General features: G+C 38.0%; 11 protein-coding genes across 17 annotated transcripts in view; 4 read left to right on the plus strand and 7 right to left on the minus strand.

The window, feature by feature from the left end:
• Positions 1 to 6,711: 6,711 nt before the first annotated feature.
• On the minus strand, positions 6,712 to 8,884 carry LOC103439920 (protein yippee-like At4g27745). 4 transcript variants are annotated; one of them, XM_070825029.1, is made up of 5 exons: positions 8,722 to 8,781; positions 8,549 to 8,614; positions 8,212 to 8,241; positions 7,956 to 8,082; positions 6,712 to 7,070 (listed from the first exon to the last, which is right to left on the minus strand). In XM_070825029.1, exons 4-5 carry the CDS (start codon positions 8,046 to 8,048, stop codon positions 6,843 to 6,845), a joined length of 321 nt encoding a protein of 106 aa, XP_070681130.1. In that variant the 5' UTR covers positions 8,049 to 8,082; positions 8,212 to 8,241; positions 8,549 to 8,614; positions 8,722 to 8,781; the 3' UTR covers positions 6,712 to 6,842. The 4 variants fall into 4 exon arrangements, with proteins under 4 accessions (XP_070681130.1, XP_008376786.1, XP_008376785.1 ...); XM_008378564.4 differs by lacking the exon at positions 8,549 to 8,614 and having other exon boundaries at positions 8,722 to 8,884; XM_008378563.4 differs by lacking the exon at positions 8,722 to 8,781 and having other exon boundaries at positions 8,549 to 8,673.
• A 504-nt stretch (positions 8,885 to 9,388) lies between these two features.
• Positions 9,389 to 10,419, minus strand: LOC103439919 (protein yippee-like At4g27740). The gene is made up of 3 exons (XM_008378562.4): positions 10,248 to 10,419; positions 10,018 to 10,114; positions 9,389 to 9,801 (listed from the first exon to the last, which is right to left on the minus strand). Exons 2-3 carry the CDS (start codon positions 10,108 to 10,110, stop codon positions 9,574 to 9,576), a joined length of 321 nt encoding a protein of 106 aa, XP_008376784.1. The 5' UTR covers positions 10,111 to 10,114; positions 10,248 to 10,419; the 3' UTR covers positions 9,389 to 9,573.
• Positions 10,420 to 12,491: 2,072 nt separating this feature from the next.
• LOC103439918 (RNA-binding protein 2-like) lies at positions 12,492 to 16,636 on the plus strand. Its single transcript, XM_017333283.3, has 7 exons — positions 12,492 to 12,902; positions 14,006 to 14,127; positions 14,214 to 14,451; positions 14,549 to 14,610; positions 14,686 to 14,767; positions 15,990 to 16,110; positions 16,222 to 16,636. Exons 1-6 carry the CDS (start codon positions 12,809 to 12,811, stop codon positions 16,091 to 16,093), a joined length of 702 nt encoding a protein of 233 aa, XP_017188772.2. The 5' UTR covers positions 12,492 to 12,808; the 3' UTR covers positions 16,094 to 16,110; positions 16,222 to 16,636.
• A 2,921-nt stretch (positions 16,637 to 19,557) lies between these two features.
• LOC103439917 (oligopeptide transporter 6) lies at positions 19,558 to 23,427 on the plus strand. The gene is made up of 6 exons (XM_008378560.4): positions 19,558 to 20,841; positions 21,140 to 21,237; positions 21,332 to 21,901; positions 22,011 to 22,257; positions 22,383 to 22,565; positions 22,649 to 23,427. Exons 1-6 carry the CDS (start codon positions 20,356 to 20,358, stop codon positions 23,261 to 23,263), a joined length of 2,199 nt encoding a protein of 732 aa, XP_008376782.3. The 5' UTR covers positions 19,558 to 20,355; the 3' UTR covers positions 23,264 to 23,427.
• Positions 23,428 to 23,504: 77 nt separating this feature from the next.
• On the minus strand, positions 23,505 to 27,994 carry LOC103439916 (U-box domain-containing protein 43-like). 4 transcript variants are annotated; one of them, XM_070825531.1, is made up of 6 exons: positions 27,818 to 27,971; positions 27,601 to 27,730; positions 25,706 to 27,023; positions 25,284 to 25,587; positions 24,713 to 25,203; positions 23,505 to 24,620 (listed from the first exon to the last, which is right to left on the minus strand). In XM_070825531.1, exons 3-6 carry the CDS (start codon positions 26,918 to 26,920, stop codon positions 23,625 to 23,627), a joined length of 3,006 nt encoding a protein of 1,001 aa, XP_070681632.1. In that variant the 5' UTR covers positions 26,921 to 27,023; positions 27,601 to 27,730; positions 27,818 to 27,971; the 3' UTR covers positions 23,505 to 23,624. The 4 variants fall into 4 exon arrangements, with proteins under 4 accessions (XP_070681632.1, XP_008376780.1, XP_008376779.1 ...); XM_008378558.4 differs by having other exon boundaries at positions 27,601 to 27,994; XM_008378557.4 differs by having other exon boundaries at positions 25,706 to 27,029; positions 27,601 to 27,971.
• An 841-nt stretch (positions 27,995 to 28,835) lies between these two features.
• On the plus strand, positions 28,836 to 38,739 carry LOC103439915 (MAG2-interacting protein 2). Its single transcript, XM_008378556.4, has 12 exons — positions 28,836 to 29,085; positions 29,205 to 29,253; positions 29,380 to 29,553; positions 30,265 to 30,466; positions 30,617 to 30,810; positions 31,320 to 32,307; positions 32,385 to 33,343; positions 33,443 to 33,531; positions 33,618 to 33,977; positions 34,112 to 35,351; positions 35,536 to 35,801; positions 35,896 to 38,739. Exons 1-12 carry the CDS (start codon positions 29,002 to 29,004, stop codon positions 38,464 to 38,466), a joined length of 7,176 nt encoding a protein of 2,391 aa, XP_008376778.2. The 5' UTR covers positions 28,836 to 29,001; the 3' UTR covers positions 38,467 to 38,739.
• An 8,694-nt stretch (positions 38,740 to 47,433) lies between these two features.
• Positions 47,434 to 51,175, minus strand: LOC103439914 (uncharacterized). The gene is made up of 8 exons (XM_008378555.4): positions 50,771 to 51,175; positions 50,180 to 50,324; positions 49,933 to 50,101; positions 49,156 to 49,426; positions 48,710 to 48,975; positions 48,413 to 48,628; positions 48,134 to 48,236; positions 47,434 to 47,882 (listed from the first exon to the last, which is right to left on the minus strand). The coding sequence occupies exons 1-8, from the start codon at positions 50,919 to 50,921 to the stop codon at positions 47,821 to 47,823; spliced, it is 1,383 nt and encodes a 460-aa protein (XP_008376777.1). The 5' UTR covers positions 50,922 to 51,175; the 3' UTR covers positions 47,434 to 47,820.
• Positions 51,176 to 53,306: 2,131 nt separating this feature from the next.
• LOC103439912 (rhodanese-like domain-containing protein 14, chloroplastic) lies at positions 53,307 to 55,119 on the plus strand. Its single transcript, XM_008378553.4, has 6 exons — positions 53,307 to 53,857; positions 53,996 to 54,042; positions 54,208 to 54,300; positions 54,422 to 54,560; positions 54,635 to 54,737; positions 54,813 to 55,119. The coding sequence occupies exons 1-6, from the start codon at positions 53,647 to 53,649 to the stop codon at positions 54,931 to 54,933; spliced, it is 714 nt and encodes a 237-aa protein (XP_008376775.1). The 5' UTR covers positions 53,307 to 53,646; the 3' UTR covers positions 54,934 to 55,119.
• Positions 55,116 to 59,249, minus strand: LOC103439913 (vacuolar protein sorting-associated protein 26A). Its single transcript, XM_008378554.4, has 12 exons — positions 59,043 to 59,249; positions 58,449 to 58,498; positions 58,265 to 58,339; positions 57,964 to 58,038; positions 57,751 to 57,823; positions 57,471 to 57,515; positions 57,116 to 57,227; positions 56,881 to 56,947; positions 56,497 to 56,541; positions 56,286 to 56,341; positions 55,869 to 56,044; positions 55,116 to 55,640 (listed from the first exon to the last, which is right to left on the minus strand). The coding sequence occupies exons 2-12, from the start codon at positions 58,449 to 58,451 to the stop codon at positions 55,462 to 55,464; spliced, it is 906 nt and encodes a 301-aa protein (XP_008376776.2). The 5' UTR covers positions 58,452 to 58,498; positions 59,043 to 59,249; the 3' UTR covers positions 55,116 to 55,461.
• A 1,409-nt stretch (positions 59,250 to 60,658) lies between these two features.
• On the minus strand, positions 60,659 to 62,869 carry LOC103439911 (AAA-ATPase At2g46620-like). Its single transcript, XM_008378552.4, has one exon. The coding sequence runs from the start codon at positions 62,227 to 62,229 to the stop codon at positions 60,757 to 60,759; it is 1,473 nt and encodes a 490-aa protein (XP_008376774.1). The 5' UTR covers positions 62,230 to 62,869; the 3' UTR covers positions 60,659 to 60,756.
• Positions 62,870 to 65,640: 2,771 nt separating this feature from the next.
• The window catches only part of LOC103439910 (uncharacterized), a 3,223-nt gene continuing 1,304 nt past the window's right edge, over positions 65,641 to 67,559 (minus strand). The window contains exons 3-5 of the mRNA XM_008378550.4: positions 66,806 to 66,964; positions 66,413 to 66,708; positions 65,641 to 66,304 (exon numbers count right to left, since the gene is read on the minus strand). Of these exons, the coding sequence (XP_008376772.1) occupies positions 66,080 to 66,304; positions 66,413 to 66,708; positions 66,806 to 66,964 (680 nt within the window). The 3' untranslated portion in view covers positions 65,641 to 66,079. The remainder of the gene's footprint in view (positions 66,305 to 66,412; positions 66,709 to 66,805; positions 66,965 to 67,559) is intronic.

Genomic DNA, 67,559 nt, shown 5'->3' on the forward strand with positions numbered 1-67,559 from the left:
TGGGACACTAATACTATGTTGATTATCGTATAACGTCTTGCTTGTGGTTTAGTGGATTCAACTTAAGTTTAATGAATTTTGCTATATTTGAGTGAGAAATCAATAAAAGTATTTATAAGTCAGAAATAGGACATGTTGAAAAGGCAAGAAACTCACATGAAAAGGAAAACCATTCATGTCACTAACCTGGGCTTGATAAACATCCTATTTTTTTTAGAGACTTTCGTAACTCCAAACCTTATGTAATTGTTTTCTTGTAGTTCAAAATAGATTGTATATACTGCAATTTTTCACGTTTTTGGGACATCGAATAAATTTATAGCAAAGTGCTAAAGGTGATACCACGCTGCTGGAATTCTGTAGACTTCAGCAGCAAAGTCTGTTTGTGATATTATTTTGATGTACTTCTACAACTCCTAAATTCATAAAATTTTATTATGATATATATTAAGATGTTTATTTTAAATCTGGAAATTTTCACTAGCAGTGGTCTGAAAATGATTTATTGGTGAAGTTTTAATCTCAGGAATGTACTGCAGAATTTATGCATCTTCTGCAGTACATTCCATTTCGATTTTATTTTTAGCCCACTTTTAGAATCGAAAAAATTATGGAATTTTGGGTGACAGTAAATTTATATGTCTACTTCATTTCTGGAAATTTTCATACACATGGAGAAAATTTGAATTTTTTGGTGAATTATTTAGTCTCCGGTATGTACTGCAGAGTTTTTGCCGTTTCTGCAGCACATCCTATTTCGTATTTTCTTTTAGTACACTTGTAAAGTGTCAAAAATTACGAAATATTGGGAATTAACAGATTTGTATGTTTAATTATTGTCTGAAAATTTTCATGCATATCGGATGAACAATGAATATTTGGTGAATTTTAATCTTAGGTATGTACTGCAGATTTTCTGTAGTTTCTGCAGCACCTCTCTTTTCGAATTCATTTTTGGCTCGCTTATAAAATTTTAAAAAATCATGAAATTTTTCAAAACAGCAGTCATATATGTCTAGTTCATACCTAAAAATTTTCATGACAATCTAAAGAGAATTGAGTTTTTAGTGAATTTGCAAACTAAAGTGGTATTGCTGAATTTTTTGTACTTCAAAAACTAGTTATGTTATGCAATATTGTTTTCACTAATTTGTGCATATCCAATAGTACCAATTGTTTGACATGTTTATTTGCTCTAATATGTCCTGGTTTTCAATGCAAAATCTCAATTCTAATGACTTTTATTAGTCAACACTGATTAAATTTTGGTTGAAAAGTGTATTGGTTTATTTTGCTCAAACCAATGTTTTGTTTGGTCATCAATTTTGATTATAATGATTAATGTCTTTTGAGACAAAAATTGGAAAGTGGCATCAATTTACTAATTGATCATTTTGGTCCCTATCGAATAGCTGAATAACCATGTTTCCTTTTTCGAGAACTCTATTGTTCAATAACGACATACTTTTTTGTCTAATTTAATCTTTTGAGAATCATTGAATATCCAACAAAACAGTTATTTAATACTGTTCTAAAGGATTATTTTGACAAATCAGAATTCTAATTTATATGGTGAATACTTTTGTCCCAAAGGGAATTTCAGGAAATCATTTACCAACTATAAATTATTATAGCAACATAAAATGTATTTTGTGTATTTTATGTTTTGGCTAGCTATGCAGGTATTTTCTTTGCATGATTAGTTTATGCCCAAATGTGTAACAATCATGCAATTTGCGTTTGGTTTGATCCTCCACAACTTGACTACTTCCATGATGAATCTTGTAGAATCAAGAATGAGTAGGTAAATTTACCAATCTTTTGTCTTAATTTTCTCTGAGTTCTAAATTGGATTAAAATTATTGTTGAAAAATTGATGTTATTGAGATATCTAAGTGTTTATTTTAATCAATTTGTTTTAGAATTAAAACATAAATTTTGAGTTTGGATTCTCTTATTAGGTTTCATTTTAATTTATCACCTAATTTTTAACACATATGTGAGTCTTCTCTGTTACACTAAAATAAAATAAAATTTGTAGTAATTGCATAAGTTTTTATGGAACTTTTAATTTGAGCCTATTAAAAAAAATATATATATATATATATATATATATGTATGTATTTGATCTTTATTGATTCAACTAGCCTATATTTTGTTATATGAAAACCACTTTCTCTAGTGTTTAATCTTGCAATTTTGAGTGTTTGCCCAAGTGGGAGAAATAATGTATTATGGGCTTCACACTCATCAACTTTGCATGTTTTTAATGGTCATAGTTTTGGTAGATAAAATGTACATTATCAGACTTGTTTATATTTTATATATGCAACTAATCTTGCAAGAAATTCAAGAAGGGTTAATGAGTATATTCTGCTCAAAAGTGTTTTGCTTATTAATTCTTGTTTGTTGTTCAAGAAATTGGACTTGTGATTTATTTGTTATCAAGAAATAATTAATCTGCTCAAAAGTGTTTTCTTATTCAGTACAACTATAAATCAATGTATAGTGAAACATGGAATTGACAAGATTGTATATACTTCATCTGCTCAAAAGTGTTGAAGCTATATAAGTTTACCCTTGTATTTTATGTTTTAGCTATGCAAACCTAATATAATTAGTTTATGTCCGAAGATGATTCTGGAATTATATGTTTTTGATGCGATAAGAAAACATTTAGTTAAAATTTTCTATTTCTGTCCAATGTTAGATGAACAAAATTGATCAAATAATTTTGTATAGTTTTTCAGTCACAAGAGTCTCTTCCCTACAGATATCTAGAATAAAGATGTTCAGCTCACAAATTTTATGTTCTATATTCCATGTTAATGTTTTGCTAGTGGGAGTACTTGAAAGGTATCTGTTTCATTTTGTAGGCATTTATAAAGTTTTTTTACTCTCTTAATCAGTGGGAGTAATAATTGTTTATCTCTGCTAATCAGTGGGAATAAGAGATTACCTTTTGTATTAAAAACTTGAAGTGTTAGTGGTTGATACTTTAAGAGTAAATTTTGTTTAAATTTTGTTCATAAGTTTTAATAAGAGGTCCTGATTTTGTAAACAATATGTCGTATTTTACTTGTTCTCTTATCATATTCTAAATTAACAGAAAAGTTGGATTTTGTTACCAACGATGTTGAGTTCTTTTGTGAACTACTTGTGTACTGAAATATATTTTTCATATTTTCAGTTCGACTGTTGTGAGCTAATGTTTTGACTATTAGCTCTTGACATCATGACTTTGTTAGCAACACAGTGCTTTAAGTTGAATGTGTATGTGATCTTGGAGTGCAAGGAACATACCAAGTTGTTCTTTGTTTTCTTTGGTTTTGCATTCTATTCAAAGTGACAGGTTGCTAGGAAAGGTTATTGCATACTTATGAAGACTCAGTGATCACCATGATTTCTTATTTTGTTAGGATGAATCATTGACATTCAAGTGGGAGAATGTAAGATCATGAATGACAATGAATGTTGTATTGTATCATTTTGTTGTAAGCCACTTGTCTACCAAGTTGTTAGCAACCAAAGTGATCCGATAGTCCTAACATAATAAGGAATATGGAGTCTTATCCCTTGCAATTAACCTAAAGGAAATCTGATAGATTTTATTACGAAGATGTAGAATCATGGTGGGACTTAAACACTAGAGAGATAGGGTCAATCTTCACAGCCAATGATAGGTCAGGTGTGTTAAAAACCCTAACGATATAAATATCACAGTTAAGTCCCTGCTTCCATACGATTGTACTCTCAATCACGCCAAACCCTATTCATGGTAGAGAGACATTTTGAAGTACTGGAAGTAGAAGACAAACTGTGAGCTCAAGCCACCATGTCTCCAATCGGTGCAGGTTAGTATCATTCAACAAGAACATAATCTTTAGACACAGATGAAGCATTATGACCTCGAAAAAATGACGCAAATGACGCCTGGTGCAAAAGATGAGAAGCAACCGGACTCATCCTTTCTCCGTGAGACGGTGAGAGCATCTGCTTCACTTCTCCGGAGGATATGACTGAATCCGTGCGTTTTGTGGTCAAATCTGGACATAGCTCTCTCCACACACAATAAAGCAGCATCTAGAACTGATTAGTAATTATATTACAAGAAAATAGCATGCTTGAGAAATGACATCGTATTTTTACACATAAATAAATTCGATGATCGATGATTTCCATCTACACCGTTTACACAAAGCATACGGCAAGAATCAAACCGCAAGAAACAATGATAGATTGTCAAGGAATGCCAAGTTTCTGTACAAACACGAACACAACATATGTAGGAACTGCATATTGGTACACTTAAACACAGAAATCAGAACAAATGGCAGGACCCTTTGCTACCAATCTTCCTTCACAATTTTTTACTTCTCAAGTACGAGCTTCCCTTCTTTATACTTATGCGATGCCTCATAAACTCGTTCGTACTTCCAGCCCAACACCTCATGGCAATCACCACAGTGGATATCAGCAACGTTATGCAGACCAGTTAACATGTATCTGTCTTTTTTGCCCCATCAACAACATTCCTTGCGTGGGAGAACATAAATGCTTGGCCATATTTTCCCTATAAACAAATTGTTGGAAAACAACGTTGGACCAAAAATAATATGCCCACATCCTGTAATAACACCCGAATATGAAATGAAACAAAGCATTCAGATTTTTTAAGCAGATGCAATACATTCATCTTACAAGATCTGGCACAAAGAGCAAAGAAAGTGTCCTATTCACGTAAAGATGGAAAGCTATCTTCTTATGTTCATTCGGTTCATTTATTGATTACAGCCAAGAACCCTCATGATGAGCGATAAAGAAATACAAAGAACAAAAAGCATAAGAACCTACAGAGACAGTTGACACACCAATTTCAATTATTCTATGAACTGTACCCTCTTTGTGCAAGGGATAGTGATTTTCACACTCGTTTTCTCCTCCTACACTCTTCTCCCGAATCCTATTATTGATTCTCCCTTACTTATTGAATCCAAGAGCTAGAGGAAAATAAAAGAGGAGGGCGTGCAGAGGGAGAAGAGGGACTGCGGTAATGTGCAGCGTGAAGTTGTAATGTGCAGCATGTTCATAGAGTGCGTAATTTTGTAGCATGTTAATAGAGAGCGTAATTTTGCAGTTGATAAGTTAACCAAATTGGGTTTAAATAGTGAGATGGAGTTTTAAGAGCCTGCGGAGCCTCCTCCCTGTGTAGTTCAAACTTTTCGGATGACTGCTCTGAAGTTACTGTAGCTAGATTAGTTATTTCTTAATGTTTCTTTTTCTTCTTCCACGTTACCAAAAAAAATTAACAAACCCAGCTTAAAAAATTGATTAAATAAGTGATTAGGAAGGGGGAGTTGGAGTCTTTGAAGTGAAATTCATAGGATAAATAAAATAAGATAAAAACCCATTAATTAATTGGGTATTAATATGGGAAGGGATAAGGATCTGACCTGTTTAACCAGTCACTAAATGTGATTAAAAAATGGTGAGAGAGTCGGGAAATTGCTTTGTTCTTTACTTGTAGAATTGACTCAATTGATTACTAGCTGTTAAGCACTACAAGCAAAGTCGGGAAATTGAAAGAGAAACTGCATTAAATTCACAAGGAAAAGAAACGCACCAACCTTTTAACGGAGGATGACTGAGAGACTTGAGGGCTGAGGTTCATGGTTGCGTGCAAGCTCTACGAGAGAGAGGGAAGGAGAGAGAGAAAAAAAGAATTTTGAGAACTTCTGGAAAACTTTTGGTACTGTTTACTTTAACAAAAAATCACATTTTTACATTAAAAAGTTAATTCTGATACTATTCACTTTATCCTCTATTTTGTTATTATTATTAAAATTCAAAGTTTTCAAGCTTTTTTCATTAGTTTTCTTAATAATTTTCTGCAATAATTCAAGTAAGATGGACTTGGTTGAGTCACAAAGAGCAGAGTTATGGGCGCTCTGATAGAGAGGCTTAACATGTGAAAGTTTACCCACGTTGTAGGAATTTGCGTTTTCAAGCATTCAATAACATGTAGCGTACTCTCCTCGTATTTCAGACACAATGAAAAATTTCTTCCAGTACTTTGCTAGTGTAAACAAAGTAGCCCCTAGTTTACTCCCAAGTGTCAAGCGCTATACCAATAACATATAGTGTATTGTCCCATGTTTCAGACACAGTGAAAAATTTGTTCAGTGCTTGGCTAGTGTAAACAAAGTAGCCCCTAGTTTATTCCAAGTGTCAAGTGCCATACCAAGGGAGCCCCTAGTTTATTCCAAGCGTCAACTGCTATATTAGGGGAGGGAGGACTAATATAAAACATAGACGTAGTAGGATGTCTCAAATTACAAAAATTATAGTTATTTGTTTTTGATCGAGGACTTAATGGAAAAAACAATGGAGGAGTTTTTGATATTCAGAACAATATAATCTTGACATTCATGTTTATGTAATTTTATTTCTGTGTCAATAATTTCAAGCAGTGTTTTAACTAGTCAACAGTATTAACAAGGTACATTTTGCTGGAAATGTTTAAAATATATGGAGAACATGTCATCATTGGTACATTTGATGGTAACAACGCATTATTAACGACAAATTGATATAAAGAACGATTGTTGTTTCATAGTCGGACTAATTTAAAGATGTTTCTTTGACCATTATATCTACAGATGAAGTCCCGGGAAGCAAAACACCGATAAGGAAAGTATGAAAGCAAAGAACTTTACCGCAAGAAACAATGATAGATTGTCAAGGAATGCCGAGTTTCTGTACAAAGAAGAACACTGCATATATAGGAACCTGCATATTGGTACACTTAACACAGAAATCGGAACAAATGGCAGGAACCTTTGCTACCAATCTTCCTTCACAATTTTGGACTTCTCAAATATGAACTTCCCTTCTTTGTACTTTTGCAATGCCTCATAAGCTCGTACGTACTTCCAACCCAACACCTCACGGCAATCACCACAGTGGATATCAGCAACAGTATGCAGACCGGTTAAGAGACGTCTGTCTTCTTTTGCCCCAACAACAACATTCATTGCGTGGGAGAACAGAAATGCTCGGCCATGTTTTCCCTATAAACAAATTGTTGGAAAACAACGTTTATCACACCCGAATATGAAATGAAACAAAGCATTCAGATTTTTTAAGCAGATGCAATACATTCATCTTACAAGATCTGGCACAAAGAGCAAACCAAGTGTCCTATTCATGTAAATATGGAAAGTTATCTTCTTATGCTCATTCGGTTCATATATTGATTGCAGCCAAGAACCCTCATGATTCACGATAAAGAAATACGAAGAACAAAAAGCACAAGAACCTACAGAGGCAGTTGACATACCAATCTCAATTATTCTATGAAATGTACCCTCTTTGTGCAAAGGTTAGTGATTTTCACACTCGTTTTCTCCTCCTACACTCTTCTCCCGGATCCTATTATTGATTCTCCCTTACTTATTCAATCCAACAGGTAGAAGAAAAAAAAAAGAAAAAAAAAGAGGAGGGTGTGCAGACAGAGAAGAGGGACTGCGGTAATGTGCAGCATGAAGTGAAACATGAAGTTGTAATGTACATCATGTTAATATAGAGCATAATTTTGCAGCTGACGAGTTAGCCAAATTGGGTTTAAATAGTGAGATGGAGTTTCAAGAGCCTTTCCTTGTTTAGTTCAAACTTTTTCGGATGACTACTCTGGAGTTGCTACAGCTAGATTAGTTGTTTGTGTTTCTTTTTCTTCTTCCATGTTACCCAAAAAAAAAAAAAAAAGGAAAAAGTAAGAGTGATTACGGAATCACATGAAACCCTACGCAAATCAGTTTAAAGTTCGACAACAGTCAATGATCAGTTGGGATTGGGAAGAACTAGTAAAAACTCCAAAGAAGCAAAAATTCAAACCTCATTTTCTCAAAGAATAAAAAACAAAGAAAATTAAACAATTAGAATTGTGGAAACCTCACCTGAAAGGCCTTGGAAATTATATCATCATGAAGTGAGACATGATTTCTGCAATTACAACAGCTGTACAATCTAGGCCCTACCAAATCCGCCATTAACAAACAAATTCACAGCTCTAAACACCTCTCACTGCTCGGCAACCAGAAAAAAAAAAAAAGCAAAAGAGAGAAAATTTACACACAGGAGAGTAAAATTCTGTAAAAATTAAAATATGAAAATGAAAATGTGGATTAAGAGAAAGATTATAAATTTAATTACCTGCAACAAGATCAAAATTGACCTAGAAACCTGCAATCAAAGATACGATTACCAACCGAGTTAGCGTGCAAGATTCCAAAGGTAAAATATATAATTTTAAAAATTTGAAAAATTGAATTTTGAAAGAGACAGGATTTGCATTTAAGGGTAAGCTACAAGAACACTGAGAGGATAAAGATTAACAACCCCAGATTAAAAATTGATAAATTAGGTGATTAGGAAGGGGAAAGTTGGAGTCTTTGAAGTGAAATTCATGGGATATAATAAAATAAGAAAAAAAACCCATTAATTAATTGGGTATTAATATGGGAAAAGTCCGAAGGGATAAGGATCTGACCTGTTTAACCAGTCGCTAATTGTGATTAAAAATGATGAGATAGTTGGGAAATTGCTTTGTTCTTTACTGGTAGAATTTAATCAATTGATTACTAGCTGTTAAGCACTACAAGCAAAGTCGGGAAATTGAAAGAGAAATTGCATTAAATTCAAAAGAAAAAGAAAAGCAGTAACCTTTTAAGAGAGAGAGAGAGAGAGAGATAGAATCTTCTGCAAAATCTCCGTTTCAACATCTAACGTACTGTTCTGTATTTCAAACATAAAAATCTTTATCAGCGCTAGTGTAAACAAAGTAGCCACCTAGTTTATTCCCAACTGTAAACTGCTCTACCAGTGGAGCCCCTAGTTTATTCCAAGTGTCAACTGCTATACCGGGGGAGGGAGGACTAATATAAAACATAGTCGTCAAGATAACAATGTCTCAAATTACAAAAAATTTATGGTGCTTCAAAATTTTTACCGTTAAATTATAGTTATTTACTTTTGATCAAGGACTTATGGACAAAAAAATGAAGGAGTGTTTTTATGTTCAGAACAGTATTATCTTGACATTCTCATTTATGTAAATTTTATTTGCGTGTCCATAATTTCAACGGTGTTTTAACTAGTCAACAACATTAACAAGGTACATTTTGCTGGAAATGTTGAAACTATATGGATAACATGTCATTGGTACATTTCGATGGTCACAACACATTATTAACGACAAATTGATATACAGATTGTTTCATGGTCGGACTAATTTAAAGATGTTTCTTTGACCATTATATCGAGAGATGAAGTCCTGGGAAGCAAAACACCAGCAAGGAAAGTATGAAAGCAAAGAACTTCACCAATGGGGTTCATCAACCTTCAAGTCCATATATTACTAACATTAGTTTCTGCTGAACATATGCAGAGAATCAACAAGAAGAAGCACAAATTATCCCCAAACGATCGTAAACCTTCGAAAATCGAATTATTTTAGCGGAAGTTATAGAGTAAAAGGATCACGACACCGACTCTTGTCATGCGTCATGGGGGGATTTATTGGTACTGCTTAGAAATCTTTGCTCTCTCGATTATAAATTTCCCTTGCTTGTACATCTGAGTCTGCTCATAAGCTCGAATGTACTTCCAACCTAAGACCTGGCCGCAGTTGCTGCAATAGATGTCAGCAACTGAGAAAACACCAGTTATGAGCTTCCTGTCCTCCTTTTGTCCCACAATGACGTTCATTGCATGAGAGAACATGTATGCCGGCCCTGATTTTGCCTAAACAACGAAATCCGAACGATAAATTGTAAGTTCTTCCAGGTCATAGAAGTGTTTTATGCAGAAGCACTTCCAACTGCTTTTTCAAGAAGCACTAGAATTTTTAATAAATATTTTCATGTATTTCTATTAAAATCACTTCTAGCAAATAGTTCTCAACCTAAATTGGAGTGAAAATAATAGACTAAAATACATTAACCATGTTTCAGTTTTCACCAGAAATTTCTTGGAGATGAGGTCGTCACGAAGAGCAAGAGGATTATGGCAACTTCTGCAGCTGAAGAAGGGACCGCCGCCGGATTCCGCCATTAAACTGAAAGATTTCGACACCACGTTAAAAACAATCAGACCCGATTCAAAACACAGCCTATATATATATATATATATATATATATATACACACACGGAGGATAAAAGTGGAAGAAAAAGAATTGAAATCTTCATACGTGGAGGAGTATGAAGAGATTATGCTCCCAAAAATTGAAGAAGCATAAGGAGTGGGGGGGGGCAGATTTGTAGAGTTTGGAGAGTTGACCGGAAATAGTGTTTCAGCTGGAAAAAATGGATGAGGGTGATGAAAAGGATAAGGCTGGTTGATGAAAAGTACACAAAATAATAATATAATTTTGTGGAATAATGGAAATCAAATCATCTATATCGAGATCGAAAATAATACTCGACGACAAGTTGGTAAGAATTGTTAGAAGTGGTTGAAGTCATCTTTTCTTTGGTCAAAGGCACTCAACCAGTTTTTGGAATTCTAAGCGTTTGTTAGGAAGTGTTATTAAGATAACTGAAAACGTTTTTTTGCAAATAGTTATAATCTCAACCAACGTAATGCAAAATTTGATACTTGTTCATAATCTCAACCGGTGTTTAAACTAGTCAACAATATTAATAAGTTATGTTTAATTTTGCTAGAAGTATTGAAAATATACAGATGACACGTTTTTAAGTTTTGATTGGAACAACGATATCGATAGGTGAAACAAAACATCAATAAGAAAAGTAGAAAAGCAAAGAACTTTACCAATGAGTTTTGAGTTTTGTCAACACGTAAAGTGTTGTATCAATTGACTAAAAGTTTGATGCCATTGATAATTGTGTATCAATGTACTATTAACTTCAAAATGTATCAATATTTTGTTGATAGCGTATCGGTATTCTGTCAATACAATTGATAGTGTATTGGGGGTTTGCTTTTCTTCTCTCCCACTAAGAGATTTTCTCATTGTGTGTGTGAGTTTGCCCCTTCTTTTTTTTTTCCAGATTTCAGTTTTGCTACCTACCCTAGCTCCGGCTGGGGTAGGTGGTAGCCTTTTCCTTCATTTTGTTCTCCCCTTCCTTTCCTTCTCCTCTGTTCTACCTACATATTCACACTCGTCTTCCATCATCAATCTATGTTTTCTTCCGATTCTTCCTTTATGACTTCACTCCATCCTTCATCAATTTCTTCCCAAATTTGGTTTGCAATAACTTTTGACCACATTTTGTTATGGTTCATCGGGAAGGTGTGTAGAGTTTTCGGTGTTTGCATCGGCTCGAGTGTTCGCACCACCTTCTTTCCTAGGTCTGCCTTTGGTGGCAGTGTTGCTTGTGGGAATCCCACTAGGTTCTTTGATTTCTTCTCTTCGTGGCTGCAATCGGAAAAGGACTAGTTGCTGGATGATGAAGTCTTATTTCCTACCTTTTTTGAGGCATTGTTTGGTTTGAATTCTGGCGTTCGTCAGGGTAGATGGGTCAAGCTGATCAAGAGGAGATGCAGCGGCGTTAGTAGAAGAAGGACTAGGGTTTCTTTCGGTTTGTGTGTGTATTTGGGCCTAATCACTTGGTTGGGCGTTTGTTGTTTGGTTTGGAAAGTCCCATTTTGCTTTGGGTACATGTATTAGACCTTTGTTGTAAATTTGTTCAGTTAGTAATAAAAGTTTGGAAACTTTAACGAAAAATCACATTTTTACACTAAAAAGTCAATCATGATAATATTCAATTTACCCTTTATTTTGTCCTTATTGTTAAAACTCAAAGTTTTCAAATTATTTTTATTAGTTTTCCTTAAAAGTTTCACCATGTTCTGCCATGTGTTTTACCCAACAAAAAAAAATATATATATATATAGAAGTCCATCTTATTTTTCAATACAATGTGTGCAATCTACACATTACTGCCCACACGTTTACAAATTGATGGCTCTACCATTTTGAGCCATATCCCTTTCACTCTAATTAATTTAAAGAGGAAGTACTAGTTCATTAACTTTAATTTTATTGGAGTAATGATCTTTTAATTAAAAATTTGTGATCATTGGTCTCTTAACTCGTCAAAACGTGTAGTTATGGTCATTTTCGTTAACTCTGTCAAAACTTCCGTCAAAATAAGTTACTTGCATGATACGTGAGACTGAATAAAGGGATAAATAAGTAAAACGAAATTATTTCATGGTGGAACGCGTGGCTTTGCATCAAAATGCAGCTTTGTGCGTCTGATGGTATATTTCCAGTCTGTTTAATAGCCTCCGGCCCTCTTTGTTGCATTTGATCCCATTCCCTCGTGAAATAATATTTTGTTTTCTTTATTTGCCTCCACATTCAACTTTCACGTGTCATACACGTGATTTATTTTGACGTAACGGTACGTTTTAATGAGTTACAAAATTAATAATTATAAATATTTAATTAAGAGACTATTACTCCGATCAAATTAAAACCGACGAACTATTACTAAGATTTCCTCTGAATTTAAGTGACAAAGAATGCAATTTGACAATACAATTGGTTGTAACAATTTTTAGGAATTAAAAAAAAACCAAAAAGACAAGTAAAGGGAAATCGAGGAGTAGAAGTAACTCCAAGAGGTTTGCCCGCTCTGTGCTCTCCTCTCCTACTCTTCCTGTCTCTCATCCTCTACTGGAAAAACCAGAATCTTTCAACTTCCTTTCTCTCCACTCTCCATATCTCTCGCTGTGGAGCCCACAAACCAAGCAGGTAGTGACGGTCGGCAAGCCTCAAACATGGCGGACGCGTACTGGAGGTACAGCGACGGTCGACAACCGCCGCCCTCGGCGATGAATTCAGTCGTTGGAAAGCGTCCTCGCTCCGATTACGGTATGTTAAATTCCTCAAATTTCCCCTTTTTTGGGTTTCCTCTCTCCTTTTTGCGTGCGTTTGGGGTTTATTAAATTAGGGTTCTTGGGGATTTTAGTCTCTTCGTGGTTGCCCTGAGAGCAGAATTGTGAACAAAAAATGGAGATTTCAGCTGACATTTAAGTAGTCGAACTAGGTTTTCAATGGGGAATTGAAATTTGGGATCTTTTGATCTATGTTGTATGTGGTTTAATCACTATTTGATGTTTATGTGGATAAGCTTATTAAGCCATCAATTTCGGCTTTCAGATGGGGCTTCCATGGTTATTTTTGAGATATAATTGCTTAGATTACATGATAAATTTGCATTCTTGTTAGTTTTCTGTGCTCTATTTATTTTATCTACACACATTTTAGTGTAAACATTGTTCAAAGCATGCATATGGGAGCTAAAATGAGTATTCCTAATCTCATTATGCACATTCGTGAACATGTTTCGGTCTGTTGTACTGCATCCATGAGGAGGGTAGTCTATATATTTTGGACACCCATTTGTTGGTAATATGACCAGTGTCATATTTGTGCAAGCTGCGTGCTGGCGGGTCCCGGCTCCCAGATCATCTTCGTTATTAGTTTATTTTAAGTGTCAAAATCCCTGGAGGCTGTTAATAATTTTTCATCTTTAATAAATGCCCGGTTTGATTCAAGGATCAGCCTCTTATCTCGAGTTCTGTAAGCCTTAATCGGTGTACAGATTGTATTATACATGAGTTTTTAATTGAAGTTATTTGAAGATATGCTACTATGTAGATCACTACAGTTACTATATAAACTACTAAGCTGCTAGCATTAAATGTGAAAGGAAAATTCAAGTCGTTGTGTTAGCATATGCAATATATTGAGACGTTTGGGTACCTCATGGGCATGTAACAACTTAATTACCTGATTATGACTGATGCAGTAGTTGGTGATTATAGCAATTTGATTTTGTTAGGTCATCAGCAGTTTAACTTAATATTCTCTTGTTTATAGCTTTATGCCACCTACTGCGTTTATAATTATATGCCTTCAAATATTGTTTATTTTCTCTTTTGGTATCCTGAAGTACATCCTTCATCTTTTAGATACCCAGGGTGGTCAAGACCTCCCTAACTATTATCCCCATGAAGATGATAGAGGTTCTATGCGAGGAATTAGAGATACCGACTCCATAAATGCGTCGTATGATCGCTACCTGCGCAATGCGGTACTTACTTTTCTTTTTCTAGAACTGTCACATTTTTCATCATACGTTTGAAGTTTCGGGGGCTAATGTTACAAGTTATGCTTCAGCAAATGTCATCATATAGTGGGGGACAATCTGCTAGAAACATGAGTGGAGGACCACCTGGTCGTGCTGTTGAGGATCCACGCATGATGGGAATTGGGGGTGTTGACCCTGGGGCACCTGCAAAAGATAGGGTCTTAGGAATGGGAAGTGGACGGCCTGATGCTCCCCTTCCTCCTGGTGCTACCAGTACGCTATTTGTGGAGGGATTGCCTCCCAACTGTACAAGACGTGAAGTAGCTCGTATCCTTAAAATTTTCTAGGGGTCGCAGTTTTATAACCCTTTGTGTCATTACTTGCACTTTACCTTTCTCGAGTTTACCTTCACTTAGTTTTGAAGATATCTTTCGCCCTTTCGTTGGCTACAAGGAAGTGAGACTTGTGAGCAAGGAATCCAGACATGTAAGTTTTTCTTTCCCAAGGGATAAGATTGAATGGTTATTGACTGTTGGATTCTCAAATAATTTATCTGTGCAGCCTGGAGGAGATCCACTGGTACTTTGTTTTGTTGATTTTGTGAGTCCGGCCCATGCAGCAACTGCTATGGATGCATTGCAAGGTAAGTTTACATTTTTGTTAAATTTGTTGAAATCATAGCACCATAGTTTCTTTGACATTTCTTATGCCATTGTTGGAGAAGTTACATAAAAAAATTTCTTCACTTCGTAAGAAGATGGACTGCAAAATGATTCATGAAAAAGGAAAGAAAAAAAAAAAGATTTGCATCAATAGTTTGGATTGTTGTTTCGTTTCCTTTCCAAAAAAAATAAAAAAAGTTTGGATTGTTGTTTGGCAGTTTTGTGTAATTAACAAAATGTAATTAACAAAAAGAAAATAAAGGAAAGGCCACTACGTTATCAAATTTTACAATGCAGATAAGATTGTGTTGCTTCAATTCATATGGAAATTTTGTACACAGTATTTGTGAATTTAAACCCCTTTTAACTTCCAAAGCTACCTGACATTTTCAACCACTTAAAAGATTGTCAAACCCCTAGTTTTGTGGCATTTATTTTCCGTTTAAAGTGAGATAACTTACTATTCAAGGCATGTGACTTCGTTTTTTAAGTAGGTGATTCATGGGGCCACTTTCTATTGGCTTTATGAGGTGAACATAGATTACCGCTGCCCATAGGTCTTGGTTTCACCCCTTACTTTAAACTAGAAGTTGATTGGTCAGCAAAGTCATCCAGTACCAGTATACCATAAACCAAACTTTGCAAAATTGTTCCAAACAATGGAAGGGATTGCCTTCATGGTTCATTTTTTATCCTCCAAGATTCTGCGAATGCCTTGAAACTCGTTGGTTTCCTTGGGACTTGATTTTTCCCTTAATTAGTCAAGTAGGACAGCGAGACTGGTGAGAGAAGCCATATAATTTCAGTTTGGCCGCACTTGTAATTCAGTCTAAGAATGCTGCTTGGGACAATGCTGCTCTCGGGATAGTTGTCTCATGTTTTAGCCTACACTTCGTCTTTTGTTCCTGGAAGATGAAATCTCATTATGAGGAGGTTTATCTAGTGAAACTGTATACTTTATGTCAAGAGAGGAAGTGCGTGAACTTCATTTTTGGAATGAGGGAGACCTGTTTTACCCTCTGTCAATCTAGGACATGTGTGGCGAACTCAGGTTTGCTACTTAGGTGTGTTGAAAAATGATAGGTATTAAATATTTAAGATAACGGTTTAACGTCTTTATATCATCTATCTGCTGATACCCTCATTCGGCGTTGAAAACGTACCCAGTTGTTACAGCGTAAATGGTCGAGCTCGATTTTGCAGGTTATAAATTCGATGAGCATGACCGTGACTCAGTCAATTTAAGGTTGCAATTCGCTCGCTATCCTGGTGCGAGGTCAGGTGGTGGGCACCGAGGGAAGCGTTGAATTATGCGGTTTTTCAGGTGATTAACACAGTTTTCGATCCGTACAACCGTTTATATTCATGGCCATTAGGTGCCGAGTTGAAACTAAAAAAAAATCACGCTAAACCGTCAAACGACTCTTCTCTGTAGGACTTGCTTGATTTGGGAGGTTGTGATAGTGAGGGGCGATACAACAAACTTGCAGTTTCGAGAATTAAAGGCGCATAGTTTTAGACTGCTTTTCTGTGTGTAGACAACAGCAGACTTTATTTCCTTTATTTTGATTCGAACTGTTCGGTCTGGTTACCAGTACGATTACATACAGACTATTTCGCCATATGCGATTGCTAGAAAATGTAAACTTATTTGAAGTTAAACATGTTGAAGTCTCCTTGCATTTGCATATGCATATGCTCTGTGATTAGGGTCTAGATTTGATATTATTCCTCGATGAAGTGTGGTAACTGTTGTAGGTTTCATTTTACTGTACTGAAAGTAACTGGCTTTCGTCGTAACTGTTGTAGGTCTCATTTTGTATTGAGAATAACTGGCCTTTTCTGTGTCATTGCTCATTTTCTCTCAAAGATGTCGTGAATTTTGTTCGTCGTAGATACTAGTATGTGAACTCTATGTAGCATTCTTGCGTTTGATTTTCGAGTCTTCTGACTGGGTTTGGGTTGAGTTGTAGATGCATCGAATCCTAACATGATTCGATTGTGATCCACTAGAGTCTACCGTAGAATCGAAGAATTAACATGGTTTCGGAAGATCTGTCTTAAGGGATGTCTTTGGATTTCACTGACTGTTGGGGAAACTGGCAGCTACTGTGTTCTGCACTTGTACTGAATTAGGAGCATGTTAGGGCTTGATTCTTTTACTAACTTCATACTCTCTTTTCACGGCGCGACGTACTAATCTAACGGAGATGTTCTACGGCAGGGGGGGGTCGAAGTTGGGTGCATGTCGGTAGCACGCATTCATTTTTAGACTAGTCGCACTATGCAGTTGGAAATTAATGGTTTCATGTGCTCTGAGAGGTCACATTTTCCTGCATTTGGTCATTCACGTAACCCATAAATGTCATTGCCCTGCCCCCGCAAAGGCCCTACCTTCTCGTCAGCTATGAATGTCGAAGACAAAGAAAAGAGCGACAACGGGGAACTTTTTCCACGGGTCGTTCAGCAAGCTTAACAGAACATTGAGAGGGACGGTTGCGGTGATGGTGATCTTTTTCCGCTGGAAGAGAAATGCGGCGACTGTTCAAGGGGGACCGTCGTGGTAATGGTGTCTTCATCAAGCTTGTCGGACATCGATACCTTGATATTTTTCCCCACACCAACGTTACAAGTGATGGATTTTGTCCCGGAATCTGTGGGGTTCGCACACCTACGATAGTCCCCGGTCACTCAATTTAAGTTGTTGGATCGGATTTAACGGTTAAACTTGTTAAGACAAACGTCTGTAGGTACTCAAGAAAAATTGCGTACATTAGTTGGGTCGCTGGCTTCTAGAAGTGGAACTGTGGAAGTGGCTCTTCGGTCAAACTTAATAGCCGGAAAGCGCCTTTTGAAGTTTGAATCAGTGGATGGTGGGGTGTAGTCTCACTGTCGAGCTCAAACTTCTTTGTTTGTTTCCAACTTTGGTTTTCCAAGGAACCAATAATTGTTAATTGAAATGGATGCAAGATGGTGACTTTTGAAGTTACGCAAGGCATTTGGATTGTCTCCTCTTCCATTTCTATACTCTTTCCAACTCCTCCTATTTGTTTGTGTGATTACGGTTAAGTCGCGTTAACATTTTATATTGATTTTTTTATAAAAATAATAAAATAAAAAGTAATAAGAATATAAAATGTTAACGTAGCTTAACCGTGTTCACACAAAACAAGAGGGGATGGGAAGAGTATGGAAATGGGAGGGCAGACAATCCACCTCAAAACACACTTACAAAATATTACTCGTTTGTTTGAACGTGTTTTAGTACAATAAATCGAAAATTCTTTGAATTTTAAAAGCGCTTTGTGATTTTTTTAGGAAGCATTAAAAATGTTTTTTAGGATTCATTTGCTTTTCTACCAAGGTTGGTCTCATAAATACATTTACGAAAAATGTTTTCAATCATTTAAATAAATAATAAAAAAATTCAAACGAGCTTTACGTGATTATGAAAAGGGAAAATTACTGTGTGGTTAATTTAAAAAATAAAATAAAAGTTTTATCTTCCAAGGCTTATATAGGGTTGATAAATTTTTTGGGGTGTGCTATCCACACATCTTATTTTACTTCTCACACATCCTTGATAATTTCTGTTCGTTAATCTTCTTCAATTCATCCGATCCGACGGTCGAAAATTAAAAACATGTGTGAGAAGTAAAATGGGATGTGTGGATATCACACCTCAATTTTTTTATCAATTGGTAACAAACATTTAAAAACATTGAACGAAGGACTAAAAAACAAACGCATAATCGCTTGTGATGATTTATGATTAGATTATTACTTCTTTTTTTATTAACGTCTTTATATTTTTATTCGTGACCTCTTGTTGTTTACGATTTAAAAAAAAAAACTAATGAAAAAAGCTTGAAAACTTTGAGTTTTAATGATAAGTACAAAATAAAGGGTAAAGTGAATAGTACCATGATTGACTTTTAGTGTAAAAATGTGGTTTTTCGTTAAAGTGAACAGTACCAGGTGTTTTTCGTTAAAGTTCCTTTTAAAAAATTGGTCTTGGATCTTGATTTCCAATATCCTACGAAAAGATGTGTGGGGTTGGTTAACTACTTGGCTTATTAGTTGACTTTGCTTTGCGCAGAAAGGTATGCCGTTTTATTGACCACGCCAGTTGTAGATAATCCAAATGGACAAATATAAAATTAAGAACCCATCAATTAATCTCATTCTATTAAAATTGAACTAAATTTAAATTAAAAAATAATAATCTACAGAAAACTATTGCTTGGGAGATCAAATGTAATTTAATCAAATTGCAATGTTTGTTTGTAGTTCAGTTGGTTGAAAATATTTTTCCTTACTGTTCGAAGCCGAAATTTGAATTGCCCATCTTCGTATAAGAAAAAACAGGAAGTGAATTAAAATAAATATCCTTGTCTCCATCTTACTATGTACTTGTACTTAGAGCCAACAGGATACCAAAGATCTGTAAATCGTGTCCGTTCATCGTACATTGTACATCGTGCGATCAGTTTTTGTCAAGTAGTGTTTGTGTTTAATTTTAAATAAAAATATTTAAAATAATTTATGACTGTACGATGTACGATGAACGGACAAGATTGACGGATTCCCGGGATCCTTACAAAGAGGATCCGGGTTCTACTTAGAACTAATGGGAGATTCGGTGCAAAATCGAGGGACAACAATATTCTAGAATTTATAAAACTGATCTTACTTAAGAAGTTAAAAGTTTGGTTGCTGTTGTCCCTATCTGTTACTATTAATACTGCTACTAAATCATTAAAATGTGTCTATACTTCTCAATCTCTTCTTTATCTTTTGCATTTAGAATTATTCAGAAAGTGATTTCTATTCCCAATTAAATTATCAAGCCATACCGAAAGTGATGTGATGGAAACCCATAAAATTAAATTTTCTGAAAACAAATATTTATTTTCTTTCTTGTATTTCTTGTACAGGATGTGATATTGTGTGAGCCAAATTTGTTAAAATAAACAGTTTTCTAAAAATCCTTTTAGTTTGGCGGACTTAGGACTCTCAGTCTCACATGCATCTCGAATCTCTCTCTCTCTTAAACTCCTATGCCTAGGAGAATTCCTCTTGTACCGTTGTATCTTATTCACCAGAATCTTTTTTTTATCGCTACATTTTGACCATTTGATTTTTTTATAAAAGATCTGACGGTCATAATGCACCGTGTATACAATATTCCGGGACTGCTGGAAGATCCCGGGGTATACAGAAAGGGTGCAACATACATTGTTGTAATTGAATATGAATACTTGAAAGACGTAGGATCTCCTCCGTTAGGATTCTAAGCATCCAAACCAACCCTAGCTACTCTCGTAGTCCTACTCCGCACTCTCTCTTCTTATATTATATATATATACACACACAGATATACACATACATAATATTCAATACTCCATATTCAACCTAGCCCTCTCTTTCTCTCTGCGTTGTGTGATTTTACACTCACTTCACGGAGCCGACTGTGCAACTATCTATATCTATAGATACACACATATATTGAATATATATTTCACACATTTGCTTGTTTTTCCACTAGGAACGGCAGCAAGCTGTGTTCATGGCTGAGATAGACGCTGCAAAAGTTGATGCCTCTGCGGCGGAGGAGGAGGAAGTTAACGACTGCTCCATCAAGCAGGTTGACTTGACGGTGCCGAAAACCGACGACCCCACCATTCCCGTGCTCACATTCAGAATGTGGGTTCTTGGTTTGTCTTCATGCATCTTGCTCTCCTTTGTCAACCAGTTCTTCTGGTACAGGAAAAACCCTTTGTCCATCAGTTCGATTTGTGCCCAGATTGCTGTCGTGCCCATTGGGCATCTCATGGCAAGGACGCTGCCTACGTCCCCTTTTTTCAAGGGGACGTGGTTCGAGTTCACCATGAATCCGGGGCCTTTTAATATCAAGGAACATGTTTTGATCACCATATTTGCAAACTCGGGCGCTGGAAGCGTTTACGCTACTCATATCTTGTCTGCTGTGAAGCTCTTGTATAAGAGGAAGCTCACTTTTATTCCTGCCCTGCTTGTTATGTTCACCACTCAGGTTTTCTTTTTTTCTCCTTCTTCTTTGGGTTTCGATTGCTTTTGTGTTTTCTTCTTCTTTGTGTTAATGGAATTGCATTTGGTTTTATAGCGGATTATGACTATTTCGTAGCAATATTTGCATATGCTTTTCGTTTCTCTGACAAATATGTTTATAATGTTCAGTATTGTTTTATCAAAATCTATCAAATCTGCTGAATTTTTGTAACAATAATAACACAATGAACTGTTTGTTTCATACCGAAATTACTAATCTGGTGTCTGACCCTGTAGTTTCTGTTGATCTTGTTTGAATTTAGGTGTTAGGGTTTGGCTGGGCTGGAATTTTCCGAAGAATTCTGGTTGATCCGGAGCAAATGTGGTGGCCTTCTAATCTGGTTCAGGTTTCACTCTTCAGGTAAACATATCTTTGGTTCAGTAATAATCACTCAGTCATTGATTTCGTATCCTGTTTAGCAAGTACTCATAGTAGTAAGTCTTTACTGCTGCAGAGCTCTGCATGAGAAGGACAAAAGGGCGAAAGGTGGAATGACTCGTTCCCAATTCTTCCTCATAGTGATGATCTGCAGTTTCTGTTACTATGTCTTTCCTGGCTATCTGATTTACATCATAACATCTTTCTCTTGGGTATGTTGGCTTGCTCCTAAGTCTATTCTTGTCCAACAACTGGGTTCTGGCTTGTCTGGCCTCGGTATTGGTTCTTTTGCGATTGACTGGGCGGCTATTTCATCATATCTTGGTACTCCGCTAGCTAGCCCATGGTTTGCCACTGCCAATATTGCCATTGGGTTTTTTCTTGTCATGTATGTGATGACACCCATCACGTACTTTTTTGATGTCTACAATGCCAAGAAGTTCCCAATATATTCTAGTGACCTTTTCACGTCTAATGGTACCACGTATGATGTTCTGAGCATCATTGATTCCAAGTTTGAACTTGACCGTCCTACGTATGCAAAGTCCGGACCTGTAAATTTGAGCACCTTCTTCGCTATGACTTATGGTCTCGGGTTTGCCACGCTTCCTGCTACGCTTGTGCATGTTCTGCTCTTTAATGCAAGGTAATTTACGTTTGAATCGTTGAACGTTTTCACAAAATGTAAGCATAAGTTAAACTAGAGATCTGCTGTTTGTGAATTGAAGCTGAATTTCATCATACCTTCATTGCAGGGACATTGGAAATGCATTTCGACGACAAAAGAAGTTGGATATCCATGCAAGGCTTATGAAAAAGTACAAATCAGTGCCAACATGGTGGTTTCTCGGCATCCTTGTGGTAAACATTGCTCTTATCCTCTTTGCTTGCCAGTATTACAACGAGTCTCTTCAACTGCCTTGGTGGGGTGTTCTGCTTGCTTGTGCCATTGCCATCTTGTACACAGTTCCAATTGGTATCATCACAGCCACAACAAACCAGGTAACGAAATTAGAACTTTTGTTTATAAGCTAATGCTGTTTGCTGCAAGTTTACAACCGCTTGTTCAAGTTCATGCTAGATAAAGGTTTCTGAAACATTTTTCCGTTCTTTTTTCGTGGTAACAGCAACCGGGTTTGAATATTATCACGGAATATGTGATCGGGTACTTGTACCCGGAGCACCCTGTAGCGAATATGTGCTTCAAAGTGTATGGCTACATCAGTATGGCTCAAGCTTTAACTTTCCTGGCTGATTTTAAGCTTGGTCACTACATGAAGATTCCACCAAGATCAATGTTCATAGCACAGGTCAGTTTCGTTTTTTCGGATTTATCAATTTGCATTACATTTTTGGTTTGAAATCTTCAGAAGCTAACCTCGTGGAATTACAGGTGGTAGGAACGATTGTAGCAGTGATTGTATACCTGGTAACAGCATGGTGGCTGATGGGTGACATTCCAAACCTTTGTGATACCTCCAAGCTGCCAAAGGATAGTCAGTGGACTTGTCCAATGGACCGCGTGTTCTTTGATGCATCAGTTATCTGGGGGCTTGTTGGCCCTCGAAGAATCTTTGGAAACCTCGGTGCATACATGAACGTCAATTGGTTCTTCTTTGGTGGGGCCATTGCCCCTGTGCTTGTCAAGCTTGCACACATGGCTTTCCCCCAACATAATTGGATTCGTCTCATCAACATGCCGGTCTTGCTGGGTGCCACATCCATGATGCCCCCGGCTAGTGCTGTAAACTTTACAAGTTGGATCATTGTTGCATTTCTTTTCGGGTATGTTGTCTACAGGTACAGGCCAGACGTGTGGTCGCGCTATAACTACGTCCTTTCTGGTGGTCTTGATGCCGGAACTGCCTTTGTTACCATATTGATGTTCATTACGCTGCAGAACCGGGGCATTGAACTTAAATGGTGGGGGAACAACGGCGAGGGCTGCCCGTTGGCTACTTGCCCTACTGCTAAAGGGATTGTAGTTGATGGCTGCCCAGTTCACTGACATTAAACTTCATATTTTCAGAAGTAGCATCTTTATGGCTTTTGATGACCTGTAAATATTTTATCAGGGATTCGTTTCTAGTTTTTTCGTTTTATTTCGATATGATATCAATGTTGAAGAACATTTCCATTCTGATTTCAATAGTTCAGATAACTATTTCTCTAGCGTTTGCAGATGATCTTTGTTTTGATTCCTTTTTTATTTCTAACATAAGAATTGAAAACCGAAAACTAAAAACGAATAGTTATCAAATGAGTCATAGATTTTGAGAAAAAATACACGAACAGACTTCCATATCCAATCTAAAAAATCAGAATCCGACGTTCTGCAGAATTCAATAAATATATGATATACAAATCAATCAAAAATAAGAAGATTGTTTGCCAAGCACACCCAATTGAGCAAGAACCTTGGCAGCCAGAGATTTCATATCACTATTTTTCATCTGAGTGATATCCACTAATGCCATATGTGCTGAAGTTCCATACTTTAGATTCAACTCATTCACCCGAAAGATCATTTCCAAAGCCTTGAGAGACTTTCCTTGCAAACTGGGCACTTGTGAACTCAGCAATTTTATAATCGGAGCGATGGCTTTCACTTCATCGAGCACTTTGCTTCCATGCTCTATTCCTTGGTCATCAAGCAATGTCAAAAGTGCATCGAGAGAAGCTTCACAAGCTCCGAAATCTTCCTCACCAAGCAATTTCACAAGGGGTTCCACAGCATTGGCCTTTACTATGCAGAATGAAGATTCCACCGTACAGATGCCTTGGTGTGCAGGGCAGCCAAGTTCCAGTGCAGAGAAGCAGCGCAGGAAAACCGCGCGCTTCTTGATCGGCTTGCTCAAGCTTTTGGAGCTTTCTGATAGCTGTTTAAGTGAAATGGCGGCATATTGTTTTGTCAAAGAAGTTCCAGAAGTTAGTAGCTGCACCAGCACTGGTATAATACCAGCTTCAGCTATTTTTTTCTGCCATTCCTGATTTGTCGAAACTGTGAAATGACAAAGAGCTCCAACAGCACTCTCTGTTGCCCGCCTTCTATACAAGGCATCTCTGTTCCCATCAGTTAGACAATTGCAGATGATTTCAACTGCCTCAGCATCTACAAGCCACTGCGCCATCTGAGCGTCCTTTGGAAGATTAGCAATGATCCCCATTGCAGCAGCTATCTCCTCCACATCATTAGAACTTTTTATAATCCTTAGCAAGGTCTCGACGCACCTTTGACTTACATGCTCCAAGAATGTGCTGCCCTCGCCGTCTTCTGTCAAGGAAAGGAACAGATTCAAGGCATTTGCCCTCACGGTAGGGCTATCAGCTTCGCATAATTGAACCAATACTTGGACAGCAGAGAGCTGTGAATCACATGAAACATCATAGTGGCCATTAGCATGTACAGAATCACATGCCGAAAGAACAAAAAATGCGCGAGAAGTAATTGTGTTACCTGTCTCAACTTTAGTCTGATGTCAAAACCAGAAGAAGATTGGCACATTGCATGGAAGGTTTTGAGAATGTTTATTTGTATGTCAGGTCCGGTTAAAGATATTAGCGAAAAGAGCTTGAAGATTTCTTCTTCAGAGCCTAACAACGATACCTGCTCCTGTGCAGCTTCTTGTGTGGCGGTTGATGTGGCAAGGTGCATAATTGTCTCAGCTACCTGCTCGCGCAAGGTTGGCGATAATAAACTGTGAGAATACAAAAGTTCAAATAGCGGTCCAGCTGCACCTTCTCTAACCATCTGCAGGCCATTTTGTGGTAAGTTGGAGAGGTGAAGAAGAGCCTTGACGCCAACTTTCCTCTTTTCAGTATCACCTTGCGAAAGCAGTTCAAGAAGCTGTCCTAGTACCCCGTCTTTTACAATGGACAGTTTGTTGTGGTCTGTCAGTTCAATTTCCGACAAAGTTCTAGCCATAAGCATTTTAACATCTTCCACTCCTGCATCAAATTTAAGTTGTCACATTACACAATTTTGTAACATTTTCCGAACTATTGGAAGACCCCACTCTTAAGCATACCTGAAGAAAGAAGCTTCAACAAAGGTTTAAAATAGTTTGCTTTCGCCATCTGTATAATGTTCTGATCAACGAAAGACAGATTTTCTAGAAGCTCGTTTACATCTCGGATGACTTGACTATCTTCACTGCTTAACATTGTCACTAGGAGAAGTATGCAGCCCTGAACATTTCCCATTAAATCGCGTGCAGCCCTAGTTGCAGATAGTACCAGTAACAACTGCAATGCTAACTTGCTTTCTTCATTTCTACGTGCAAGCGAGCGGACAATAGATTCAAGTGCATTATCCACTTTTATGATTCTCCCCTGTTAAAAACATAATGAACTGGATCATATATACGAAATTCGGGAATGCCAATTATTGCCTCTACCAAAAAACTATTACCTATGTATCATCAAATACAACATGACAATTAGAAGGTACCTTATTTTCTTCACCATCTTTTGCAAGGATCAATACGATGGCAAGAGCACGCTTTCTTATTTCTCGACTTTTCGAACCAAGAAGTCTAATGAGGACAGGAATGTAGCCCTCAATTGTCACCCATTCACGGTGCAACTCCCTTTCCATGTAAAAGTTCTGCAGGTTATCTAAGGATTGAAGCACTTCTTGCTCCTGCTCTTCATTTAACTGGAGTTTCGGTTTAATAGAGACGATTGCAAAGATGGTATTCCTTTCCTTCCATTCTTCAATTGATCGTTTTAGTGCTTTGTTGGGCTGTAGAACTGAAGTGTCCACGGGAATACTGGTCACAGGACAGTTAGTGTTACCTTCTGCAAACCACTTCTCTATCTCGCTTCTCTCAAACGTGTGACGAGAGGAGGTTTCCACGGGATCCTCCATGATATCATGACTCAATGGACATTGAAATTTCTGAAGAGGTTCCAATGGTTGCTTACCTAAAGAATTTCTCTTTTCAAAATACTCCTTCTCTTTGTCACCAGCAGATGAAGTAGCATTAGCCTTCTCAAGCAAAGCAATGATCTGTTCCATTGGCAAATCTTCTTCCAGGTCTTTTCTATTCGTATCATCCAATTCACGTTTGAACTCCTCGAGTTCATTTTCCAATGCAGACTGATCATCGGAGATCCCAAGAGCCTCAGCAATTCGAACAAGCAAGTTCTTTGCGCGGGACGGATCAGCATTCTGTTCTTGTATTCCTAGCTCAAGTTTGTCCACAATCTCTTCCTCAGCCACAGCCGCTCGATACTCAACATCCAGCATATTCTTGCACAGCTTGCTAATCTGACTACTTATACCAGATGAAACATCCAACGACGCCAATGGGATTAGACCAAGCGCTCTACCAATCTCTTTTGTGCTTCTCTCTAGGGCCTTAACAATATTCCGGCAATTGATTAAGAGATACACCTTGTTTCTTTTGCTGCAATCTAGAGCTAGCTGCTTCGCGACTTCACCCTCTCGATTCAGAATCTTCAAAGCATTAGCCAAGCTTTCGGAACACTCAATATTCTGCTTTGACAACTCTTTCAGAATAGAAGAGGTCGGCTCCAAGTACATTGACAATACTTTGAAACTTTCTTTCTGAACGAGGACTTCCTTTCCTACATGTACGGTCTCAAAGAGTAATTCAGACACCTGAACGAATGAGGCACTGATAACACTATCATTCGCCATTTCTTTGTGCTCGAAAAATCTATGGATATAGACCCTCAGCTCCGTCCGAACCAAATTTCAACCACGAAAGATAAGAAGCGGCCCTTTGCTGGAAAATGCAAGCCTGCAGCTAAAAAACAGCATCGAGAAAATATCGGTTCTCTTCCCAACCGCAAATTACACAGAGTTGACCGAAAGGAGCACCAATGCAAAGCGAGTACAATTTTGGAATTCAAGGAGCAAGGCTAAAAGCTAAAAACTAAAAACGAAAGCTAAAAGCTAAAATAACCCTACCAAGGAAAACGAAAGCTAGAAGCTAAAAACTAAAAACCAAGAGAAGCGAAAGCTAAAAGCTAAAAACTAAAAACGTAATGGTAATCGACAGAAACAGATTCTCGTATTTTTGTTTCATCAATTTATCCTCCTAAGTTGTTTCATGGAAAACATCTTACCAACTCCAACTAATCACATAATCACATTCAAGTTCAACAAACAAGTGAAATAAATATATAATGAATTTAAACTAAGTTAATTTGATCATGCATGCTATATATTATGCTCTAATAATTATTTAAGGGAAAAATCCTACCCTTTATGCAGAATTCCATTTCTTTTCTGTTCCCCTCACTTTCTCAGCAACCAAACAGAAATATATAACGGTTCTTAATCAAAGAGAGAGAGATAGAGAGAGAGTAGTTGACCTGACATTAGAAGCCAACAAATATCTTCACCAAGCATGCAAGTTTCCGCGAAAACCCAAAAACCACAATGCTTTCGAACTAGAGCATCTTCTGTTCAGAAGCACGCTCTTTCACTTTCATGGAGTCTTTTCTGTTTCCCTGACTTTCTCAGCAACCAAACAGAAATATATAACAATACGGGTTCTCAATCAGAGAGAGAGAGAGAGAGAGATTTGACCTGACATTAGAAGTCAACGAATATCTTCACCAAGCATGCAAGTTCCAGCGAAAACCCAAAAACCACAAAGCTTTGAAACTAGAGCTTCTTCTGTTCAGAAGCACTCTCGTTCACTTTCATGGAGTCTTTCTCCGAGTCCAGAAAACGAAAGAATAACTTGTTTAATCCGGTAGAATTATTTAATTATTAATTTTTTGTGTTTTTTCCAAGCAGCCTACGTCGAGCGGGACATGCTAACTGACGACCGAGTCAACGCTGTTCGCTGACCATATGCTCTGCGGGCCCATGCTGCGAGAGAGCCATGCAGATTTTGCCACGTCATCGTAACTTAACCTTCCTGCCTACGTTGCGGATTTGGGTCTCGCTGTTGTAAACAAACGGGGTAGGCTTGTAGTCCATTGGATTGCGCGTCTACACTATACTATCTTATTTTGCCGGCTGGCATTTAAACGCCTAAGAGTTAGATCCAAGTTGTGGCCAGCCATGTAACGCTTAAGCAGAGTAACGATGAACGGAGATTTTTAGAACAGTGATGGATGTGAAGGTATGAGTGTATCTTGTGTCTGTCTTAGATAAAATAGTGTCGTGACATGAAAACCTACTAAAAAATCTCTCACAAAAATCTAAGAATAGGTCAATCAGCAATACTATAACAATTTAGTGACATTTTTATTTTATTTGTGAGTTCGATATCTGAAAATGTCTGAGTTCAATGCTAAATTTATGAACAGCTCATAGTACGACTTATAAATGCCCACCCTAATATCGTTTTCTCAATAAAGAAAAAAAAAAGGATCGATCCGATGGGTTCAAAACGGATCGCAGTAACGGCTCGATAAGTCTTGTACCCATCCAGGATGCCCAACCGGTCCAAAAATCCAAGCCCCATGCTATTGGGCTAGTTTAAAGTCTTCGCAGTAAGCCCAATTATATTTGGGCCGCCTTTTATTTTAGCCCAGACCCGACAGATTTGAGTCCGTAGCAGTTTCACAATCCCCCCCCCCCCCAAAAAAAAAGAGAAAAAAAATGGTGGTGCGTTTGTCTACTATTTCTCTCTCTCTCTCTCTCTCTCTCTCTCTCTCTCTCTCCTCTGTAAAAAGTGGAATTTGAGATGCGGGTGTGGTTTTTGAGGTCTAGGGTTTGAGATCTCGGAGGGCGGAAAAGCGACACTGAATCATTAGGCCATGGAAGAAGCAACTCCCACGGTGTTTTACGAGACACGGCGTCACATTACGAGGCCCTACACTCCCAATTACCCTCCTCAACAGGTTCTTAATTCTCTTTTAATTTTCTTCAATTTCAAGTTAATCGACTCCTTGTTTGCTTAATCACTCAATTAATCAAGTTCTTGATTTGTTTCCGTTTCCGATTGATTCACGGAGTTTAGGGAAATAATGGTAGCAGAGGGAGCTTTCGATCATTGCTTTCCCTTCCAGGTTCACTCTTTTTTTCTCAATATTTAATTTTTATTTGTTTTTTGGATGAATTATGGTGTTTGAAAGGTTGATCATGTTGCGGGAACGCGAATTGATTGAATTTGTGTTTCCTCTTGATCCATGAAGGTGTGAACCAGCTCAGAGAGAAATGGAGCGAATACAAGCAGCCAAGAAAGTTGAGAAAACTGGCATCTTTGTTTATTTCTCCGAGAGGCGAGCGCGTGGCTGTGGCTTCTGGAAATCAGATAACTATTTTACAGAAGGAGGACGAATACTCGAAGCCTTGCGGCACTTTTACATGTAATATAAGTTGTATTTTGCTGATTTTGTTGACCTTACATTTTCGGAATCACCAGCTTATCAGTATTAGGCGGGCATTGAATTTTTAATATGATATGCTGTTTTTTGTTTTCAAAGAATATGTTTGCATATTAAATTTGATTCCCTGCAAAGTTGAGGACTTTACTCATAAACTTGATTCCCTGCATTATATTTGGTTGCTATGCCCTTTTTCCAATGTACCCTGTAATGGTCAGCTGATATATTTGAAATACTAATACCCAGTTAGTAGTGGTATATAATAATGGTTTTGCTTTACGGAACACTTATATGTAAGTTCATTGTGAATTGGCCATGTCAGTCACAGTGTAATTTCATTGTAGACCATGGGGCCTCTAACCATAGTAGTCCACTGTATACAGTGATTCCGAATTAGGGCCAAAGACAATTAATTAGGAAACAGGTATTTTCAGAAAATTATGACAAGAGTTTGTAGAGTCACCCATCTTAATAAGGGCCAATGAGATTTGAAGTTGGTATAATTTTGTGGATCACATAATATGTGGATTCCTATTGGTTCTTCATTGTGACGTATTGAGATATGTATGCTTTAGAAATTTGGGTTTTCCCTTTTTATTTTTTCTTCATTAGATCCAAATTTGTATGTTACACTAGTACTGTTTTTTCGTTAAGATAGTTTCTAATGATTCTAATCTGTGCTCTATCCATCAGGTGGAAGCCTTACTTCATTTACAATAGGAACTTGGTCTGAAAGTCATGATGTTCTTGGTGTTGTTGACGACAATGATACACTGTATTTTATCAAAGCAAATGGTGACGAGATAACAAGGATTGCAAGGAGGAATTTGAAAGTATCTTTACCAGTAATTAGCCTGATTGTACAGGACAATTCTGATGTACAGAAATCTTGTCTGTGAGTACTTTTTTTTTCTGCCCGTAGCCCGTGCAAAAATTACTCATACAAGAACATGTCTTGATTTTCTGGTTTGAGGTTCAATTTTTTTGTTTTTTTTTTTTGGAAAAGTTTGATGTTCACTTGTTGAAGTTAATGAAATGTTTTCAGGTGTAGCTTTATTGTGGTTACCTCTGATAGTTCCCTTCAGCATATTGAGATTAGTCAGGATCCTAGTTCCTCAATATATTCTGCCCGCACCTCACATAATGGGTTAACTGCAAAGGGGCAGCTCTCTTGCAATGTTATCTGTGTTGACTACCACCCTGAGCTTTCTTTGCTTGCTGGTGTCATACTAAACTCAGGTTGCAACTCTGTCATGATTCCTACTTCTACTTTCCATTTAGCATATACATGGTTATACATGAAGTATTCATTTATGCAGGCCCTTATGTGGTTAATATCATTTCTTGCATATGTAGATGGGAAGTTTTAGATTAGAATCTTAAACAAATCTACTGCATTAGTTTTTGCATGAATCTGGATGATCGGGTAACTTTTGTTGATGGCCTTATTGTTAATGGTAACTCTTTTGTTTTTTGAAGAACGGAAGAACACTTCAGATGTTGTTGTTGGTTGAATATTTGCATATCATGCTGCTTTCTTTTGCTATGACTTTCAGAGTTGGTTGCTAGCCACTGTGTTCATTGGCTATAAAGAACTTTTTTTGTTGCTTTGGGACTTCGATCTAAGTTTATTTCATATGCAAAAAAGATATCGACATTATGTTATCAATTAGTTTATATAAAACAATTGAAAATAATGTAATATATGAGCTAGATTACTTATTAATTAAATAATTATGTTCTTCCAGGATCTTGTTATCTTTCTCTTTGGCGTAGAAGTAGGATGATTGATCTGGAGCAGCTTGTTACCATTCAATTTGAGGGTTTTTATTCGAAACCAAAAGGAAGTCAGCTAGTATATCCAAAGGTGCTAATCTCTCCACAAGCCAAATTTGTTGCTACTTTAGATGTCACTGGATGCTTGCACATATTTAAGCTGGATAAAGAATCCTTTTCACTTTCCAATTTTACATGCAGAGAGAGATGCAAGTCACAAGTGACTGATAATTTGTCAAGTGGAGAGGGGGAATATTTAATTGACATTGTGGATTTTACTTGGTGGTCTGACCACATCCTTACTTTTGCAAAAAGGTGTGGCGTTGTTACCATGCTTGACATCCTTAGTGGCTTGAAAGTTCAGGAAAATGAAACTGTATATTCTAAGCCGGTTATAGACAGAATAAATCTGTTTCAAGGAAACCTGTTTCTTTTGGAGACGGTGTCATCCGAAGAGAGATCTGACTCTAAGGAACGTAATGATTCACATGGTATGGAGCATATTGTAGTGGACAGCCTTGACCATATTGACATTTCTTCGTTGAACTGGAGCCTTGTATCATTTTCTGAAAGATCTATCATGGAGATGTATAATATTTTGATTAGAAATGAAAAGTATCAAGCTGCCTTGGAATTTGCTGATTGTCATGGGTTGGATAAAGATGAAGTTGTAAAGTCACAGTGGTTGCAGTCAAGCCAAGGACCAAAGGAAATAAGTACCTATTTATCAAAAATTAAGGACAAAACTTTTGTACTCTTCGAATGTGTTGGCAAAGTTGGACCTACAGAAGATGCTGTGAGGGCCTTACTTGCATATGGGCTGAACCTAACTAACCAGTATGGGTTTTCTGAATCAGAAAAGGATGAATGTAGCCAAATTTGGGATTTTCGTATGGCTAGACTTCAGTTATTACAATTCAGAGACCGGTTGGAGACCTTTCTTGGGATAAACATGGGCAGGTATCATAATCTTCCAAAGCTATATTTTCATGTAAGCAAAATATTAACCTACAGTTGAATGACATAGTTTTACGCAGGTTTTCAGTGCAGGAATATAGCAAATTTCGAGCTATGCCTATAAGTGAAGCTGCTGTTACGCTTGCTGAAAGTGGGAAGATTGGGGCCTTAAATCTCCTGTTCAAGCTTCATCCTTATTCACTGGCTTCTTGCGTTTTAGAGATTTTAGCTGCTATCCCTGAAACAGTTCCTGTACAAACATATGGGCAGCTTCTTCCTGGGAGGTCTCCTCCTACAAATGTAGCTGTGAGGGAAGAAGATTGGGTTGAATGTGAGAAAATGATAAGTTTTATTAACAGATCACCCAAGGACCATGAGATTGGTATCCAAATCCAGACCGAACCTCTACTGAAGCAGTGCCTAGGATCAGTTTGGCCATCAACTAATGAACTTTCAATGTGGTACAAGAAGAGAGCTAGAGATATTGATAGTTGTAGTGGACAGCTAGATAATTGCATTTGCTTGCTTGATTTTGCTAATCGCAAAGGTGTATATGAGTTGCAGAGGTTCCATGAGGATGTCTCATACTTGCACCAACTTATTTATTCTGATGACAGTAGTCCGGAAATAAATTCCAGCTTGAGTCTTGTCACGTGGGAACAGTTCTCTGACTATGAGAAGTTCAGATTGATGCTTAAAGGAGTTAAAGAAGAAAATATGATTGCGAGACTACATAATATGGCAATTCCATTTATGCAAGATAGGTCACAGGATCAGGTGGCAGATAACCATCAGACAACAGAGCATAACAAGGCTGAATCATTTCTGGTTAGATGGCTGAAGGAAACTGCTTCCGAGAATAAATTGGATATCTGCTTGCAGGTAATAGAGGAAGGGTGCAGTGATTTTCAGAGTAACAGCCTATTCAAGGATGAGGTTGAAGTCATAGACTGCGCTCTGCAGTGCATTTATTTGTGCACATCTACTGATAGGTGGAGTACAATGGCAGCCATATTATCAAAGCTTCCACAAATGCAAGGTGTTTGCTTCTTTAGAATTATGGTTTGTGTGATAATCAATCAGATATGATTTTGTTTTTGCTTAAGAATGTTTACCTTTTATCTTTCCGACTGAACAGGTAGTGAAATATATGTTGATGGACTTGACAGAAGATTGAAATTGGCAGAAGGCCACATTGAAGTAGGGAGGCTCCTGGCATTTTATCAGGTCTGTATTCTTTCTTGAAAGGGAGTGTTTTTCTTGGTATTAGGGTATTGATGTTTTGCATTTAATCAATTTTCATGTGTTTTCAGGTGCCAAAGCCCTTGAACTTTTTTCTAGAGTCTCATGAAGATGGAAAAGGTGTAAAGCAAATTCTTCGTCTTATCCTTTCAAAATTTATACGTCGACAGCCTGGTCGATCAGATACTGATTGGGCAAGCATGTGGCGTGATATGCAATGCATTAGGGAAAAGGCATTTCCTTTTCTGGATCTGGAGTATATGTTGATGGAATTTTGCCGAGGACTGCTGAAAGCAGGGAAGTTTTCTCTTGCTAGGAATTATCTAAAGGGTACAAGTTCAGTTGCTTTAGCAACAGAGAAGGCTGAAAATCTTGTCATACAAGCAGCAAGGGAGTATTTCTTCTCAGCTTCAAGTCTTTCTTGTCCTGAAGTAAGTATAAAGATGCTAACGTTTGCTGTTGATTTATGATATTCAAGCCCGAAATGATACATTTTAAACATTTTGATGTGGTAGCACATCAATACTTACTATTGTATTAATTAACTGTGTACAACTTTTTTCAGATCTGGAAGGCTAAGGAATGCCTCAATTTATTTCCAAGCAGTAGAAATGTCAGAGTAGAATCTGATATTATCGATGCACTTACAGTTAGACTTCCCAGTCTTGGAGTGACTCTCTTACCCATGCAATTCAGGCAAATAAAAGATCCAATGGAGATAATCAAAATGGCAATCACATGCCAAAGCGGTGCATATTTACATGTTGATGAACTCATTGAGATTGCTAAACTTCTTGGATTGAGCTCTTCAGACCACATATCTTCTGTTCAGGAAGCTATTGCCAGAGAAGCTGCGGTTGCTGGTGATCTCCAATTGGCCCTGGACCTATGTCTTGTTTTGGCTAAGAAGGGGCATGGTCACATTTGGGACTTATGTGCTGCAATAGCAAGGGGTCCTGCGCTTGAAAACATGGATATGAATTCTCGAAAGCAACTACTGGGTTTTGCTTTGAGCAATTGTGATGAGGAATCTGTGAGCGAGTTGCTCCATGCATGGAAGGACCTTGATTTGCAAGGTCAATGTGAGACATTAATGATGTTGTCAGGGACAAAATGTCCAGATTTCTCAATTCAAGGTTCCTCGGTTATTACAGGTCCAGTCCATGGTATTCAAGATATAATCAACCTAAAAGGTTGCTTAGAAATGGTTGAGGGAGCTAGTTGTGATGATCAAGAAGTTCATCTTGGTAACATAAAAAGTGTACTTTCTACTGTTGCTAAAAACTTGCCTGTTGAGAATGGAACCAATTGGGAATCTGTTTTGAGAGAAAATGGAAAAATTTTGACTTTTGCTGCTCTGCAACTTCCATGGCTGCTTGAACTAAGTAGGAATAGAGAACACAGTAAGAAGTCAATTGGTAACTTGATTCCTGGAAAACAATATGTCAACGTAGGAACACAGGCTCTAGTGACAATTCTGTCCTGGTTGGCGAGAAATGGTTTTGCTCCTACAGACAATGTTGTTGCGTCTCTGGCAAAATCAATTATTGAGCCACCTGTTACTGAAGAGGAAGACATAGTGGGTTGCTCCTTTCTGTTGAATCTGTGGGATGCTGTTAATGGGGTTGAAGTGATAGAAGAGCAGCTTAGAACAAGGAAGGATTACCAAGAAATTTCTAGCATCATGAATGTGGGGATGACATATAGCTTGTTGTATAGTTCAGCACTTGAGTGTGAAGATCCTAAACAAAGGAGGGAGCTGCTACTAAGGAAATTTAAAGAAAAACACACTCCACCTACTACTGGTAATCTGCTATACTTATTTACAATTTGCTACGCAATCATCTTGAAGCTCCATCAGTCACCAAAAGAAGGCCTAAATACATTTTTTTTTATCATGTCTTTCACCTTTTTGGTCAACATTTTTCCAATAATGAGGGGTTCATGGTTCATGGTTCATGGTTTCTTATGTTGTTTTATTGCTTTCAGAGGAAATTGACAAATTTGATAAGGTACAGTCAACCTTTTGGAGAGAATGGAAATTGAAATTAGAAGACCAAAAGCGTGTCGCAGATCGATGTAGAGTATTAGAGAAAATAATCCCTGGCGTTGACACAGCACGCTTTTTGTCTCGGGACTTCAATTATATTGAGAGTGTTGTTCTTCCCTTGATTGATTCTGTCAAGTTAGAGAAGAAGCACATTTTGAAGGACGTTTTAACATTAGCTGATGAATATGGCTTGAACCGTGCACAGGTAGGCAGCTTTATAGGCATACATCTTTGAATACATTAACATAGAGACAACTGTTTTTCCCATTGAGTGATAGCGATCTATTTTTTCCTTGCAGGTCTTTGTACGTTATCTGAGTTCTGTCCTTGTTTCTGAGGTTTGGACCAATGATGATATTACTTCTGAAATTTCAGAATTTAAAGGAGAAATAATTGGCTATGCTGTTGAAACCATCAAAGCTGTGTCATCTATTGTATACCCTGCAATTGATGGATGCCACAAGGTGCGGCTTGCTTACATCTTTAGTCTGCTTTCTGACTGCTACTTGCAACTGGAAGAAACCAGAAAAGAATTACCAATTATACACCCTGATCAAGTGCATTTATCTGGTTTTGGATTATCTCGTTTTTACAAGTTAATGGAACAAGAGTGCAGAAAACTCTCCTTTGTTGCGAACCTTAACTTCAAAAATATTGCTGGTTTAGGTGGTTTAAACTTTAAGTGCTTAAGCCATGAAGTGTACATGCACGTATATGATAATAGCTTGGAAGCCTTGGCAAAGATGGTAGAGACACTTGCCAGTATATATTCCGACCCATTGTCGGAGGGTCTGATAACATGGCAGGATGTCTACAAACATTATATTTTGAGTTTGTTGGCAACTTTGGAAACCAAAGCTGGAACTGATACGGTCACCAAAAGCACTGAAAACCTTCAAATCTTAGTATGTCAACTTGAGCAGAGCTATGAATATTGCAGAAAGTATATTAGACTCTTGGCACGTCTAGATTCTCTGAACATTATGAAGCGGTATTTCACAATAATCATACCTCTTTTGGGTTCTTCTGGGACTCTACCAGACAACTCAGCATGGCAAGAATGTCTAATAATTCTCTTGAACTTTTGGATAAGATTGATTGAGGAGATGAAGGAAATTGCATCCCATGAGGACATTGGAGAAAATCTCAGGCTCAATCTAGATTGCTTAGCATGTTGTCTAAAGGTTTTCATGAGGTTGGTAATAGAAGACACTGTCTCCCCAAGTCAAGGCTGGGCTACAATTGTCAGCTTTGTCAATCATGGTTTAATTGGTGACTCTGCTTCTGAACCTTATATGTTCTGTAGAGCCGTGATTTTTTCTGGTTGTGGGTTTGGAGCTGTGGCCGAAGTATTTTCCCAAGCGGTATTAGGGGGTCCAATGGGTTCCACTGTGGCCGGAGACACTGAAATCCAGGAACTTCCCCTTCTCTACTTAAATATTTTGGAACGCATTTTGCAGGATGTGGTTGCCCATGGATCCCAGGAATATGAGAACTTATATCAGCTGTTATCTTCCTTGAGTAAATTAGAAGGTGGTTTAGAAGAATTAGATAGGGTCAGGCATTTAGTTTGGAAAAGAATGGCCAAGTTCTCTGAAAACCCGCAGCTTCCGGGGTCAGTTCGAGTTTATACTTTAGAGCTTATGCAATACCTCACAGGTAAAACCATCAAGGGTTTGTCTGCTAGTATACAATCTAATGTTACGTCGTGGGAAGGATGGGACGAGGTGCACTTTGCAAGTAAAAATAGTGAGACCGCTAATCAGGGGTCGGCAGACCATAATGATACATCTAACAGGTTTACAAGTACATTAGTTGCCCTCAAATCGACACAGATTGTGGCAACTATATCACCCACCATGGAAGTTACCCCTGACGATCTCTCAAATCAAGAAACAGCTGTTTCTTGCTTCCTGAAGCTGTGTGATGCTGCTCAAACATATTCCCATGTTGATTCTTTGCTAGCTATGTTGGGAGAGTGGGAAGGGTTTTTCTCGGTGAGGGAAGATAAGAAAGCCTCTGTTGAAGCTCCTGAGGCTGGAAACGACTGGGATGACAACTGGGACGAAGGCTGGGAAAGTTTCCAGGAAGAAGAACCGCCTGTTAAAGAAAAGGAGACTTCCCTGTCCATTCACCCTTTGCATGTATGTTGGTTGGAGATTTTCAAAAAGCTTGTAAACCTCTCCCAATTTAACGATGTTCTAAGGCTGATTGATCAGTCCGTAACGAAATCTAATGGGATATTGCTCGATGAAGATGGCGCGAGGAGCTTGAGCCAGATTGTTCTTGAAAGAGATTGTTTCATGGCTTTAAAGCTGGTGCTGTTACTGCCTTTTGAATCACTACAGTTACACTGTTTGGCGGCTGTTGACGACAAGTTGAAGCAAGAAGGCATCTCTGAATCGATTGGCGGTGACCATGAGTTATTAACGTTGGTACTATTCTCCGGGGTTTTGCGCACCATCATCTCCAACTCTTCGTACGGAAACATCTTCTCTTATATCTGCTATTTGGTCGGGAACGTATCCCGCAAGTTTCAAGCAGCCGAAGTGCAAAACGAGAGATGGCCGTTGCTTTTCAGAAGAATACTCTTCCCCTGTTTCATATCAGAGCTTGTGAAGGCGGATCAGCAACTTCTAGCCGGACTCGTTGTCACGAAATTTATGCACACAAATGCATCGCTCGGTCTTGTTAATGTTGCGGAGGCGAGTGTCAGTCGGTTTTTGGAGGTGGCGCTCCGTGTGCTACATGACCCGCTTGATGAGACACATTCACCGGAAGCATTGAACAATACTGTTGATAGTTTGAGAGGCAAGTTGGAAAATCTGATCCGGAGTGCCATCTCATTGCTTCCAACTAAAGTGGGATGAAAAGGCATGAACTTTATGGGACAGGTGTAAGTGGTTTTACTATTTATTGAGTCACATGTATTTTAAATGGATATTTAAGCCGAAAATTGAAATACAAATGGACACAAATTGTTCTTTCGCCGAAACGTGGCTTCATTTACAAGAATATTAACAAAAATTCTTAATATGAATTTTCAAAACCTCACGGTACGGTAAAGGTGAAAGCAAATAGATTTTATTACGATTCTTATGTGAATTTGCGAAATAGCTAGAATTTGGGATGGTTAGACTGCATTTTTTAATCTTTTATTTTTACGAAGTATTTTTCGTGATAGTTAAGAGTAATTTTATAAGTCAATTGAAAATGGCTTTAACATTTGTTGAGCCACAATTTTTTTTTAATAGAATCGAATATTTAAAAATAAATTGTAGTGGGCCAAAAAAAAACATTGGTTAAATGGGACTCCTATTTAGAATATAAACAAAAAGTTTTGCATGAATTTTCAAAACTTCATGTGCCACCAAGGTGAAAGAAAATAAATTTTATAATTATTTTTGTACAAATTTGGAATATTGTTGAGAAACCGTAATGACTACGTTTTTTTTTTTTTTTTTTTTTTTTTTGAGGAAAATGCAATTTTTTTGTCTTTGTAAAATATTTTCCGTTTATAAGGCAATTGAAATCAATTTTACCATTTATTGAGCTACTATTTTAATAGAATATTTAAGCCTAAAACTAAAAAATAAATGGATAAAAGTTGTAGTCGGGCACAACACATTGTTGAAATGGGACTTTATCTACAAGAATTTCAACAAAAGTCTTACATGAAATTTCAAATCCTCCTTGTGCGATGAAGGTGAAGACAAATAAATTTGTGTACAAATTTGCAAAATCGACTAGAAACCGTGATGGATAGCCAATGTTTTTGTTGAGAAAATGAATTTTTTTTATTTTTGCGAAATATTTTTCTCCATAATTAAGAGTAACTTTATAAGGCAATTAAAAATGGTTTTACCATTTATTTAGCCACAATTTTTTAATAGAATATTTAAGCCGAAAACTTAAAAATAAATAGACAAAATTGTAGTGTGGCCCAAAACATACCGAAAAGCGACTCTATCTACAAGAATATTAACAAAAGTCTTACATGAATTTCAAAACCTCACGGTGCGGAGAAGGTGAAAGCAAATCAACTTTATGCCGATTGTCGTACGAATTTGCAAAATGGTCTAGAAACCGTGATAGTTAGCCTGCGTTCTATGAGCCACAAATGTATTTTTAATAGAATATTTAAGCTGAAAACTAAAAAATAAATGGACAAAAATTGTAGTGTAGCCCAAAACATTATTGAAACGGGACTCCGCCCTTAATAATACCAACACAAAGTCTTATATTAAATTTCAAAACTTCATGGTGAGTCAAATTTGCAAAACCAACTAAAAACTGTGAGTTACCCCATGTTTAATTTTTGTCAAAAATGCAAATTTTTTATTTTCCTGAGCATTAAGTTAAACTTTTTAAGGAATTTGGAAGCAGTTTTACGGTTTATTGAGCAACAAATGTATATTTAGTAGAATATTAAGCCGAAAACTAAAAAAATAAGCGAAAAATATAGTAGTGACACACATGACATTGTCAAATGGGGTTCTACATTCAAAAATCTCAACGGAAAGTCTCATCTTAATTTTCAAAACTTCACAGTGAGGCAAAGGCGAAAATAAATAGATTGAACGGTGATTTATGTACGAATTTGCAAAACCGACTAAAAACCGTGAGTGTTAATCCACGCTTTTTCTGTAAAAAAATGCAAATTTTTTTATTTTCTCAAAATATTTTCAGCGATGATTAAGGAATTCTTTACAATGTATTCAGAAGTGGGTTTACGATTTATTGAGCAACATGTGTATATTTAGTAGAATATTTAAGCTTAGAAGTAAAAAAATAATTGAAGAATATAGAAATGTTAAAATGTATATTTAGTGTATATATTTTAATTTTTTTAAAATTATAGATGTTAAAATCACCTGTAGGTGAGGTTTAAACAAAAAATAGCAAAATTTAGTTTTGTTAAATAGCATTTGACCCTCTTTTGGTTGACAAAGAGAGTTATATTAATATGTATAGATTTTAGATAAAAGAAAAACTAACAAAAAAAAAGCAGGTTCAAATATCTTTAAATTTAGGTTTTAAATCGTTGATTACAAGTGTTTAAATACGAATTATAATAGATTTTGCACGAAAAAATATATTTTGATGAACATGAATGTGATAGTTTGTTGTAGTGGTAAGGGAAATAAAAGAACAATGTACAAAAATATTCCAAATTCTTGCAAGTGGTAGCCGGTACCTTGCTAGCGACAACTCATGTGGATAATCAAAAGCAAAGTACTGACCGTATCTAGATCGTCAGAAAAGATAATTCGTTGTATGAATTCAAATTCTCTCCGTGGTGAGAGACCTCCTGAGTGAGTGTTTTTCTCCCCTTGGTGGGAGCTTGTGGCCTGGGATTAGTTATTGCTGGTCTGCTTGGTGTTCTACTGCGCTGTGGTGGATCAAATTTCAGATCCGCTGGAGGTTCTCGATTGCGACCTTTTCAGAGGAGGACGGGGATCTTCAATACGGGTCAGGGAAGAGTTAGTTCCATCTAATCCTTATTAAATTTGGTTGGTGTAAGTGTTATTTCCTCGGTGGGTAGGTGAATCTCTTTATTTCTGCTGGGTGCTTTAGGGGGGTGGTTGTGTTAATTAGGGTTTCTGGTGGGCCTTCGTGTGGGTGGGGAGTTACTTCCCCTTTTATGTTTTTTTTTGGGGATTTCGTCTGGGTATAGGTGTTCTGATGGGGAATTTTTGTCTACTTTGGTATTTAGCTCTCAAGGCAGGTTTGGTGAGAAACTTTAATGCTGTTTTGGCTCCTAATTGGTCCTGGGTTGGTTCTGTTTTCCATTTGTGGTTGTTTCTTCTGTCTCAGCAGTTTATTCTCGGTGTTCAGAAGCCTCAGAGAACAGATCATCGGGTGTGTGAGTGGGAGTGTTACGGGATGGCACGGCAGGAGGTTGAAGACTTGGCTGTTCAATTAGAGCTCAATATGGAATTATCTTCTATGGCGCAGGGGGTCAAACTGGTGGGAGCTGCGTTGGTTAATCGTCCTTTAAACCGGTGGGGAGTTCGGAACATTCTGAGAGCCTCGTGGAAGGATTTGGGTGAGATTGAGGTGAAATGGGTTCGTGACAATCTGTATATTATCTCTGTCCCTGATGACAATGTGGCTACACGTATTGTTAGTCAAGTTCCCTGGGCGGTTATGAAACAGAACTTTTCAGTGTGCAGGTGGCATGTGGAGTTAGCTCTTGAGGAAGTTCAGGTGGAGTTCCTTCCATTCTAGGTTCAGATCCGTGGAATCCCCTTAGGCCTCACGTCTGAGAAAAATGTGAGACGACTTGTTCGAGATGTGGGAACATTTCTGGAGTTGGAAGATCTTTCTAAGGCCCGTGGTTTTGTACGAGTTCGTGTTGTTGTTAACTCGAAAAATCCGCTAATCCCCGGATGCTGGCTTTCTAGAGGGCAAGACACGGAAACGTGGGTGGAATTTAAATATGAAAGGTTGCAAGATTTTTGCTACAGATGTGGGCGAATAGGGCATGCAAATACTGAGTGTTCCTTTGAACCTCAGAAGGGTCATGCTGCAGGTTACGGGGAATGGACAAAGGCGGCTCCGGTTCGTGATGTGGTGCTTCCCACGAAAAGGGTTGCTTCGGGGGATGGGGAACACAGGGTGGCGGGAGCTGTGAGGCAATCTAGACGGGTTGTCACGCAAGTGGGCAGCCAAGTTGAACCCCTAAACGAGCCAGGGGAGGGAGTTCGTGGTGCTGGCAGACTTATGCAAAGTGATTCTCCTCCGCGTTCGAGTGGGGAATCTAAGAAATGGCGTCGGAAGGGTAGGTCAGGAGGGGAGAAGGTTCCTTCAGTTCATTTACATCCTGTAGCAGTTGGTGGAGTTTTGGACCATCATGAGGCATCACCTGTGTCGTATCATAGTAGTTTTGGGGGTTGTTCTGCTGGCACGGTTGAGGAGCTGCAGGGGGGAGATATAGGGGAGACAGTTGCTAGTCCCGTGAAAAGAGGTAGTTCGGAGGCGGTTGGGGAGCCAAGTCAGGTTTCGTTGAAAAAAATCAAAATAGTTACTAATCCTCTGGAGGTATGTGATGGTTTGGAGGTGGGGGTGGAGAACGAGCGGATTGATTTGCTAGACCGTGATGAAGGGATATATTCGATAGGTGGTGGCGGCTGGCCTTTAACAGCCGCACGATCACCATGAGTTATATCTTCTGGAACTGCCGTGGTCTTGGGTCGGACACGGTAGTTCGAGCCCTGCATGGGCTTATTCGTAAGTATCGGCCCTCTATGGTCTTTCTATCGGAAACGAAAATGAAAGACCATAGGATTGATGGAGTGAGGCGCAGATTGGGTTTTCAGAAGGGATTCAATGTTCCTCCTGTTGGTAGATCGGGGGGATTGAGCATCTGGTGGGGTGAGGATTTAGAGGTAAATATTCAGATGTCTTCCAAGCATGTCATTGATGCTTGGGTTCGTTTAGTGGATGAAGCTTCTTGGACTCGTGTGACTGATGTCTATGGTACTGCTTATCGGGAGGAGAAAGCTTCTTTTTGGGAGTGGATGAATCATCAGTTTAGTCCATCTTCGATCCCTTGGATATGTGGTGGGGACTTTAATGAGTTCCTTTGGGAGTCGGAGAAGTCCAGTGGCTCGCAAGTGTTATATAATCGGCCTCAATACCTGGCCACTTTCCTGAATACTGCGGAGCTCAGCGATCTTCATTTTCATGGCTCACCATTTACTTGGCGAGGAAGGCGTAATGGTGAATTGGTGGAGGAACGTCTTGATAGAGCTTTGTCTAACCAGTCCTGGCAGGAGTGCTGGCCTAATACATTGGTTATTCATGGCACTGTCATTGGGTATGTGGGTTGATCGTTGGTTACCTTCTCTGACTTTGGGTCATCCTCTGCCGGGACAGGTGTCTGTCACTAGAGATACTCGGGTTGCTTCTCTTCTGTCGACTTCTCCCCGTATGTGGAATATTGATTTTCTTCTTCCGTTTCTTTCGGTGGAGGAGAGGTCTGCGATTTTAGCAACCCCACTTGGCGATGATATGCAGCAGGAATGTCTTGTTTGGCCACACACTCGTAATGGAATGTATGTTGTGCGGTCTGGATATCATTGGGCTAGATCTTCTCGTCAGCTTGTGGTGCCTACCCGTGCGTCCTCATCGTCCACGTTTCATTCGCAACTTTGGATGCTGATCTGGAGGTTAAAAACTCCTCCAAAAATTAAACATTTCATGTGGAGGCTTGCCCACGGGGCCTTGGCTACGTTTGAGAATCTCTATGTGCGGAAAATGGCTTCGTCCCCTCTGTGCCCGATTTGTCAAATGCAGGAGGAATCTCTGGAGCACATTTTCTTGTTGTGTCCTTGGGTGGAGCCTATTTGGTTTGGAGGTATGCTAAATCTCAGAATTGATAGATCTTCAATCTCTTCTTGGTTAAATTGGTTCCTTTCCGTTGCTTCTCGTCGTTATGGATCAAAGGAGGAGCGAAGTGAGATTATTTCTTATATTGCTTTTTCCTGTTGGCATATTTGGATAGCCCGCTGTAATTTTTTGTTCCAGCATGTTACTCTCAACCCTCATCAAATTCTTATGGCCATTCGCTCTGCTCGCCGGCTCTTTTTTTAAGCGAAGAGTGCACCAGATCTTGCTTCGTCTGTTGAGCTGCCTCAGGTTGGTCCGGAAGCTAGATGGACTCCTCCTCCCCTCCATTTCTTTAAGGTAAATGTTGATGCTAGCTGGTCTTCTTCTTCTTCGTCGGGTTTCGTTGGGGTTGTGATCAGGACAGATGGGGGGCTGTTTGTGGCTGCCAGGCGGGAGCATATCTCTGCTCCTAGTGTTGCTTCCGCGGAGGCTTTGGCATTGGTGAAGGGGTGTGAGCTTGCCGCGGGTTTGGGTCTTGGCAGTATCATTGTGGAATCTGATTCTAAGGATTCCATCTCTGCTTTAACGGCGTCGTTAGAGACGGGCAGATGGGAGGCTTTTCCTACCTTAGCTATTGCTAAACGTTTGGGAGAGTCCTTTCAGGACTGTCGCTGGACTTGGGTTCCAAGATCAGCAAATCAAGCGGCGGATCTGTTGGCGTCGCGTACCTGTACGGAGATGTGCAATTTATGTTGGGTCAACCGACCCCCATCTTCGTTGGTTCATGTCCTCGATAAAGACGGCTTGCCTTGTCCCCATTGAGTTGTTGGGTTGTTGGGGACGACAGTGGATCTTGGTGATACTGTCTGTTTTTTCATCCCCTTTATTGCTTGGTTTGATTTTTGGTTCCTGTTGGCCTTCCTGATGGCCTTCTGTGTTCTCTGTGGCATCTGTGCCCTGGTTCTCCTTCCCTTAATGAAGTTTTGAACCTTGTTTTTCAAAAAAAAAGTACTGACCGTATCATTTTCTATTTTTATTGCTTTTTTCTTTTTCTATTGAATTTTTTTTACCTTCCTACCTTACTTTATTATTTTTTATTTTCACGCAATATTTTCCTTGAGCATTAAGGAAAACTTTATAAGGCATTTGGAAGTGGATTTACTACTTATTGAGCAACAAATGTATATTTAGTAGAATATTTAAACCAAAAACTAAAAAATAAGTAAAAATATGGTAGTGAGGCCCAAACCATTGTAAATTGTTCTGCCCTCAAGAATACCAACGAAAAGTGTTACCTTAATTTTCAAAACTTCACTAAGAGCGAATATGAAAATAAATAGATTGAAAGATGATTTAGGGCGAGGATTGGTAGTATGGTACCGATCTTTCCCTATTCTAATTTACTTACTTTATTTGAGCAACGACTATTAAATTCAAATATCTTTAAATTTAGACTATAAATCGTTGATTACAAGTGTTTAAATATGAATTATAATAGATTTTATATGAAATAATATATTTTGAAGAACATGAATATGATAGTTTGTTGTTAAGGTAATCGAAATACAAGAAAAATTAACAACAAAAAAAAAAGAAAAAAAAAGGAAACATTTGAAAAGCAGGGATCGTTATGATACTAGCGAGTAGCGACTTATGTGAGGTACAGTCACTACCTCACTAGCGGTAGCTCTTATTTTCAATCGGTAGAAACATACCGATCATATCATTTTCTATTTTATTTATTTATTTTGTACTTTTTTTTCTTTTTCCGTTGAATTTTTTTTCTTCCTACCTTACTTTATTTAGATTCAAATTTCTTTAGATATATATCTATATCCTTGTTTTGCTGCCCATCTTTCGTGCGCGGAGCCCCCCTCCCATTTTCTGTGAGCAGAGCTCACCTCATTTTGCGTGCTCAAAATCCGTCTCGTTTTACGAGCACAGGGTCTGCCTCATTTTTTGAGCGCTCGGTGTGCCTCGTTCTGTGTGAGCGGAGTTCGCCTCGTTTTACTTGTGTCGAGCCCGCCTAACACATGTTTTTTTGTTAAAAATGCAAACTTTTTTATTTTGCGAAATATTTTTCGTGAGCATTAAGAAAAACTTTTTAAGGCATTTGGAAGTGGTTTTATTGTCTATGAAGCAATAAATGTAAGTTTAGTAGAATATTTAAGTCAAAAACTAAAAACATAAATGAAAAAGTAGTAGCGAGGCCCAAACATTGTTAAAATAGGGTTCCATCCTCAAGAATATCAACGAAAAGTCTTAATTTTATTTTTTTAAACTTCACGATGAGGCGCATGTGAAAATAAATAGATTGAACGATGATTTATGAACGAATTTGCAAAACCAACTAAAAACCGTGAGTGTAAGTACTGATGTACTTTTATAAAAAGTGGGTATAAAAAAAAGCTGAACTCAAAAAAGTGTTTGGTAAACACATAAAAACAACTTATTTTCATAGTTTTGGGTTAAAAAAAAGCTGAAAACGTGAAGTAGCAAAAATGAGTTTATTCTCACAGCACAGCAGAAGCAGTTTTTTTTTTTTTTTCAAAGCACAGCAATACCAAACCAGCCAACCCTTTTTTATGAAAAATGCCAAATTTTTATTTTCTCGTAATATTTTCTGTCAGTATTATGGAAACACATTATAAGGCATTTGGAAACAATTTTACGGTTTATTGATACACAAATGTTTTTTTAGTAGAATATTTAAAACGAAAACTTAAAAATAAATGGACAAAAATTGTAGTGTGGCACAAAATATTGTTGAAACGAGGTCTCCATCTATTTAGAATATCAACAGTCTTATATGTCAAACCTTTTTGTGCTACGAAGGTGAAAGAAAATAAATTTTACAACGATTTTTGTACAAATTTACAAAATCGCAGAGAAACAGTGATGATTAGCCCACGTTTTTTATTGAAAAAAAATGCTAAATTTTTTATTTCTACAAAATATTTCCCGGTATGAATAAAAGTAACTTATAAGATAATTGAAAGTAGTTTTACCATTTATTGAGCTACAAATATATTTTTAATAGAATATGTAAGCCAAAAACTAAAAAATAAATTGGGCAAAAATTGTAGTCGGGCCCAACACATTGCCAAAACTGGACTTCATCTACAAGAATATCAACAAAAAATCTTACATGACTGTTCAAAACCTCATGGTGCGATGGAGGTGAAAACAAATAGATTTTTGTACAAATTTGCATAATCGACAAAAAACCGTAATGGTTAGCCAACGTTTTTTGTTTAGAAAAATGTAAATTTTTTATTCTTGAAAAATATTTTTCATCATGATTAAGAGTAAAATCTACAAGGCAATTGACAGTGATTTTACTATTTATTTAGTCAAATATGTATTTTTAATAGAATATTTAAGCCGAAATTTTTTGTTGTATGCATTAAAGAATTTATTATTAGTGATTTGGAGAGAGTCTTACCATTATTAGTGACTTTTGAGTCTGCACTCCAATTTTGTTGATGACAAAAACACAAAGATGATAAAACAAAATTGCATTAATTAATCGTAGGTACACTTCAATGTCAATGAAGAAAAATGTGTGTGTGTGTGAGAGAGAGAGAGCGAGAGAGAGAGAGAGAGAGAGAGGGGCTATTGGATGCTGTAAAAGAATAACGATGGCATTACAAGAAGAGATGATTTTCCTTCCCCGAAAACTTGGCAATAAACTAATTCAATGACGTTCAACCGGATCTTCTTCGGTTCGCATCTTTGCTGGGCAGACCACTGTTTTCCTCCCACATTTTCCATAACGTTTCGAAATTGAGCATACCCTTAGTTAACAGGAACTTTACTAGTATGTTGAACGGATGAGCTCGTTGTCTTCGACCTCTCAAAAGTCCGGTGGTCTGTCAGCTCAGCATCGATTATATGTTTAACGGCTCTGCCTCGCTGTCCCTCTCCTTCATTGATACCCAATCTTCAGTCTCTGTTGACAGAATCAAACAGTTCCATCCGTGAGCACCAAAAATATAAGGTAACTTTAACGAAAAGCATCCAGTACTGTTCACTTTAACGAAAAACCACATTTTTACACTAAAAAGTCAATTCTGGTACTATTCACTTTACCCTTTATTTTGTCCTTATCATCAAAACTCAAAGTTTTCAAGCCCTTTTTATTAGTTTTCCTAAAATATTAAGGATGCCAAAGGATGTGGTTGGAGTGAAAGTACGACTTACTGGGCTTGTCTGAAATCGCCATGAGGCGCCTCTGCAAGAGACATGCTACGAAGAGGAAGATCGAGCACATACCAAACATAACTGTCATTGGAAACGCATCAACCTGCAAAGACATACAAAATCAGCTCGCTAGTTACAAAAGAGGTGGACTGAGCACACTTAGGTGATAACATCACGTCCGGAAGACAAAACAAGATTGGTCCACCTAAAGGCCAATTTGCCTACTTCACCCACATCTACAGGTCTAATGTAATTGCAAGGTCAAGAACTGTAACATACATTATACAGCACAACGCAGACAAAAATGTTGAGAGGAATGCGGAAGAAGTTCATGATGGTGCTCCGGGCCTCCTCAGGGATGTACTGAGATCTCATCTTCATGATGGACGGCCAGAATAGTCCTACACAAGCCTCAAAGGCACAGAATCCAAGAAGCTGGATGCAACCAGCAAAAGAGATGCTCCCTCCTTTCACATTGGATGGTGCTACCAAGAACTGTTTGAAATTAGCAAAGTTAGGGAACAGCACGACAACATAGAATAATAAAGAAAACAATACACTGGAATCCTAACATACACTGGTCACAATGGGAAGCAGGAGAGAGGCAGCTGAGATGGCAAAGACAATCTGCATATAGCTCTCGACTCTAGGTGATTGGCGAGCCATCAACCGGGATGCAAGGGAGCTTCCGAGCATTGAAGACAACATGAAAGTCGCAAAAATAAAACCATGTGGAATGTCCTCGTCATTGGGGCTCAGAGCAGGAGTCCAGAGGAACACAAAGGTATACATAGAACCTTCAAACAGAGACTGTATAGCACCCAGTAGCGCGATTTTCTCATCTGAACCACATAAAAAAAAGGTAATAATAAATGAGGCAGAACATAACAGAAAAATAGACCATGAGGTTGGAAAGGGAATGACAAGAAATCGCAGGACATATGTAGGCTTAAACACCACAGCCAACCATTAAACATACACAATTTATCATCCAAAAATATTAGCTTAAGTTTATAGTATACCAGAAGCAATGGCAACAGCAGCACCCCGGAACTGGGTAAACAAGTCCTTGCTCTCTGAAGGATCTCCATAATTCTCTGTCCAAGTGCACAAAATCACAAACATTCCAATTGTGAGAAAGCATGAAGCAGCATCGAAGGGTGCCACAGGCCCAAGAGCCAGTGCATCAACCAGTGTATTTCCAAGCAACCCAGCCAAAATAGCAACAACACCATTGCCAAGAAATATTGCCTTTGAGAATGTAATTGACAGCCACTGTTGTTCAAAACCTCTCTGCACAGTCAAGATGAAGATCACATATAAGATTTATTGATACAAAGGGTTAAAATTTCGAAATCAATCAAAATTTTCACAGTTCACAACCCCAACCAAGTGAAACAGCGCCTAGTCTACCTCATTGCCTATGTGTAACAAATAATGACATCCAAAAAAATTACAAAGGCAACAAATTTTGCACCCCAAGCAAGCAAGTTTTTTCTAATATAAGCCAGTGAGCACGATAATAGTACCCTTCGAAGACAAATTCACCCTGTTGAGTGAAGTGACCATCCACTAAAACTATACATCTAGAGTGGATCTGTAAGCAAACAATCTTTAAAAAAAGGATCTTTAACGAAAAGCTCCCGGTACTGTTCACTTTAACGAAAATCCACATTTTTACACTAAAAAATCAATTCTGATACTATTCACTTTACTCCTTATTTTGTAAGTTTTCAAGTCCTTTTCCTTAGTTTTCCTTAAAAAAAAAAAAAACAAAGGGCAGAGCAACGATCCCTTACCTTGTTGTGTTCTGCAACAAGCCATGATTCAAATGCTGAAAATAGAAGTGATGTGGCAATACCGCCCAAAATACGCCCCAACATCAAAACTTTGTACTGAGGAGAATGCTTGGTGATGCAGCTCAGTATGTAAGTTATACAATAAGTAATGCACGCCCTCTTTCGGCCCCTAAATTCACGACACCATCAGCGAAAAGTTATTGAATAATCATGGAACCATTTAACATATGACAGCGCGAAAACTCACTGTTTGTCTGCCAGAGATCCAACAATTGTTCCAAACAACATGGAGGACCCAAAACCAGCAATGAAAAGCTGTCCGATGTCGCCTTTTCCGTATCCGTACGTACTGTACAGGTAGTAGACATAAGGACCCTGCAACCAGTCCCCAGCTATCGCCATAAAACCATTAATTTGTCAGTAATTTAAACCAATTCTTCATTCAATTAGGGAAGTTCAAACATAATTAGCAAAACCCCCTCAAATTAAAGTGCAGCTCAGATCCAACTTCCTATTAACCAATTAAGAACAAATCAAAAGAAAATAGCTAGAATTAAAGCAATGCCAGCATCATTTTTCAACCAAGAAAACGATTAAAAATCCCAAAAATCTTATCAAAAGCATGCCCAGATCAATCAAAACTATCGGAAAACAGATTGAACAAGCAGATCTCGCAAATGGGCACTTAAATTTCCACTTAAAACTCCATAAAACTCACTAGTTGCATCAGATCGGATCAAAATTCATCAAATCAAGACACATGCATTTATACAAAAACGCATACAAACACGTACGCATTGAGAGAAACGATAATTTGGGTTAGATCCAGTGGGCTTACCCATCATGAGGGAGTAAACGAAAAGGTAATTGTTCTTGAAGACGTTGAAAGTTGACGGGGTGTTGATTCGGTCTTTGTTGCTCTTGCTGAGCTCCGCCGCGGCCACCACCGCCGCTAGTATCCCGAACACCATGTAGTAGAAAACCTCCATTGTTACTCTCTGCACTCTAGAGAGACAAAGGGAGAGGGGAGAGAGAGAGAGAGAGAGAGAGAGAGAGAGGAGAGTTTTAAGGTACGTGATGAGATAAATGGATTGTGTAAATATAGCACAAAGGAAGAAGATGATGGAGCTGCGATCCTCTGCATCAGCCTCTGTTTCTATAATTTGTAATGATTGGTCATAGAGTTGTATGTTTGACTAAACTGTGTTGACTTTGGAAACTGGTGGGGAGAAGAGTGCGAGTGCAGGAGAATCCCTTGAGAGAGATCGCGGGAGCGACCTACCAGGACGTGGTTGGAGTGATGTGACACGTGGCGACATCACGTTGCGTGATGTAGAGATAAATAGTGTCGGTGGTGATCTTTTTTGTGGGACCAGGGATGTGTGAGTGGGTGATTTAACAGGAACAGATCTCAAATCGAAATCAGACGGTTAAGACTTAAAAGTAATGTCGGATCTTGTACCCCAAGTCTGGGTATGACGTAGACGATTTCCCTAACTTTTCAATTTTTTTATTTTTATTTTAACAAAGGATATTATTTACAATAAGGAGAATAATTCAAATTCATCTTTGACGATAATCAAATCTCAACATCTCACTTACAAGTGAAAAATAATATCACTACACCGTAGTATTACGTGACACTAATTTGATGACTTTGGACTTATTGCAAAAATAAAATGTAAAATAGAAGTTATTTATTTTTTGTTTAAGTGAGAGTTATGACCTAAGCAAGTCTAAGTGCTTTTTCTTATTTTTCAAATGCTTATGGATTAAATAAATCGTGACAGTAGTTAGTCACCGAACGACTAAGCGACGTTAGATGGAAACTTGTATAACACTAGTTACAACTTACAAGTGAGTTTCTCATGTTATTCTTATAGTTTCTATCAAATTCCCACTAAGTTGTGAGCTAATTCGATATGCTTTTATAAGAGTTGCCAGACGAACAATGTGTTTGTTACCATAACTTTTTCTTCCCTTCATAATATCAAATATTAATTAAGATGTTATATAACTTATATCCTTATCATGTAATTTTATTTGATTCGTTGTTAGGCCAATTTGAAATTAAAAAAAGGCTAGCAACTTAATTACAACAACTTTTTTGGTTTTCAAAATTAAAATATGGACAATTTTGGATACATAGGTGTAACAGTTAATGTATTCAATATCTTAAAATGATCACATCTGAATAAACCTTTTAATAATGAATGGTCCAGAATATCTTTTAATACCTTAGATCTCAAGTCATGTGCAGATGGTTGATGCTGACTTATTAGAGTTAATAAGAAATGGGATTCCTTTAATTTAATAGCATATTCTTCCTATACTCTTCATATTGAGGACAGATTTTTCAATGTGTCAGAAATATAGTCTGGTAATTCAATTAAGATTTTGAGAGATTTTAATTCTTTTAATGAATTTAGGGGTATTCAATCAAGATTTTAAGTGTTTCTCTGAAAGTCAAGGTGTATTCAATTAGAATTTTAAGATAGTTCATTAAAATCCTTAGAAATCCGAGTGTATTCAATTAGGATTTTAAAGAAGTTTATAACATTTCAGGTGTATTCAATTAGAAATTGATTTCAAAGAATTTGAGAAAGTTTAGGAATTAGAATGAATTGGAGAGATTTTGTAGTGTATTTTAAGCATCCACAAATCTCACATATTCTCATGAGATTTTGAAGGAATTGAATCAAAATTTTATATGGAATCTCTAAAAATCAATTAAACTCCATAAATTCATGGATTTATAAATCCATTAAAATCTCTCAAATTCTCAATTGAATACACCCCTAAGTATCATAAACTCATAATACAAATGATTGGATACTTAAAAAAATAAAAATTCAACCACTTATATAATAACACTTAGTATATCGAGCCGTATTTCTGATACATCTAAAAATTTCTCCATTCCATGGAGCCTGGAGGAATGCTTCCTATGCAAATTATTAATGAATTATGTAACCTTATTTAATTCAGGACCGACGGCAACGGAATCTCTGTAGTCCTGCACTATGGGGCAATCAGAGTATGTCTCAGCGTCCCCAATGATTGGACCCCAAGCATTTATTTTTTCTTCAATTTTCGATTTCATTTTAAATAAGTAAACATGTCATACGAGCATAATTCATATGTAAAAGAAAAAAGATAAGGGTGAACGAAAGCCAGGTTGGAAGGAGCGTTGATCTTTTGTGAGTTGAAATCCTTTCCGAATTTTTGTGTCTAGAGCAAGCGGATCCAGAAATTCAAATTAGTCACTTTAAATCATGCGGTCCTCATTAGCTAGCCCATCCTAATGTCCCACTTCACAAAAAAAGTCTTTAAACGGTTCGGATTTCCAAGTCCGCCTGCTCTGGACACAGAGATCCTCTCAAGTTGATCCATGTTGGCTAATATGGATGGTCCTACAACAACATGACAAGAGGGGGGTGGCTGGTGAAGATGAAAGAAACTGAAACAGCAATAGACCCTCAGAAATATCCACCACAAACTCAGATTTGGGAAGAGAAAGAGATAAAATCCCATAACCATAATATCCATGGCCCTTCATTTACTTCACTCAAAAAATAAGCACTCAAAACATCACAAAACACCAATTCCAATTGTTTCTGTATTGAATTATTGAAATTATTGAACCAGATTATTTAGATTATAAAGCTGCTGATTTCTTGGGGTTTTTTGAGGCCATAAATATTTTTGGAATTAATGGCTTCTCTGACTTCGATCACACTGCACCAATCTTCTTCTTCCCCATTGGGATCATTGGCTTCAAAGCATTGTCACCATAACCAGAATTCCTGCTGGCATACAGCCGTCGGATCAGTCAGATCATCATCATCAGCATCCACAAGGCAACAGTTTTCATCACAAGGCCTCAGAATCCGCAGTGCAGCGACAAAACAAGCCAAAACGCCAGGTACAACTGTAAATCCTGTATTTACACATATCAGAGTAGTTTAGAATATCGCTTTGTCAAAAAAAAAAAAACGATGATAATTGTACTTTTAATCCACCCTCACTTGGTTTCTTGATTCTCTTGTTTTGGAGAGGTTAGCTGAAGAGGACTGGAAGACTAAGAGGGAACTTCTCCTACAGAAAAAGGTACACTTGTTTTCATCTGAAACAGATAAGAGTTCAATCAAAGAACGTAACACGTGAATATTCCGCTCTGATACCATGTTAGAACGTTAGCATTGAACTAAGAACAGAAGTAGAAGTTGATCTTCAACAATCACCAACGCCGAAAATTTGAAAAAAAATGTGCAGGTGAGGAGTGTGGATGTGAAAGAAGCTCTGAGGCTTCAAAAGGAAAACAACTTTGTGATTCTTGACGTGCGGCCTGAAGCGGAATTCAGAGAGGTTTGGTTAAGTTTTCTTCGTCGTGATTGCATTTGTCACCCTTGCCGTCATGCCAATCTCCGCAGGAAGTTCGAGTTGGCTTGACTAATTACCGGAAAATGAATGTCTATGGTCAATGTAGGCTCATCCGGCGGGGGCGATCAACGTGCAAATATACAGGCTTATAAAGGAGTGGACAGCATGGGACATTGCCCGCCGTGCTGCTTTTGCATTTTTCGGCATCTTTGCGGGCACAGAAGAGAACCCTGAGTTCATGTCAAGTATGTATAAGCTTTGCTTTGTCTACAGCTACAGAAACACCAAATAATAACAATGTTGTGGTAAATGATAACAGGTGTGGAATCGCAGCTAGATAAGAAGGCAAAGATAATAGTGGCTTGCGCCGCCGGAGGTACGATGAAACCGACCCAAAATCTCCCGGAAGGTCAACAGTCAAGGTGATTCAGTTTAATTTCTTCCTCCTTGAGACTTCGATTCATAGCGGAGTTGATCACTCACACCAGTCTCTGCAGATCACTGATAGCAGCCTACTTGCTCGTCCTCAACGGTTACACGAATGTCTTCCACTTAGACGGCGGACTTTACGCGTGGTTTAAGGAGGAGCTGCCATCGGTTGCGGAAGAAGAAGAGTGAAGTGCCGGTGGTGGTGGCGGTACGAAAGAAAGATGCTTCAACGGAGCAAAGTTTTGTTCATAAACGAATGACTGCGTGCGTGTGTGCCAATGATTTCTCGGATGCAAATTGAACGTTCTTGTAATGAAACTACCAACAATGCGTTGGTATTGCATCGAAATATAACAACGAAATCGGAAAAATCCATCCGTAATGTCTTCATCGTCTCCATAAAAAAAAAATAACAATAGCAGAAACAGCAGGCTCATAGTTCACAAAGGAAATTGGAGAAAATTTCACAAAGTTAAGAAACAGGATGATTGTTACATGATGTATCGTCGCAGCAACCGGAGATCGTGTCCTTTCCACCGCGCCCCATGTACACGACCCGTGACAATCCGGTATCAAAGTTGCAACTCATCTACAATAGCAAGTCATTGAAGCACGAAAAGGTCGAATTTTTTTAAGCTTTACAAGGTGCCATGAGAAAAGTTATCTTCTATTCCACATTAATGGATCAAATGGAGATAGCACACGAGAGATGAGTGATCATGACGTCTCTTGAAGCCTGTATATGGTGATTTCTTGCTGCTTGAAATACCGTCGGTCCTCTTCATCAACCAGAACAAGATTCAAATAATACTTCACGCTGAATTTGTTATTGATGTTGCGGTGTGTTGGTGTGAGTTCATAAGGGCTAAGAAACAATCTAATGGGAATTGATTCACCTGAAAAAGGCAAGCATGTGCATGTAAACCATTCATCTATGGACAGTTGAAGAATTGCAGCAAGATTTAGACGTAACTCAATATTTCCCAAAAACTTCATTCACGTTTACCAGACCATCCGAATTGAAAATACAAATGTGCTAAAAAAATTTCAAATTACACAGCCATCACCCACCTGCATGAGCATAAACTGGATATATAAGAAAGCGGAAGAGTTAATGAACATACCTCTTACTGGAGCACCATCCATCAACTCAAACTTAGCAAGTGTCTCTGTCTCAACATGGGTGTTGGGCCCTGACCCTGTTGACTCTCGACGCCTGATCTCCAGATCCATATTCTTTATCTTGATTCTCACAAGAAGAAAATATATCTTGCCAATAATAACGTCTTTCAGATGGTACCTGTATATCAAGTATCAACACACCAATAATTAATGCCAAATTGTTCTCTTTTGTTTTAATAACAACTCTAGGCACGAAGTTCTTGTACAAGCCCGCTATATAAAAGTGAAATCAGGCTATGGTTGTAAAGGCAATGAAACATAACATTTGAAAACAGCCATTGTTTCCGGATTTCATCTCATGCATGTAAACCACTAATGACAAACACAAAACCCTGGTCATGAAATGCATTTCGACTTACTTGCTCTTGTTGTACTCAAACTCAATGTGCAGACAATCTTCGATTCCGACTTCCATCTGCAAAGGCAATAAAATTAGAAGACGAACCATTGAGGGAGGACTAACAATGGGGTGGCTGTTGGATCACACTAGACAGATGCACCATAAAATGGAATTAGGTAATGGATGAATAGAAGCAAACTTTTTTATTGCAGTCCTTATTTGGTACTCACCTTGATGCTATTGTTAATAGATGGAGGTGGGGAATAGTTGCGAACCTGAAGCACAGAATGACATCAATACAAACTATGAGAATGCTACATGACTAGTGAGTGTGAATGGTACAGAAGATCACTTATATGGAAACACCGTAAGTCGTAAATTGTGAGCAGGTTATGGAAGCATAGATAATAAAAAGTGACAATGCACAATGCTCAAAAGATCCTGGTATTCCGAGAGGAGAGAGAGAGAGAGAGAGAGAGAGAGAGAGAGAAGATCACTTATATGGAAACACCGTAAGTCGTAAATTGTGAGCAGGTTATGGAAGCATAGATAATAAAAAGTGACAATGCACAATGCTCAAAAGATCCTGGTATTCTAAGAGAACGAGAGATTACCACAAAATCCTGGTATTCCACTATGCTACTACCATAACCACGACTAATTGTGACTTTCAGAACATACCTGGGAAAAGCAAATTTACAATATGTCATAGCATGAATTAATTATTATGAACATGATGTTTTCCATCTACACTAGTGTAGAAAAACGTAAAAGGTGCCAATAGATATTTACTTCAATAAACAAAATAAGAATGAAAATATAAATAACTATCAACGTCTTAAAACTTACCTAAGTCTCACATTCACCCCGTTGTAAGTCTCATATGGCATCTCAACTGTAGAAAACTCAAAAGGATATGTTTTCCTTTCATATATCTCTCCAGGAACATCAAGTTCACGAACTGTTAACAAGAGTAATGCAATTAGAGCTTTGAAGAATAAGGTGGAAGGGATAAACAACAAATTTAAAGCCAATTAAATGAAACACAGCACCTTTTTTTCTTCAGTAAAAAATTGGAACGCCAAAATTATAATAGGGTTCATTTCTAATGTAAAAGGTTGTAAACAAAGTACCAAAATCAGTAGTTTGAAAAACTGAGTAGAAACTGTACAAAGCTAATGAAATGAAGCCAAAGCAAACTCACCAAGAGAAGTAAAGTCATAAAAGTTGCCTCTGTCAAAGTACATCTCTGCAACATAAAATAAAGTCTATTAGAGTGCTACGGTAAGAAGTAAAAATCCTAAAAAAATGCTATTGGCCAAGAAGAAAGGAACAACAATTACAGGCAGGAGCAGTTCGATTAGCATGCTGTCAACCAAAAACCAAACCTCATGCTATAATTTTCACATTAAACCTCCATCATCCCAAATCATACAAAATATAACACAGGACACTAGCAAGACAATAAAAGAAAAAAACAATACCGATTTGACCGAGAAGCTCGACTTTAACTCCATTGTGTTCGACCTTCTTCCCTTGAATTGGTTCTATATTAATCTGACAATGACAACAAAGAAAGGAAATATCTTTAAGAGGTGATCTTTATAGTCTAAACTACTCAAAATCAATTTCCTCAAGATTCAACCTTTGTGTACTATAATGCTTATCATTTAAAACAATACAATCAAACAATTTACCTTCCCAAAAATGTTTTCTTGACTTTGAAAAAGTGGGACCAATACTGCTTGGCCACTTTCCTTCTTTAAAGGGACCTACAAAATAAGATCAGAGATGAGGGGAAGAAGTATGCGATTTTCCAATCCCATACAGTTGTACTTTGGATAATAGATTCGCAATTAATAAAGCCACAGATAAATAAACCACTAAATAAAATGATCTATTGGAACTAACAAGGAGCATGAGCTACCACCTATAATATGTATGATAACGATCTTGAAAGGGAAAAATATCTCAATGTACTATTTGCATGTAGATTACCTGCTTTCGAGTTTTGGCATCAGAAAATGTGATTGAAATGTTGCAGGATGGTTTGAATGCTCCAATTAGGTAATTCTGCGACAAATTTGAAATGAGCCATATTAATACTACAAAGAATTCCTCGCGGTTTATAACCAGACTAAACAATAACGGCAGAAACCATTAGCTGTTCATGAAACCTTACCATGTTGATCAGGATAAAAAGCCCAGTTCCTAATAGCTCACTCAAGAGACCTGCAAAATTCGATGTGGACAATTCATACCTCAACACACATTATAAAGCATGCCTCTCTCGCTAATCGTGCATATATACCAAACACTAAAATCGTAGTTTCCTTCAAGACCCGAAAAGTTCACCTAAATAAACTTTAAAACTAATAGTAGTCAACTTAAGACACACATAGCTTGCACTTACAAAGGTGCAAAATTTATCTGTTTATGCACAAAAAAAAATTGTTCTAAGCTCGTAAATCACAATTTACTCACTTAATCCTACAATTTAAAAAGCTAAAACCCCAATGCATGAATTGTAACCCAAAACAGCTAAAATGCACAACCACCCAGTATTTCCAAGCTCAAAACTTGTGCCCTAATTCTCATAGATAAAAAGGATTTCCCAATTCAACTGCATATATACCTAATCGGCTCTAAATAGGCGTAAAATGGGGAGCAATTGAGATCAAAATTCAACCGATCATCAGCCTAAATCAGAAGAAAAGTAGTAAATTTACAGGGAAGATTTTGAAAACGGAGTTGAAGATTTATGAATTTCACGTACCTTATGACGACGAAGAAAGAGATCGGCGAGCGCTGCGAATTGGGGTTTTAGGGCTGACGGAGAAGAAGAGCGAAACCACCCCTTGATTGACAGTTGGGAATGAGACTCAAAGTCTATTGCTTTCTTCTTCAAGCCGTGCTCGTTCTCACGTGCGAGCACGGGACCGAACATTTGGTTTTCCCTTTGTCACATAATTTTAAGAGTTACAACCGTTTAGAACTCGTTTGGATATACTTGTACTTCCTGAAGTAAGCACATAACTAATGTTTGATATGGATGTAACGTAAAATAAATCAGAGGCTAATTGATATGTTTTTAACTTTCGTATGAGTTTTTATTTGATTAAAAAAAACTTACGTAGTTTGTGAAAACTTCCAAAGTTGCTTGAAAGATTGCCAATAACAAATCAAAAAACTTGTCTTGCTACCAGTTACATACAACATATGTTTATTTATTTCATCATATTATTAGTTTCGTAATAGAAACTCTCGACACAAGGGCGTAATCAATAAATACTCAAAGTAGGTTAACGGATTACGTATTTGTATACGTTCAAATTATTTTGTATATATTATTCTCAAGACATGACCCTTCTCACCGACGGAACCTTTTATAAAAATAAAAGCTGACATAAATTTCACAAATATGCAAATTATGAGTCGTTGACCCGTATGTTTCTAGGACTCATAAGATTAAAAGAAAAAAAAAGGAGAATATGGATGCTAGATACGATAATAGTTGTGGTTATTTATGAAATAAATTTTTATATTACTGAAATTTGCTACCCTCGCATGAAGAGGTATTCTAGGAATCCGCATCCTCGCCGGATCCTCTTTGCAAGGATCCTGAGAATCCGTGAATCATATATATTCATCGTATATCATACGGTCAGAACTCATTTTAAATGTTTTTATTTAAAATTAAATACAAATAGTATCTGACAAAAACTGATCGTACGATTTACGATAAACGGACACAATTTACGAATCTTTAAGATCCTCACCAAAATAATCCGAAGATGATCTTGTTGGTTATTATAGCACCTCAACCAGTAATGGGGCGAATCAACCTGACAAAACTAAATATTTTGTGCTATTAGATGATTTTATTTTTTGTTAATTTGACGTTTCTCGATAGAATTTTTGGCTTAGCCAGTGTCTCAACAAATATTAAACTTAAGCATCGAGCCTTAAAAGAACCAATAGGATCCCCTTCATATCCTTTTGGTGAGGATCATGGAGATCCGTAAATCGCGTCTGTTTATCGTACATTGTGCAGTCAATTTTTGTCAGTACTGTTGTATTTAATTTTAAATAAGAATATTTAAAATGATTTCTAACCGTACGATGTACAATGAACGAATATGATTCACAAATCCTTAAAATTCTCGCAAAGATGATCCGACGAGGATCCGGATTCTTAAAAGAAAGCCTCACCTAACAAAGATCAAAACTTCGATTTGTCAAAATAGTTAGGCGCCTCAAAAACTATGGGTCATTGTCCTTAAAAAGGGTCAAATACACGAGCTTAACCAAGTCAAATCAAAATTTGCACGTATATTTCCTCATTGTCCATAGAAGTCATTGCCTTTAAGCTTTTGAATTAACAAAATAATATTCCAGTAAAATAAATAAATTAAATCCATCGTCAAGCGTTATGTTACAATGGGACTAGGTATTTTGAATTTAAAAAATAAAGAGAAATACTTGTAAAATTACGAATTCACCCTTTCATGCCGCGAACCATCCAACATTTCCGCGGAACTAGAATCCAACGGCGATTCTTCCTTCCTCCGACTTCCCATTCTGAAAAGACCGTACAATTTCTTAAACTCCCTCACCGTGTGAACACTCTCCCGGCAAAAAACGCCGCCGGGTTCGCCCGACTCGTCGACCGACCGACCCGACGAACTATTCGTCAACGCCTGCGCGGCTTTGTTCGCGCCCTTCTTACTATCCACATTCGTCTGCAACGCCGAGATAACCGACTTCAAAGCCCGACTCGGCGAGCTCCGATTCGAAATCATAAGCTCGCCGATCTCCGCCGGGCTCAGACTCGCGCCGCCGTGGAAAATCTCCTCCACCTGCTGGAACAGCTTGTGTTCCTTGAGCCCGAGGTAAGTGCTGGCCAAGCTCTTGAAAGCGGAAAAATCGCAGAGCGGAAAATGGATGTGGACGTCGATCCGCCCCGGCCTCAGAACCAACTGGTCCACCTGATCCTTACCGTTCATCGTGAAAACCAACACGCGCTCCTCGCCGCACGATGATACGATCCCATCCATGAAATTCAACAGACCGGACAAGCTCACAGCCGTCGATTTCTCCGTCAAGAAACGGTCCAGATCCTCCACCACGATCAGCGACTTCGGCGTCGTTTGGAGGAGAAGCATTTTCAGATCGGAGTCGTCGGCGACTTTGGACATGTCGACGTCGTACACGTCGTAGCTCAAGAACCTCGCCATGGCGGCGACGAAGCTGGTTTTTCCGGTGCCGGAGGGGCCGTAGAGCAAAAAGCTCCGCTTCCAAACGCGGCCTAGTCGGTGATAATACTGCTTCGATTTCGAGAAATTCTCGAGATCGGACCGGATTTTATTCTTCAGCTCAGCGTCCATCACGACGGTGTCGAAGGTGGCGGGGTGCGTGAACGGAACCGATCGCCACCGTTCGTTTTCGCTGGAGAGGTTCATGTAGAGCTTGATCTCTCTGTTCCGCTGCTCGATTTCGTCGGCGACGGTGAGGATGTGCTGGAAGTACTGGCGGAACACACGGCGCTTGTCGGACCGGTTGATTTTCAAGACGAAGGAGCGGATTCCGTCTGACTGGGATTTCTCATTGGTCCAGGAGAGCTTGGCGCTGAGGAAGGTGTCGTGGACAGCGGAGTTGGCGGCGTCGTGCTGGAAGAAGATGTCGTTTGATTTGACGCCGGTGAAGAGGTTGGTGAAGTCGGAGTCCTCGATGGAAGGGAGGGAGTCGAGGTAGACGGAGATCTTCCGGTACAGCCGGTTCTCTTGGAAGTGCTCGTTGAATTGCGGGATTTTGTAGAATTGGTAGACTCTGAACCGGTCCGCCAAGGATTGCCCTAATTTTGTGAATTTGTGAACCAGAGATGTTTTGGACACGAACCGGAGAACCAGAACCAAAGAAATTGCAAAGAGCAAGAAATAGAAAAATGCCATGAATCCACCCATGATAAATGAACAGTTAGCCCAGCAAGCCCACCGCAATAATAATTGTACGCACAACCTGGTATCGGCCGAAGAACCTCCGACGCTTAAGTTAACTAATTACAAAGTGATTAAGCACATTAAAGGAGTTGTATCTAGATTTTGAGCTTCTAAACAAAGGTGAAGGTACTCCGCCTTCACGGGCACTCTCAAGGCGAGGTTGATGATGCGTGGTACTAACCGAAGAGTCTCCGCCACTCAAGTCAGCTGAATTCGAAGCTCAATTTTGGGTTGCTAAAATATGCTCCTAGTGCTATTAGGTTGAACTTAATTTGATGAAATCCAAGGAAGATATAGGGAGAGAGAAGTGGAGGTGAGGGGTGGAGATTGAAAATAATATTTGGAGGAGGAATGAGGGTTGGGGGAGAATTTAATGGGGTTTGGGTTGGGGAAATAATATATGGAGACGGCTTGAGCCGGCCAATCAATGTTGGGTCAAATCCAAAGAGCAACAATGGGCGTGTACGTAGAGAGAAATTGGGAAGAAATGTAGGTTGTACTGTTTGTATTTGGCTGTGAAACGATGACCGACGACTAAGGACTCATTCTCTCTAATATTTATTTATATGACTATTTTGAGGAGATTATTGAATAATATTGCATTTTAGAAGACTATTCACATGCGCCTCCATTTTATTCAATTTTATTGACCAACCAAGCCCTTGGTTTAATTACTACAGGCTGGTGAGTGGTTGGGGATGAAGTTTGAACTCGTATTTCACATGACACGTTTTAAGTTCAATTATTAACATCGGTGACGTAATTGGTTACTACTACATGACAGTGCAAATTAGGTATAGAAAGTGACGAAGTCTATTAGACTATGGGTTCGGGTGGTGGTTTTGTTAATGACCGAAGAAATGGTTAGAACACATTTAAAGCACATAATAATGCGTGTTTGGTTTGAAATATACTGCCATATTAACATCCGTTAGTAAGTATACTCTCATACGGTCGTCCATTAGACATAGGAAGTGTCTATTAAACTATCGGTCCAGTTGGTGCTACGAATAATTAAAACACATAATTTTTACGTGATTAATTTGAAATGCCGCTCGCCGATTGCAGATTAGGACTGGTGAAGAAATCTAATAAATTATTGGTTTTGTTGGTGGTGGTGGTGCCTAGCTAATAACCCAGGGCGCAGGGAGATCTGCTCGTAATAGTGTTCACTTTGCGCAGCACATACATGAAAAGGGGAAACCATCGGAAAAGAAAACACACACATTATTGCAAACTTAATTACTTTTCTAGAAGCAGCAGCCGCCGCATGCTGAGTTTGAACTGGACTTGGCCGCTGCAAATTCAGCAGCAGCTGCTGCTTACACCCAATCTCGACTGGATACGTGTTTGAGTTTTGATTTTTGAACAAGTGAACCGACTTTTCATGGCTTTCATTTTTTGTCATAGAGAAAGTTTCGAAAAATGCGTGTTTACGACTATCATGATGTTTTACAGTTTTAGTCTAAGAATATCTTGTCATTTGTAATAGTATAATATCAAACTGAAACATCACGATAACGGTAAATCTGTTTCGTGCTAGTTTTTCTCCCTCTCTTGCGTTGTTGGCAGTCTTATATGTCCCACAGTGAGCTTGTAGTCAAAGTGTGTGGTTTTGCTCACCAATTGCGACCTGGTTTTTCTTTAATCTTTCATTAATCTAGCTTCAAACAGGATGGTCATTTTCAACATGCAATATTAATTAATATTTCAGTTGTCAAACATATGGTGCTTACTTGAGTGAGGGGAAATGAGTAATGCAGTTACGCAATAATGCAAGTTGTTTATTTGGATTAATTGTGTCGAGATTTTAGAGTCGGATTAATGGTCTAATCTTAGTCATATTGATATTGTCTCAATTTAACTACTTATCACAAAATATATTAGTATGTTTAAGTATAAAATTATTTAATGTAAATTGTAATTTATTTTGTTAAGTTTCCGACGTAAGATTGCATTCTTCAACAAATTTAATTGGTCAAATTTCTGACATGAAATTACATTCTTCAACAAATTCTGCGTTGCAATAATTAAGAGAGCCAAAGGCACGTACTAATTTTGACAAAAAAAAAAGGCACCTACTAATGTCCACAAAACTAGTATTATTACAAGTTAATTGGAATCCGAAGGAAATTACCAAATTGTTGATTGTGACAGATTGAGATTGACTTTGGATTTCTTTTCGTGGAGTCCGCGCACTCAGCTATTTAGACCATTTAATTTCAATCTTACAATTCCATTAGTTTATTCTATTGGCCTATTTTATAAAAATTCAAAACCTTGAACGGCGTTGATCTTTTTCTCTCTTTTAAATGATCCAGATTATTTAATTTACGAACTCCAACACAAATATCCAAATGAATCTCATTCCGGCTCCGACGTATCCCTTTTCTGAAATTTGTGGCCGCAGTAATTTATTTTATTCCGCAGTATCCTTCGTCCATTCCCTGCAATAATTTTTCAGTATTTATAATGGACAGCTGTACAGTGCTGCCAATATTTGTTAACTCACTTGCAAATTGCAATGTTTCGTCTCTTGATGTCTTGAAAAGCTTGCTTTTATGAAAAGCACTCAAGTTTATAAGCTCTTTTGTTACAAGTGCTTTTATTAAAGCAATTCAGTTCATAACGCATATAAACGCGTAACAATTAAAATTTTAAGTGCCTCTAAAAATGTTTCAAATGAAATCAAAAACGTTTTTGGTGGTCAAAAACGACTAAAAGCGCTTCCACGAGTTGTTGTAGCTTTCTAGTGGAAAAAATGCGGTCCTTAGACCCTCAGGGTAATGATATGCCCCACTAAACTGAGTGGCTTTGACCCCATCTCCTAAAGCTCCCACCCAAAAATGAAAGCAACTGCTCTACTTCCAGCTATGTCCTGGACGATGGTCCTGGTCATTCTTCTACCTCATGCAACTTGCTCACCATGTGAATCATACATTGTTAATCACCACACCGGCCCACTAACACGAGTTTAGTAGTATATCTCATCATTTGTAATAGGGTTTGTCTGTTATATTGCTTTACTTAAATCGCGCCACTTTAGAATAGTATACCATTGTCGTGATTATAGGTACCCCCCATTTGTCACATAATGAACAGGATGCCCTATTAACTCAAGTAACTTGGGACATGCTCAAAGACCTCACACATCAAATGATGTCGCACAAAGTAGTATATCATTGATCTGTTTATGGGTCCCATAAGCATGAATTGTCAGGATCCGCATCCGCCCTAGCACACAACTAAACCTAGCATTTCCCTACGACAGTTGGTTTAGGGTTGAAGAAGGTACCCTTGCTGAACTGTTTAGTCTTGCACATTTAACTTGAGACAAGTTGCAACAAGAGCAAATAAAAACTTGGAAGGCAAACGTTAAATGTCAAACAAAATCACCCACTATAAACAACGTTTACAGAGTCAGAAAGGTTTATAACAGCCAATGGTTTGATTCCGAACGACGAATGTTTAACGATACAAAGCAGCTCCTTCATATCCAACAATCTGTCACTTGCTAAATCACAATATGATCTTAGGCACCATTCAAAACGATGGAACTACGTGAATACTTCGAATATATGTATTGTAAACCTAATACAAAATAATTGTACTACTGCCATGAGTCTAACGGTGTGGAGTTCAACATGTCACCGATAGGAGAAACACAAGGGTTTCGCCGGAGGTATACCCCGTGTGAATATATCACTCATCCCGTGATGTATAAGAGTTCTATATACACACGGGGATATACACCCTTGACACCCAAGAATTCCCCCACCTGTGGAGGCTTGTGGCTGGATTGGAGGTTGCGATTTCAAGGGTCCTGTGCATCAGGTTGAATATTCAAGATTTGGACCACGTGCCTCGTGAGCTCATGAATTGCAGCTTGAACTGGATAATCACCTGTCTCTCTGTTCCTTGACCACCCTGGTGATGATTGTGATGAGATCAAGCCAGTATAGTCATTTGCAGCAACCTTTGTATGTTTGGACGTTGCGAGAACATTTTCCAAATCTAACTGGGTTAATGGCCTTGGTGCCTGAAGAAAGAAGCATAGACCAACATTCTCAGTACAAACAAAACCTGCAAGCCTATTACTAGAGCTTAAACCACCAAGATAAACAATGGAAATGCCATATCTACTTACAGAAGATTTCTTTCCGTTCTTTTCTTCATTTAGTAGGTCTCTGATAGGAAAATAGGCTGCTTTCTTGCAAAGCTCAAGTAGATCCGAACCTGTGTAACCCTCAGACAAGACGGCTAAACGGTCATAATCAATATTGTCTTCAACTCTCTCGCCCTTCAAAATCACCTTTAGTATATCAGCCCTCTCTCTTTGATTGGGCATCCCAATCTCAAAGGCCTGAGGAAGACGACGAAGTATTGCTTCATCAAGTTCTGATGGACGATTAGTAGCAGCAAGAACCATAACTCGAGCATTCTCTGCATGAACAATATAAAATATCAAACCAAATGCCCTATCCAAGGAAAGAAAAAGAAAATTCCTATTTCGAGAGAAGGGGAACAAAAAAACACTTACGATCTGTAGTAAAGCCATCCCATAATGCCATGAACTCAGTTTTCATGTTTGTTAATGCCTCATGATCTGTATTTCGGCGCTGACCCAAGAAACTATCAACCTCATCAATAAATATGATAGCAGGCTGGAGTTTATAAGCCAAGCTAAATACAGCAGCAACTGCAGAAGAAAATATAAACATGGTAAGCACAGTAGATATGAAGACCACAAAAACTTCACAATCCTTGTAGAAACAAGCATAATTTGAACTCTTGAGGTAAAAGCAACAAATATGCATGAACTTTTCCTTGAAATAAATAGGGTCTAAGAAAGGATGGCTTCAAAGTAAGAGGTCAGTCGTCCCAATTAACAAGTTAGATCACAAAATAATTTCTTTTATACAGCCCATTTTGATTCCCAGTTGCATAAGTATAGAATTAGTTGGCTTACTTGACTTATTAGTTGAGATGGTAGGAAAAAGCGCTATAAAAGTCCTAACGACATGGTTATAGTTGTTCCATGGGTTTAGCTAGTTGAGTAAGTTGTGAGAAACACATAAAAGTATGGAAGCTACCAAATCAAAGCTCATATGAAGTTATCTTTCTTATTAAAAAAAAGGCCCATATTTCATCCAGCACACTCCGTTTCTGTACTTCACAACCATACAATACTAACAATGATATTCCAAAAATAAAGAAGTAAAAGATATTGTCTGAGAATCAAAGAAAATCTAAATGGTTCTACACATAAAATTGATATGGTAAGGACCGAGGAC

The sequence above is a fragment of the Malus domestica genome, chromosome 07 (genome assembly GCF_042453785.1).
Source record: "Malus domestica chromosome 07, GDT2T_hap1".
Lineage (NCBI taxonomy): Eukaryota > Viridiplantae > Streptophyta > Magnoliopsida > Rosales > Rosaceae > Malus > Malus domestica.

Bases quoted from the DNA above. Each gene is read 5' to 3' on its own strand.
- LOC103439920 (XM_008378564.4), bottom strand. From the start codon at position 8,048: ATGGCGGATTTGGTAGGGCCTAGATTGTACAGCTGTTGTAATTGCAGA. The intron at 7,071-7,955 runs GTGAGGTTTCCA...ATTTGTTTATAG, and splicing joins TAATTTCCAAGGCCTTTCAG to GGAAAACATGGCCGAGCATT.
- LOC103439919 (XM_008378562.4), bottom strand. From the start codon at position 10,110: ATGGCGGAATCCGGCGGCGGTCCCTTCTTCAGCTGCAGAAGTTGCCAT. The intron at 9,802-10,017 runs GTGAAAACTGAA...TTCGTTGTTTAG, and splicing joins TCATCTCCAAGAAATTTCTG to GCAAAATCAGGGCCGGCATA.
- LOC103439918 (XM_017333283.3), top strand. From the start codon at position 12,809: ATGGCGGACGCGTACTGGAGGTACAGCGACGGTCGACAACCGCCGCCC. The intron at 12,903-14,005 runs GTATGTTAAATT...TTCATCTTTTAG, and splicing joins GCGTCCTCGCTCCGATTACG to ATACCCAGGGTGGTCAAGAC. The intron at 14,128-14,213 runs GTACTTACTTTT...GTTATGCTTCAG, and splicing joins ATCGCTACCTGCGCAATGCG to CAAATGTCATCATATAGTGG.
- LOC103439917 (XM_008378560.4), top strand. From the start codon at position 20,356: ATGGCTGAGATAGACGCTGCAAAAGTTGATGCCTCTGCGGCGGAGGAG. The intron at 22,258-22,382 runs GTAACGAAATTA...TCGTGGTAACAG, and splicing joins TCACAGCCACAACAAACCAG to CAACCGGGTTTGAATATTAT. The intron at 22,566-22,648 runs GTCAGTTTCGTT...GTGGAATTACAG, and splicing joins GATCAATGTTCATAGCACAG to GTGGTAGGAACGATTGTAGC.
- LOC103439916 (XM_008378558.4), bottom strand. From the start codon at position 26,920: ATGGCGAATGATAGTGTTATCAGTGCCTCATTCGTTCAGGTGTCTGAA. The intron at 25,588-25,705 runs GTACCTTCTAAT...TGTTTTTAACAG, and splicing joins AAGATGGTGAAGAAAATAAG to GGGAGAATCATAAAAGTGGA. The intron at 24,621-24,712 runs GTAACACAATTA...TGTGATTCACAG, and splicing joins TCAGACTAAAGTTGAGACAG to CTCTCTGCTGTCCAAGTATT.
- LOC103439915 (XM_008378556.4), top strand. From the start codon at position 29,002: ATGGAAGAAGCAACTCCCACGGTGTTTTACGAGACACGGCGTCACATT. The intron at 30,467-30,616 runs GTGAGTACTTTT...AAATGTTTTCAG, and splicing joins GATGTACAGAAATCTTGTCT to GTGTAGCTTTATTGTGGTTA. The intron at 32,308-32,384 runs GTATCATAATCT...AGTTTTACGCAG, and splicing joins CTTGGGATAAACATGGGCAG to GTTTTCAGTGCAGGAATATA.
- LOC103439914 (XM_008378555.4), bottom strand. From the start codon at position 50,921: ATGGAGGTTTTCTACTACATGGTGTTCGGGATACTAGCGGCGGTGGTG. The intron at 49,427-49,932 runs GTAAGGGATCGT...TTGACTGTGCAG, and splicing joins TTGTTGCAGAACACAACAAG to AGAGGTTTTGAACAACAGTG. The intron at 48,976-49,155 runs GTATACTATAAA...TATGTGGTTCAG, and splicing joins TGCTGTTGCCATTGCTTCTG to ATGAGAAAATCGCGCTACTG.
- LOC103439912 (XM_008378553.4), top strand. From the start codon at position 53,647: ATGGCTTCTCTGACTTCGATCACACTGCACCAATCTTCTTCTTCCCCA. The intron at 54,301-54,421 runs GTTTGGTTAAGT...TGGTCAATGTAG, and splicing joins CTGAAGCGGAATTCAGAGAG to GCTCATCCGGCGGGGGCGAT. The intron at 54,561-54,634 runs GTATGTATAAGC...AAATGATAACAG, and splicing joins GAACCCTGAGTTCATGTCAA to GTGTGGAATCGCAGCTAGAT.
- LOC103439913 (XM_008378554.4), bottom strand. The intron at 58,039-58,264 runs GTAATCTACATG...CTTATTTTGTAG, and splicing joins ATGCCAAAACTCGAAAGCAG to GTCCCTTTAAAGAAGGAAAG. The intron at 56,342-56,496 runs GTGAGTACCAAA...TTGCCTTTGCAG, and splicing joins CTATTAACAATAGCATCAAG to ATGGAAGTCGGAATCGAAGA.
- LOC103439911 (XM_008378552.4), bottom strand. From the start codon at position 62,229: ATGGGTGGATTCATGGCATTTTTCTATTTCTTGCTCTTTGCAATTTCT.